Source organism: Micromys minutus (genome assembly GCF_963924665.1).
Source record: "Micromys minutus genome assembly, chromosome: 24".
In the NCBI taxonomy this organism is placed as follows: domain Eukaryota; kingdom Metazoa; phylum Chordata; class Mammalia; order Rodentia; family Muridae; genus Micromys; species Micromys minutus.
In genome coordinates this window covers 27512271-27583692 of record NC_137959.1, presented here as the reverse complement: position 1 = coordinate 27583692, position 71422 = coordinate 27512271, and the positions used below count along the sequence as shown (strand labels likewise).

The 71422-nt window shown below is 46.6% G+C and overlaps 1 protein-coding gene across 2 annotated transcripts; it reads right to left on the bottom strand.

The window, feature by feature from the left end:
- Positions 1-14149: 14149 nt before the first annotated feature.
- On the bottom strand, positions 14150-53064 carry CDH5 (cadherin 5). 2 transcript variants are annotated; one of them, XM_080936823.1, is made up of 12 exons: positions 52946-53064; positions 41782-42004; positions 30209-30497; positions 29316-29432; positions 27733-27897; positions 26510-26697; positions 24865-25115; positions 21325-21467; positions 20263-20387; positions 19845-19953; positions 17691-17936; positions 14150-16143 (listed from the first exon to the last, which is right to left on the bottom strand). In XM_080936823.1, exons 2-12 carry the CDS (start codon positions 41983-41985, stop codon positions 15626-15628), a joined length of 2355 nt encoding a protein of 784 aa, XP_080792949.1. In that variant the 5' UTR covers positions 41986-42004; positions 52946-53064; the 3' UTR covers positions 14150-15625. The 2 variants fall into 2 exon arrangements, with proteins under 2 accessions (XP_080792949.1, XP_080792950.1); XM_080936824.1 differs by lacking the exon at positions 52946-53064 and adding an exon at positions 43361-43380.
- Between the last annotated feature and the right edge of the window lie 18358 nt (positions 53065-71422).

The following is a 71422-nucleotide window of genomic DNA, read 5'->3' as shown; positions in this document are numbered from 1 at the left end:
ATCATATAATGCTTCCCTCTGCTACTTACGCAGTCCCAGTGGCGTGGGGGCGGGGAGGAGAGTTGGGTGTTTGGCGTGGGTGGGGATTTCATCTCCGGCATGTGTAGGGATTGTACATTTCTGAGTCATTCTGGAGTTTTTATTCCCTGTTTGTATTTTTTTCTTTTTCCCAACTTGCTCACTTAAAAAGATTATAATTTTTCCTTTTGTCCTGACTTATTTCCTGATGAAGGGAAATAAAGGTATGTGTGTGACCCCTGGTACCATAAGGCACCCGCTTGCCAGAGAATTTGTGTGCTTTGGAAAAGGGGGTTTGATTCTTTCTGAACGAGTTGGACTATGGATTTAATAATAATAATGCAGAAAACATCATCTTCTATGGGAAAAGTCTGCACATGTGTGCCTGCGCACCTCTGTGTGTCTAAGCTTTCCAATTCTCTCTCAGAGGATAAATATGAAATTGAATCAGGGTCGTGTTAGGGAGAAGTGGGGCTGGCCTGGCACACGAGAGAGCTACAGAAAGCATTGGGATGTGCCCTCAGCCTCTAGCTCTGCAGGACTGGAATCAGAAGACCAAAGTTCAAATCCTTTCTCTTCTATATACTTACTGTGTACCTTGGGACAAACCATTTAGAATTTTGGTGGGTTTTCACTGGAGTGGCCAATGTGAAAGGTGACTTCTGCCCTGCCTTCTTTTGTGCCTGGCCTTCTCTCCCGGAGCTTCTGATGGATGATTCCTGGGAGTTGAAGGAAGTTTCTAGACACATGTGCGCCTCCATGACACTCGGAATAGGGAATGTCAGAGCCCAGCACCAGGGGAATTGGGGAATTTTCTATCTGACAAGCCCCAGTCTACTGGCCAGTCATTTTCATGTCTTTAGTTGACATAGGATAACTATACATACTTTCAAGGTGCCACGGGCTATTCTGATTATGAGTCATTTTAGGGAAGTGGTTTCCTGATACATGTACGCTGAATGTAATGGTTTTCAGGAACAGATATACCCCGAGGGAGTAGTTAAATGTCTTTAGATAGGGAGATGGATGCTCATGAATTTGGCTTAGTGCTAAGGAGCTGCTTTCCCAGCATCTCCGTGAGGGCTGTCACCTTGGTCTCTTTAGTGCTGTACTTGTGCATGGCTAACTCAGGACACACACTCGGAATGATGGTGCATACTCAGGCTGCTGATGCCGGAGGATGATGGCTGTGAGGCTTGCGTGGGCTACACAGAGTTCAAGGGCAGTATAGGTGGGTTAGTGAGACCTTATGTCAAAACTTTGAAAGGATTATAAACCAAGGGCTGGAGACAGTCCGGTGATAAGAGTGCTGGCCTGCTATGGACAATGCTCCTCAGGTTTGAGGCCTGAGAATTGTGGGTGGGGTTGGAGTAAGGCAGGGCCCAGACCGGTCTCCTTACCACAACTCAAACTCTTGAAGGACTGCTATTTGCTCAAGTGCTGACGCAGGATCTTCTCTTCACCCTTGTCCTCGGAAAAGCCCTTCAGGAATGTCACTGCTAAGGGTTTTCATCCCAAGGGCCCTGTGGCAGCAGGATCTAGGTCCTTTGTGATGATGGTCCTGTGTCTGTCCAGGTTCTCTCCTGGCTATCTTAACTCTGTACCTTGGCCACTTTATACTCAAAAATGGCCCCCATTTCACCCTGGGCTGAGCAAATAGAGCCTTTGTTTAGCAGGTAGTTTTGCTTATGTGGGAACTAGTCTCCTAGGCCTGCTTCTCCACATCAAGTCCCGAGTTTGGGGCCATCCACAAAGAACTGTGAACTTCCTGAGAGAACAATCGGAAACAAAGTTGGGAAGTGAGGGTCATGCATGGTGGCGTATGCCTTTTATCCCAGCACTTGAAAGGCAGAAGCAGGGGGATCTCTGTGAGTTCGAGGTCAGCCAGGTCTACATAGTGAGACCCTTTCTAAAATCACAAATTAACTAACTAAAGAAATCAGCAAGCTATAGTTCATCAGACAACCAGCAAAACCCAGTTTGATGGGGACAATGTCATCATCTTTACAAGGACGTCACTGGCCGAATACAAAATCCCTTTCTAAATGTAATATTTTTAGACTTAAACAAAAGCTATCAGATCAGCACAAAGAGTTTATGTATATTCTTTACCCAGCTTCCTCCAACATTAACGATGAATGATGCCAACAACATATGTAATCATAAAATATGGAGGTTAACAGGATATTGTATGTGAGCCCAGCCAATTTTTTTGAGAGGGTTATTTTTCTGTCCCAATTCAGGATGTCAAGTCATTCACGGCTGTTGTGTCCCTTCAGGCCCTTCTGGTTTCTAACAGTTCTTCCTCAGTCCCATGGTCTTGACTCCACTGATAAGTATTGATCATGTTTACAAAAGCTTTTTATGTATTTATTTCCAATTCTTGCTTGGCTTCCAAATGACAGAAGTTTCCGGAAGTTTGCCCTCCAGGCAGGCAAAGAGTTCTTTTCTCCTTCTCCTTGCTTCCCTTGGGATCTTCTAGAGCCAGAGGGAAACACATCAGAAGGAGCGGATTAGTATTTCTCAACCTTGGACATTTGTTTCTGGTCTAGCTTACTGGCCACATCTGCGGCTGATTATACAATTAGCCATGCACAATGACCTTGCGATGGATGCCTTCTTGCTCTACTCCTTGTTCTGCACCTCTTTCTCCACTTTCCACTTCTTGTTCCCCTTGGTAACAGACTGGAGGGAGGGGACCCCAAGTCTGGCAGGCACATGATTTCCAGAGGTCACCCACAAGGACCCCTGCTAGACATGCTGCAGAGGTGGGTGTTGGGTTGGGAAGGAGGAGCACTGTGTGCTGAGTCATGCTCAGGGCATGAGGTGTTCTTTGGTGGAGTCATCTGGGATGGGGCTCACACAGTACCAGTCAGCACAGCTTCACTTATCACAATTCGGAAGCTCATCTTCCCATGATACACCGGGTTTTTCTGAAGAAGGATGGAAAGAGATACAGAATACATCCCATTTGTTTAACCTGAGAAATCCCTAGTTTCTTTTTTTTTTTTTTTGTTTTTACTGTTAACTCATAGTGATGTGATGAATCTGTGCGGGCCCTGCCCTCAGTGTGCTTATGTAGGGAGACGGACCGTCAAAGAGCCAAGGCCGGTGACACAGGTTCTGTTGGGGGAGTTTTTAAGAACAGGGAGAGGGCTGCTCTTAATTAGTGAGCCATCTTTCTAGGCTCCATGCATTAGTTCCCCTCCCTACCTTTTTATTTTTTAAAACAATTTTAGAATTTGAATATAGTTGATCATATTCTTCCCTTTCCCCAAATCCTTCTATCTCCCCTTCCTACCCAACCAACTTTAGGTTCTTTCTCAAACAGACAAATAAAGGCCCAATACAACTACACCCCCCAAACAAACAGCATATCCCCGAAACCCAAGCCAAACCAATACTCAAAAATAAAAACAAACATACACAAAACGCCACCAAACTGTAACCAAATAAAGGCACACACATACACATTGTGATGTCTATTATATGTTGGTCAACTGTATCTGAACATAAGGCCTGTCTTGGAGTGCTTTTGATAAACCTGGTATTATCCCAATGGAGAAAATCTCTCCGGGCAAGTGTGAATGACAGTTTAGGTTTTAGCTTTTACCCTAGTGGCTAGATCTCTTTCCCCCCTCCCCCTCTCCCTCCCCCTCCCCTTCTGTCCCTTTCCCTCCCCCACCTCCTTCCTCTCTCCCCCTACTCCTCCTTCTCCTTCTCCTCTCCCCCTCCCCCCTCCCCTTCTGTCCCTGTCCCTCCCCCACCCCCTTCCTCTCTCCCCCTCCCTCCTTCTTCCCCTTCTCCTCTCCCCCTCCCCCTCCCCTTCTGTCCCTGTCCCTCCCCCACCCCCTTCCTCTCTCTTCCTCCCTCTTCCTTCCCCTTTTCCTCTCCCCCTCCCCTCTCCCCTCTGTCCCTCTCCCTCCTCCCTCTCCTCCTCTCTCCTCCCCCTCTCCTTCTGCCCCTCTCCCTCCCTCTCTCCCTCCCTCCCTCCCTTTCTTCCTTTCTTCCATTCATTCATTATAAAAAATATAACGAAATAAAATATAAGATAACACAAAAATAGTTACATTGTCGTTGGCCAAGAGAAACCAACAGAAGACAGAGATTACAGCCCAGGAATCAGAGAGCCACTCTTTTGTCCACTCGGGTTTCCATACAAACACTAAACTGAAGCCATACTATAATCACAGAGAACCTGGTGCAGTCCTGGGCAGGCCCTGTTAATGGTGCTTCAGTCTCTGGGAGTTCATATGAGCTCTGCTCAGACTGATTAGATCATATCGATCTCCTTGGTTTCCCCCAACCGCTCTGGCTTGGACCACTCTTTCTGCCTCTTCTACAGGGTTCCCTGAACTCTGGGGAAGGATTTGATAGAGACATTCAATTTAGGCTGCCACCTGCTGTCAGAGGAAGCCTCTCTGATGATGACTGAATAAGGCCCTGATCTATCAGTGTAGCAGAATAGCATTGGGAGTCGTTTAATCACTACTCTTTTTGTTTACCCTAGGTCTCTGGCTCTAGTCTCTGGTTCTTAGTAGCCCAGGCAGCATTGGCTCCATCTTGTGGAATGGGCCTTAAGTCAGATCAGTTATTAGTTGTCCACTCCCACAAGCATTGCCCTAGCCTATCTTGCAGATAGGACACCATTATAGATTAGTTTGTGGTTAGATTGGTGTTTATGTTTCTTTATTTGGTAGCATGCAGAGTGCCTTCCTGTATCAAAGATTCTGGAACATAGGGGTGAAGGCTCCATGTAAACACCAGCTTGATGTCTTTAAGTTCGATGAGTTGTATAGATGTTGCCGTTAGCCATGTGGCCTTGCTCTCAGTCTGTGGAGAGCAACCTATCATTGTGACAATAGCCTGGGTTGTTTGGCGATTCCCATAGGGCCCCTTTGGCCAACAACTCAATTAAATGTGAGCCAACCATGGGATTGTTTTCTTTGGTGACAAGAGATGACTGGTTGGGACTCTCCCCCATTATTTTGGTGATTTCACTTAGATTACCTTCATATATGTATATATTTTAGGAAATCCCTACTGCACTAACCCTGAAATGCCCCCTAACTTGTTCCTAACAAGGAACACCTTGTATTCCCTCTCATGGTGCTCTTTTCCTTCCGCCTCCCTGCTTGATCCCCCCATTCCACCCCTCCTATCTCCCTTTCCTAATGAGATTTGTCCCCTCCAGTCCCTTACATTATACCTTCCCTCTGTGGTTCTATGGCTTGTAGCTTGGTTATCATTGACTTAACAGTTAATATCCACATATACACAAATACATACTGTATTTGTCTTTGTGGGACACCTCACTCAGAATCTTTTTTTTTTTTTTTTTTTTTTTTGAGTTCTATCCATTTGCCTGCAAATTTCATGATATCGTTTTTGTTAAATGGCTGAGCAACACTCCATTGTGCAAATGTACCCTCTTTTCTTTATTCATTCTTCCAGAGACATCTAGGCGAATGTTAAGCAAGTGCTTAATGGTAGAATGAAGTGTCCTTTGAGTATATGCCCAAGAATGGTCTAGAAGAAACTCCAGGTAGATTGATTCCTGTCTTAGTGGCTGTACCAGTAATGGATGTATGTTCCTTTTATTCCACATCCTCACCAGCATCAGCTGTCAGTTTTGTTGATTTTAGCCATGCAGACAGGTGTAAGATATTTTCTATTATTTGAGGATATTGTGAAAGGAACTTTCCCCCTAATTTCTTTCTTAACCTGTTTTTCATTTGTGTATAGGCTACTGATTTTTTGTGAGTTAATTTCCAGATATTTTGCTGAAAGTTTTTTAATCAGCTATAGGAGTTTCCTGTGGAATTTTTTGGGGGCTACTTATGTATGCTATCATATCATCTGCAAACAAAGATACCTTTTTGAGTTTTTCCTTTCCAGTTTGTATTCCTTTGACCTTTTTCGGTTGTCTTATTGCTCAAGCTAAAACTTCAAGTACTATATTGGATAGATATGGAGAGAGTGGACAACCTTGTCTCATTCCTAATTTTAGTGGAAATTTGTTGAGTTTCTTTCCATTTGAGTTGATGTTGGCTGCAGGCTTGCTGTAAATCGCCTTTATCATGTTGAGGTATGTCCATTGTGTCTCTAGTCTCTTGTAGACTTTTATCATGAAAGGATATTGGATTTTGTCAAAGGCCCTTTTTGCATCTAATGAGATAATCTTGTATTTTTTTTTCCTTCAGCTTGTTTATATGGTGGATTTCACTTATTGATTTCCATATGTTGAACTATCTCTGGATCTCTGGGAAGAAGCCTACTTGATCATGGTGGATGATCTTTTTTGATGTGTTCTTGAGTTCAGTTTGCAAGTATATTATTAAGAAGTTTTTGCATCTATGTTCATGAGAGAAATTTGTCTATAGTTCTCTTTGTTTGTTGGGTCTTTATGTGATTTTGGTATTGGGTTAACTATTGCCTTGGAAAATAAATTAGGCAATGTTCCTTCTTTTTTTTGAATAATTTGAGTATTGTCACTCGTCTTTGAAAGTCTGGTAAAATTTTGTGCTAAAACTCTCTTTTCCTGGGCTTTTATTTTTGGTTGGAAGACCGAGTTATTGCTTCTATGTTACTGAAGGTTATAGGGCTGCTTAAATTGCTTATTTGATCTTGCTTTAACTTTGGTAAGTGGTATGTTTCAAGAAAATTACCCATTTCATTTAGATTTTCCAATTTGGTGGAAAATAGGTTTTTAAAATATGTCCTTAGGAATCTCTGGATTTCCTTCATGTCTGTTGTATTGTCCCCCTTTTCTTTCTAATTTTGTTAATTTGGGTACTGTCTCTCTGCTTTTTAGTTAATCTGGATAAGGATTTGTCAATCTTATATTTCTCCAAGAACCAATTCTTTGTTTCATTCTTTGTATTGTTTTTGTCTCTATTTTATTGATTTTAGCCCCAAGTTTGATTATTTCTTGCCATATACTACTTTTGGATATGATTTCCCCACCTTTTTACTCTAGAGATTTCAGGTATGCTGTTAGGTTGCTACCATAATATCTCTTCAATTTTTTAAAATGTAGTGCTTTGAACATCCTTCTTAGAACTGCCTTCATGAAATGTAAGTTTCAGTATATTGCTTACTCATTTTCACTCAATTCTAGAAAATCTTTTATTTCCTTGTTATTTTCTGTCTTGACTCAGTTTTCATCCAGCAGAGAGTTGTTCAGTTTCCATGAATTTGTAAACTCCCTATTGTTTTTTATTATTGTTGATACCTAGCTTTAATCTGTAGTGGTCAGACAGGATGCAGGGTATTATTTTGATTTTCTTGTATCTGTTGAGATTTGCTTTGTTTTTGAGTATGTGGTCAGTTTTGGAGAAAGTTCTGTGAGCTTCTGAGTGCTTATACTCTTTTGTGTTTGGGTAAAATGTTCTGTAAATATTTGTTAGACCCATTGGGTTTGTAACATCACTTAACCACAGCATTTCTCTGTTTAGTTTTTGTCTGGATGACCTGTCTATTGGCAAGTGGGGTACTGAAGTCTTCACTATCAATGTGTGAGAATCAATATGTGATTTAAGCTGTAGTAGTGTTTCTTTAAAAAAAAAGTTTGTGTCCTTGTGTTTGGGGCATAGATGTTAAGAATTGAAATGTGCTCTTAGTGGATTTTTCTTTTGATGAGTTTGTAGTGTTTAGTTTTAGTTTAAAGTATATTTTTTTGGGTATTGGCTTATTTATAAGATAAATGGCTACCTCAGCTTGTTTCTTAGGTCCCTTGCTTGGAACATTTTTTTTTTAATAATCCTTTGCACTGAGGCAATATTTATCTTTGATATTAAGGTGTGTTTCTTGAATGCAGCAGAAGTATGGATCCAGTTTTCCCCATTCATTTTGTTAGTTTGTGTCTTTTATTGGGGAATTAAGACAAATGATTATTGATCCCTGTTATTTTAGTTATTGGTGATGGTGTGTGTGTGTGTGTGTGTGTGTATGTGTGTGTGTATGTGTGTATGTGTATGTATATGTGTTTGTCCCTCTCTCCCCCATTTTTGTTTTACTTTGCTAGTCCGGGATTATTTTTCCCTCTGTTTTCTCTGAGGTAGTAAACTTCTTTAGGTTGGAGTTTACCTTTTAGCACCTTCTGTAGAGATGGATTTATAGATATATATATAGCTTAAATTTAGTTTTATTGTTTGAATGTTTTGTTTTCTCTGTAAGTGATGATTCAAAGTGTGAACTGGCATCTGTGGTCTCTCAGAGTCTGCAGCACATATGATTTGTCTTTATGAGTCTCTATTCAGAAGTCAGGTGTAATTCTCATAGGTTTGTCTCTACGTCACTTGGTATATCCCCCCCCCTTACAGCTTATATTAAGGTATCCCTTGTATTCCTAGTCTCTCTTCAATTTATATTATGAAGGGGGTTGAATTTTTTTGTGTCTAATCAGATGATCATGTGATTTTTGTCATTCATCCTGCCTACATGATAGTTTATATTCATGATAGTGTATGTTTATAGGGTGATTAAATTCATGAATTTTCATATATTAAATCATCCTGGATGAAGCCTACTTAATCATGGTGGGTGGTATTTCTAATGGGTTCTTGGATTCAGCTAGCAAGTGTTTTATTGAAATTTTGCATCAATGTTTATACAGGGAAATTTGTCTCTAATTTTCTTTCTTTGCTGAATATTTATTTAGACATCAGGGTAATTGTAGCCTTGTAAAGAGTATCAGGCAATGTTTCTTCTGTTTGTATTTTGTGCAGTAATTTGGGATTATTGGTGTTAACTGTTCTGTGAAGATCTGGTAGAATTCTGTGTTGAATCCATGAACCTGGGCTTTTTTAAATTAAAAGTTGGGAGACTTTTAATTACTGATTATATTTTACTAGGTGTTATGGATCTCTTTATATTTTTTTTTTGGTCTGGCTTTTGAAACTGTAAGCAAGCTTCAATTAAATGCTTTCTTTTATAAGAGTGGCCTTGGTCATGTGTTTTTTCATAGCAATAGAAGAGTGACTAAGACAAACATTGGTGCCAGGAAATGGAATATTTGCTGTGACAGACCTGCCCCCTGAGGTTTGTTGGAGGGATATGGAAGACTCTGATACTATAAAAGCAGTTGGACACTCTAAGCAGAGCTTAATGGGTCATCAAAGAAGGCACTTGGAAGACGGTGAAGAGGGTGATTTAAACTATGGGGCCCAGCTTCTGAGTCAAAAACTCAGAGGTGTTGCAGGATATTTGATCACACTATGAACCCCAAGATAGTGTCATTTACTGAAAACTGTTTCTAGTTGTGGTGTGGCTCACCCTTAAAGCACACCTTCTTTAATCTCTCTGGTTGGAATATGGACGTGACCTCAGTATACACCTTTAGTCCCAAAGTTAGTTCATAGAGGGAAGCACCCATGTTTGAAAATGATATCTAATTGAATGGCAGACAAAGTGACAGATCAGGGTTTGTCAGAATAGGATATGTCTAACTCTTATTAGAAGAGAGAGGAAAAAGAAGCTACTTAGAGAGCAAGCATCACAGTGGGAAGGGTGGGTAAGAAGAAGGAGGCCGTTTTACCGGGGCAAACCTCATCAACCTAGAAGACACAGAGGAGAGTATCAGGGGCTGAAGACAAGGCAGAAGAAACAGGTACCTTGGTCAAAGAAATGTTAAATCAAAACAAAAAGAGAAAAGAAGAAAAAAATCAGCCAGAAGATATCCAAGAAATAAGGTACATCATGAGAAGACCAACTTTATGATGAATAGGTGTCTCATGTACAGACAGAATCTGTGGCTTAGAGAGATTCGACTCTGCTGGTATGTGAGGCTTGGAGCTGCTGACTTCTGACATGCCCAGATCTATCAGCTCACCTGGCCTGGGGCACAGGCATTTTTCAGACACAGGGTCTTGGAGCTAAAATGAGGAAAGTTCGGTCAAACCAGGAAGTTTGTAACCTCACACATCTTACACACCTCACACACCATACCTCACACACCTCACAATCCTCATGCACCTTACGCACCACAAACCTCACGCACCACACCTCACACCTCACGCACCTCACACATACCTGTTTGGCCCAGAGAAAGGACTCTGCTGGTCTAGCTACAGATGACTTGAACTGTGGCATGCTATACCCCAGGAGCACTTCTAATTACCACCCAGAGCTTTATCCCTATAGGTTACAGTATTCAGAGGGCTTCTCTTTCTCTAAGTTTGGGAGTTTTCTTTGTGAAGTCTCACATCCTGTGTAGAGCCTCACTCGAAAACAAACCCCACTGCGCTGCGCAGCTTCCAGGCTAATGTGTTGCACGCACGCACGCACGCACGCACGCACGCACGCATGCACAGAGCAACCATGACTCAGGAGCACTGCAAGTTAGCTGCATAGGAGTCTAGGCTGTAGAAGAACATTACAAAGTATCATAAAATCCCTGAAAACTGGAGCATCCACAGACTTCTCAGACACTACAGATGATCTCTCCAGAGGCTTAGGGAGACCCACCCCAATTGTTTCTTTTATATCTGGACAAAAAAGAACGTTAGGCATTTTATGCACCACAGAATCATTTGGGGAGAGGGGTGTTGTCTGTTTGGAAAACCAGCTTTCTCTTTCCATAGATTCTGAAAATTGCTATAGATTCAGGGCTAAAGAACTCCAGAAGTGAAGAAACTAAAGCCCCATAGAAAAGGTCCAAAGACGTTTTCAGAAGTAAACAAGAAAGTTGACCCTCTAGTAACAGTTGTTTTGGGGCCAGAAGTATTGACTTCAAAACAGTTCGGTGGCAGGGAACAGCGGGCACACCTTTGTTCCCAGCACTCCGAAGGGAGGTTGAGGCTGGAGGGTCTACAAGGTGTACCCGGGCCACTTGGTGAGATCTTGTCTCAAGACAAAATCAAAATAGTCAAGCAACCTATCCAACCCCTCTGCTGTCCTTCCAAAACAAAAACAAAGCCCCCACAACTGTTTACTGTCACAAAACTCTCTTATGTCAGTAGCAAAGCCAGAGAAATTTCTTTAAAAGTTATCCTTCAATATTTCAAAACAACAGAAAAAAGAACGGATCCATTTGCTGTTTTGCAGTTACTTTACAAATGAACACGAAAATGTTCCTCTGGTCCTATGAATGAATGTCAATAATAAAAAACGTGGAAATGACTCAGAATTTTATAACCTGGGGGTGGATTATGTTTACCAGGAAGACACAGGAACCGGAGTGTCGTGTGCTTAATTTTGAATTTGATTTAAGCTCACCTCATGCATGGGTTGTGATAGCTACAGTTGGGTCTTTTGTTTTGTGAAATAATTCTCTCATCTTATGTGTACGAATGTTTGTTCCACGAGTATGAACACGCAGCATTGTGTGTGCCTGATATGGAGAGGTTGTCAGGGCTCCTGGAACTGGAGTCATAGACAGTGGTGAACTGCCATGTGGTGCTGGGGACCAAACCCAGGCTCCCTATAGGAGCAACAAGCTTGTTTAACGGCAGAGCCATCCCACCAGCCTCTGCTCCTTCATTTTGCTCTAAGTCTCTGTTACAGTCTACATAACCAAGCTGTTAGTGTTGGGCACTGACTATGTCTCCGGTTTTGCTTTGTAAATGGCGCCGCACTTAACATCAAGGTAGATATACCCAGGACATGTATCTTAGGCTGATTCCGGGAAGGAATGTTTTCTGGATGGCTGGGGGCTTTGCTTTCGAGAGAGTCAAAGGCTTCGTGTGTCACCTACAGGACTGCAAGATTGTAAGGAATTTTGACCCCAGAGGCCATAGAACCAGGGCTTGTAATGACTTACTGGTTCTGGTCCCAATGGAACCCTCCATACTCATTTGGAGTGTGTGTGTGTGTGTGTGTGTGTGTGTGTGTGTGTGTGTGTGTGTGTGTAGTGGGACACACTTACCTGTGTTCTTTTAGGGTGGGGGAGAGGTGACAGAGTAGACAAGAGTTATAGGGTGCCTGAGACTCATAAACTCAAGGACATTAGGTTGCTGGAAGCTGCAAGTACCCTAGCTTTAGGCAGTGTGTGGAAGTCGGTCCCTGCCTCTCCAAACAAGAACCTATTGAGGTTGTTTTGCTAGACCTAAAGTTTGTTCTTTTAAATACAACCATCTCTGTCAAAGCAAGGAATTCCCAGGGCCTGCCAACTGTGCTAGGGTGCCAGAAATTGGGAGAGTGGTTAGGACGGAGAATTTGTAAATGCAGCGCGCCCCCTAGTGGGAAGTTTCTGATTTCTTAATGGCTGGAGGTGTGGTGCTTCGAGGCAAAGACTCCAGTTCCCAGGTAGGAAAGAAGTCTCCTGACCACGCTTATCTTTCTGGGAACCAGGAGGAAGGTTCTAGCCCCAACTATGCCCCTTGAATGTATGGTTCTGATACCATCGCACCGTGCTCTGAGTCTCACCTTGATCTTCTGTGAAATGAAGGTCACGAGGGCGTCGTAATTTGGTCCCGGAGAGTAAGTAGCCGGGCTGAACTATTGCTTCTCTCTACACAGCCTGGGAGCCCACGGCCGCTGGAGTAGACAGTCGGATTCAAGAGAGCATTGGGTTTTTACCCTAACATAGCGTTCAGTAAAAGCCTCGGGCCTCAGCCTTCATGAGGGTCATCTGTGACTCAGGGTGACTGATGAAGGGTCGGGACTTCATCTAGGGGGGATTGGGGAGCCAAGGGATTTGAAAGAGAGTACTCCTTGAAAAAGAAGGTAGGGAAAGATCTTATGGTAGGAACACCGAGCTCAAGGATATGACATCCACAGGAACTGGCAACTCTGGAAGTAAACGCCAACTTCACCTTCACGCGGGTCCCCAGGGGGGACCCTGAGCCTGTTGCTTGCCTGCCTGCTTGTGGATCCCGGGCTCCTAAATGGACCACCTTGTCGAGTCTCAGTGGAAGAGGGTCTGCCTAGTCTCACAGCAACTTGATGTGCTGGGCCTGGGGGTGTTGTGTTAGTGGGGGGTGACACCCAGAGGGGGCTTACCCCTCTCAAAAGAAAAGGGGAAGGTAGAATGGGGCAGAGTACTGGGAGGAGAAGTGAGCCGATATTGGGTTATAAAGTGAATAAATAAAAATTTCAAAATGCCAACCTCACAACAACCAGGGGGTTATCTAGTCAAGTAAAATAGATTTTAAAAAGGGTAAACTTCACTAAGGGTGGTGAACGTTGTGGCATTGTAACTTGGTCATAGGTCTATCTCCTGCTTCCTGCATCTTAGAGCTCTGCTTCCAAGAGCATCTCTATCGGCAGGAACACTGGCAGCCACAGGAAGAGCAGCCCAGGAGCGGTGCATCTCCACAACCCGTTCTCCGGTGACTTGCTGAGCTATTGGTGACTTATCCACACAACTTCCCTTGCAAGGCCTTGCTCATTTGACTTGATTTGGAGACACTCCAGAACAGTCTTTCCCATTCTGGGCTTGTTAGAAACAGTCCCCACCAGCTGTCTAACATGAAAGGGGTCTTTGCCAGAGCTAGGGAAGAGCTGACCAAACCTCCAGGAAGGGCAAATGGAAGAGAAAGCTTTTCTGCAGAGGGGTTTGAAAAGCGCAGGCAATATTCCTTGGAACTGAGATGCCCCAACTTGTGCAGGGTTGTATGTCTCCCTCTGCCCAGGAAAAGAGCCTGCTTCTTTGCTCATTACGAATGGTATTGAAGCTCCCCTTCCCAAAACAGCAGCTGTGCTGCTACATATACTGAAGAGATGGGGTAGGGCATGCATCTTGGGTGGGGTGGGGTGGGGTGGGGAGTGGGGGGGTAGGATGAATGGATAGAAGGCTGAATTAGGACTCTCTCATTTTCTGTCACCATTAGTTTTCTTTTTAAGAGAATAGACCTTTTGGTTATGTGTGCACAAGCATGGCTGAGTGCAGGTGCCCTCCGAGGTCAGGAGAGGGCATCAGATGCCCTGGAGCAAGAGTTACAGGAAAGCTGTCCAACGTGGATCCTGGGAACTGACCTTGGGTCTTCTGCAAGAGAAGTGTACACGCTTAACCAATGATACCCATGGTCCACTTTCTTGGTGACTTACAAGCTCCCTTGTCTTCTGAGTTGATCTTATGAGGGCAGTAGGCAGTGTATGTGTGTGTGCATGTTTGTGTGTATGTGACTGTGTGTGCATTTGCATGGGTGTCTATGTGTTTTATATGAGCTCTCTAGAAAAGGACGACTTTCAAGATGTCTTTATTGAGATATAAAAAACAAGGTACAGTACATCTCATGCACCAGGGTGACTAATAGATAGTCATTATCCTTACAGCAATTACTACAAAAGGAAATTAAAACCTACAGGAATTGTTCATCTAACTAAGAAACCTGAATTAAAAATGGTTAACCTAAATAGCAAACTGCTTATTATGCGACAAACCTTATCCTACGTTTGTGTGAACTAGAGACTTATAAGTATCATTAGTTTAAAAAAAGTAGGAGAAACTAATTATTGATTAGACAAATGTCAGCGCTGTCTATAGTCTCCGGCACAGAGTCCTTGTTGGGGGAGGGTTCCACAAAGGAGGGTGAGCTAAAGGCACGTGTCCGCCTCACCTGGACCTCTTTGTGACTGTATGTCCCTCCCTCCAGCTGTGTCTCAGTGGAAATTTACTCAATTCCCTCCAAGGGAGACATGCAGAGATGCCACTGCTCCTTAGAAAGGGCAGGGGCCTTGCGTTCCACAAGGTGTGCCCTGGGGTAGGGTTCATTCCCTGAGATGTGGTAACTAGGCAAAAGGCAAGTGGCATGTGTGGTGGCTCTGTGATGCAGTTACGGTTGTTTGGGGGCATTGGCCAGGCTTTTGGAGGCTGCCTCTTAGGACAGCAACCCTTACCCGGCAGTTGCCTTCCATGGGCAACCCGGGTAGGGTTGAGTGGCAGAGAGACTTCTTAGCTTTCCTGGGATCTTTCTGGTGAGTGGGTTGGAAGCTATCCTTGCTCTGTGGCCTGTCACCTATGGTCTCCACAGTCCTTCCTCAGTGAATTCACAGTTACTTCAAATTCAACAAGCCATTCCCCTGGAGTTGACAGAAGGGTTCATTGCTCAGTAAAGCAGTAAATGGGGCTGCAGGCCTGCTGGGTCACCTCAGGACCCAAGGTCAGGAGCTGCTGACAGTCTCCTTCCTCCCTCAACAGGCCTGGGGAGGGGATGGGGAGTAGCTGGGCAGTGGGTAGGTGTGAGGGAGGCTCTCCAGTGTGGGGTCTCCTGAGAGCAAGCCTCCCTCTGGACGGGGCTTGAGAGTCTTGCTCCGTCCATGCAGTCTTCCACCTTCAGACACAGCCTTACCAGGGGCTCAGGGACCCTTGGGGGAAGACTAGAAGCTCAGCATAGTCAGATTTGCTTGGCAGCTTTGAAGGGATAGGCGGTCTGGAATAGATTGTGTGTGTGTGTGTGTGTGTGTGTGTGTAGTGGGGGACAGGGTGGGATCCCAGATAGAATACTAGCCTCACTTTTTTGGGTTTTTGGAGAGGCCATCAATAAGATATGTCTCTCTCCCTGGATATTTAAGGGACCTGGCATTTGCTACCTTGGGGACGGAAGGGTCTTTGGTACCCACAGGCAAAGGGGATGTGTCACTCCTTGGAAATCAGGAAATGCAGTGTCGGTGTCTGATTCAGGTGGCAATGAGACTGGGTCTCCAGGCCCAAAGACCAGAAACCCTAGATGATAAGCTCCTCCTGGGGATCTGAGCCATACAGCTCAGCCAGCATCTTGAACCTGGGCCCCCAGTCGTTGAGGAAGTCATAGTCGATGTCAGAGTTGGAGGAATTGGTGCTCAGGGAGCTGAGGGATTCTGCGATGGACTCTGAGCCCTCAAAGCCGTAGATGTGCAGGGTGTCGTAGGGGGGGCCACCGCCGTCATTGTCTGCCTCTTCTTTCTTCACTTCGATCATGGTGGCCATCTCCCTGGGCCCTCCGTGCACTCCAGGTGCCAGTCGCGGTGGCTTCTGCACCTGCGTGTACACTGCTGGCCGGGCGTCCATCGTAGACCGCAGGGGCTTGGTGGAGCCATTGCGCACAGAATTAAGCACTGACACGTCGTAGCTAGTGGTGTCCATCTCGCCACCGCCCTCCTCGTCATAGGTGACCAACTGCTCGTGAATCTCAAGAACGCTCTTGCTATGGGCATGCGCCTGCTTCCGGAGCCGCCTCCGCAGGAAGATCAGCAAGGTGATCACTGCCAGCCAAGAAGTCAGAACAATAGATGTGGGTCAGTCAGGTTCGTGGGATCAGCCCAGACTCCCAGGGCCACTACTCTGACTGGGCAAACAGATTTGGTTTGGCCCCAAGTGTAAGTCAGTGGCATAATACTGACCCTGCCGAAGACTGGGTGGGAATGGGTGTGGGAAGTTTCCCTGATCCTTGAGGTGTGGCAGTGCTCCCTCAGTGAGGCTCAAGCCATCCTCTGTGTCTCTAGCCCCGAGTTAGTTACTAATCTGTTAAGTACAAAGAGTGAACATGTCCTCCCCAAGCCTCAGTTTTCCCGTCTGCAGTGTGGATACATTGAATGCTCTGTGATGCTGGTATTTGGGGAGGGCGATGATGGGATTCTATGGTGTGGGGCATTAGTCTCTGATGTCTCTAATATCTCTGGCACAGAGGTCCGGGAAATGAACACATGCAGTTCAGGGGTCTGGAGCAAAGGCTGCCCTTGCCTCATGGCATCCTAGCCTCTCAGTGTATCCCACAGGGCTGGTACAGCACAGAGAATGTACTTTCTAGAAGAGACATCAGCCCTCAACAGGAGAAGTCAGACTCTGCTGGGTGCCAATGCTAACAGGAAACTTTCTGGGGTCCCAGGGGGACAAGGCTGGCTAACACAGGTAAAATATCTTTCCTGGCAGCTTGTTCTTCACAAATTCTTGTCTGAGGTCTGTTTCTTGGGCAATGCCAGACCCAGGAAGCCTAAAGTGCCCTGAAAGTAACAAGGCTCAAAAACAAAACAACCAAACAAAACCAAAAACAAAACATTAAAAAAACCTAACCAACCAACCAACCAACCAAACAAACAAAAACCCACCAACCCCCAAAATGCAAAACAAAGCAAAAAAAAAAAAAAAAAAAAAAAAAAAAAAAAAAAAAAAGCTGGAGGAATTCTATAAAAGCAAAAAATATTCCCTAGTGACACTCCAAGCTAGCAGTCTTAAGACTTTCTATGATAAAGGAATTTCAGAGACAAAGCCAGGAATGGTGGCACACACCTTTAATCCCAACACTCTGGGGGCAAAGGCAGGTATTGGAGACCCACATGCTCAACAGTGAGTTCCAAGCCAGTCAGGGGCTAGACAGTGAGATCTTGTCTCAAAATAAACGACTGATATGATACATAATTCTTTTAATGCACATCAGTGCCCCAAACAACACCCAGAATATAGTATGCACTCAAAATATATTCAGCAAATGAATGAATGCCAAGCATAGATGCTTTTTCCCTTTCGTTTGAAAATGGCAATATTGAACCTAGTGCTTGACACATGCTAACGTGATCTATTACTGAGATAACACACTGGGCCCCAGGTTATTTTGAGATGAGTTGGCTTGCAGAATGATCTCGTGGCTCATCCCTCCTTTCCCTTGTCCCATTAAGCACCAGGTTGGTGGGGTTCTATATCTGTATCTCTGAATCTGTGAAGAACTGTGAGCCCCAGAGCGGTATAGGGCGAGAACCCTGCCTCTTCTGCGAAGCCCTCTTGATGTCTCCTCCATGTCCCATGAGATACTGACCTGTGATGGTGAGGATGCAGAGAAAGATGGCCACCAGGGCCTGGATGCTAACACCCGCCTGGGCGGCCATCTCTTCACAGAAGGTGAACTCGCCCTGTTCATTGCATTTGCACACACCCACTGTTAAGGTACTGGTTCCAGTCAGGCTGGGCACCCCATTGTCTGAGATGAGCACGGGCAGGTAGTGGAACTTGGCCTGCTCCCGATTAAACTGTCCATACTTGACCGTGATGTTGGCGGTATTGTCTGCAAACATCAAGACCACAGAGTGAGGCTCTGCCAGGAGCATCTGGCTTCCTGTCTCAGGATGGGGGAGGGGAACTGCCTCTTTCTGGGTGATTTCATTGCCCTCTTTGTTCTCTGCCTCATGACTGGGCTCCTTGAGCCCAGGCTTATTCCTTTGCAGAGGATGCAGCTGATTTGACCTAGCCTGAAAGAATGGCTCAAGTCAACATCTAAGACCCCAACTTTCTGTTTCTGTGGTCAGTGGGTATACATCACCTTCTCCAATCCCATCCCAACAGGGGCTTTTGCTCAGCTCATTGCTTTATTGTTTCAAGAGTGCGTGCATGCACTCTCGAGCGCGCGCGCGTGCGCGCGCGCGCACACACACACACACACACACACACACACACACCAGGAAAATAATGCAATAATGCTCCCCTCCACCCCCCACACCAGACTAACTTCTTTATACTACTCTGGATTATTGCAAAGGAGGTTCACAATCCTGGTCCCCAAGCTGTACTCCCATTTGCCATTGGGAGAGGATGTCCCAGGACATTCTTCAGCTGAGAACCCCAGTCCCCAGCACTAACTATTGGTTCACTGCACAGAACGGTCCTCCAGGGAGCTTTATAAACAACCTGATTGTTAAACCTTTCCTTTTCATCACACACACACACACACACACACACACACTCACACACACACACTCACACTTCTGCTGCTACTATTCAGTGGCTGTGGGTAAAGGAGAGCTGATCCACTTTTTTGTAGGTTCCTGGGAGGTTGTAACACACCCATGGTCAGAGGACTTACTTAGCCACACAGCCAAAAGCAAATTGGGGGAAATAAGAGACTTCCCACATGCAGAACATATGTATGCAAACGACTCTGAGACCAACAGACTTCCTTCCTGTTGCACATGGGCTATGCGTTTGGGGTAGCCCCTAAATTTTCCATAATGGATCTCAGTTCTTCGTTCATTCATTCGAGGTACACAGTGGGAATGGGATGGCGGATGCAATGCTATTTTCTGAGTATTGAGTTGCATTATTAACTGTCATCACAGCATGGCTACCTTCCTCATTCTGAAGGCCACGGTGTTTGTCTTGCTTGATGGGTCTGTGGCTGATCACCTCTACATGCTCAGGAACTCTCTTCCCTAGTCTTTCCCATAGATGACAATGGCAGTTTCAGTACGTCGGCCTCATTGTGTCATCAGTAAGGGACAGGGAGATTTCCTCCCATGCTTGAGCAAACAGTTGCTATAATTACACCTAAGGGTGTATATTTTTCTTAGAAAGTTGCAGAGGCTTCCACACTTTCAGATGGAATTAAATCAGCTTAGGGTCATCACTCTAACAAGTGGCTCTTCACCAGACCTCTGATTGGCCACTACTGACCTCACAAGACTCTTTGGGCTTTGATTGGCTGAACAGATGTGCTGTGAAATTCTGTGATTGGTGGTCCATATCCCTGTTCAGGGAACACTTTCTTGTAGATACCTGTTCTAGCTGAACTGCAATAGAGCTCATTGCATTCCTGGGGTTCATGACTTCCTATTTCCAGTCTAGGCTCTTTGGAATGATCCCAGTATTATAAGGAGCCCTTGGGTAGTTTGGACTGAGTTGGATGCCTGCACCCTGGATCCATTCTATGTTCCTCTTCAATGAAGCCTCTTCAGGGTAATGGTGACCCTCTGGACCATGCCTTATGGATGAACCATGAAGCCTGGCCAGGAGGCTTCATCTACAACATAGACCATCTGTACAACCTATATGGTAAAAGTTATACAGAACACCCCATAACTTGAAAGACCCTCTGGAGACCTGCTACCCCATGTTGGTTTAGCACTTGATCTTAGTGTTTCAAGACTCTTAGCTGACACCTCTGACCTTCTAAGAGCCAACTGCCTGCTCTGAGGCTTACCACGGTTGTCTATAAGGGTGAAGTTGCTGTCCTCAGTCTTCAGGGCAAACTTAAACTTTGCATTTACTGGCACCACGTCCTTATCTGTTGCAGAGATCTGTACAACCAGCTGAAATGGGAGAGATGGGAATGATCAGTGTGGTTTTGGGGTTCAAGGATGGGTTTAGACCAGTCACCTGCAGCACCATCATCTCCAAACCACTTTGTCTACTCCATCCTGTACTAATTTATCCCTGACCTATTCTTCAGACACTCCCAGAGCCTCCATTTCTTCTCCTGTAAAACGGGAATAGCATTTTATTCAGGGTTTTTATGTAGTTATGTAGAATTCTAGGGCAGGAAGGTTTTCTCCCATACCACCTACCCGAAAAACGTACTGCTCCCTGGTCTCCCTTCTCCTCCACTCGAGACAACTCACCTTGCCCTGCGCAGCATTCTCACACACTTTAGGTTCATAGGGCTGGGCAAATTCCGGGGGGTTGTCATTTTCATCCAAAACTTCAATGTAAACCTGCACAATGGATTCTTTACCTACAGGGTTACCTGCAGGGGAGACAGTTTGTCATTATCCTGGGCCCAGCTGATGCTGGCCTCTGAAGATGTTTGGATGAACAGTTCTGGGGCAATGTGTGGTTTTGTTTTTCAGGAAGAAAAGGCCAAGAATGGTGTTGCTGATGGAAGAAGTGTGGAGGCAGACAATGTGGGAGGTAGACCTTCATGTGTGAGCAAACTTGCTTGTAAGAATTCAGGAGCTAACCATCCTCAGCACATATTAAGAGGTTATAAAAAAGTTAATAAGTAAATCAAGCAAACAGATACAATTGATTAAAACAATGTGATCAGATACATAAGCATGTACTTATTTAAGCAATGTCCTCTCTCAGGAAGCCCCATGGAACCTGGCTCCTGTGGGAAATTGAACTCTATGTTGCTAGGTGATTGTTACAACTCCCCTTGCATCTGTCAGAATTTATATCGATTGTTGCAGAACCTTACAATCTCTACAGCTGAGAGCTGCTTCTTGGCTCTTTCACTGGCACGCACATAACTCTCTGTGCACAAAGGAGTGTTTGCCAAGTGCGTTTAACACTAAGAATCATTTGGTCCACGCACATCCTTCGAGTCTCTCTGTATTTTCTGGACCAAACCCTCAGAAAGTCTATGTGTAGCATGTGCCTTTGCCGAGTCTCATCACAGAGACACTTGAACAGTCTGTTTCATCACAGAGCTTCTTAAACTATGATGCATCCAGGCTAAGGAGGAACTTTTATTATTCTGTACTTCCAACAAGCTTTGGGGTGCTCTATATGATGGTGGTCCAAAGGGCACATTCAGAAATAAAAGGTCAACATATCCGAGCAGAGAATGCTTCCCTGGGGCCTTTGGATACATTTAAAGGTCCAAAATGAAGCGTCATGTCAGTTTTGAAAAATGAAGAAAAAAGAAGAGTCCAGATAGCCTGGAACGTGGAGCCACTCACCCCTAAAATCCAGTTCATTGGCCTCCACAGTCAGGTTATACCAAGCATGAGTTTCTCGGTCCAGTTCCTTCTCATTGTAGATGTCCCCCTGTTTGGTTATTCGGAAGAATTGGCCTCTGTCGCTGGTCTTGCGGATGGAGTATCTGTCAGGAGAAAAAGGTTCATGGGTTTCTTTGTCCTTTCCTATTTCCAAAGTCCTCAGCGTGACAGAGAAGGCGCTTCAGGATTTGACCCCAGTATTCTTTCCCATACCCCTTTCTAGAGTTCTCTACACTTACCACCCGGAGTGAGCGGGCTTGCATATGTACACGTGAGCGGGATGATGCATGACCTGAAGGCTGTGGTTATCTTATGATTGGATGGGGTACCCAAGACTCCACCCAGATAAGAAACTTTCAAATCACCTGGAGTGTGTGTGTGTGTGTGTGTGTATGTGTGTGTGTGTGTGTGTGTGTGTGTGTGTGTGTGAGAGAGAGAGAGAGAGAGAGAGAGAGAGAGAGAGAGAGAGAGAGAGAGAGAGAGAAAAGATTGTTGTTACTACTGAAAAGCCATGGTAAAAAAGAAGTAATACAAAATATAATACATTTTTTGATAGGAAGAAGGCCTGCGTCTACAGATTAAGCAGTACTTGAGCATAACTATAAAATATAGCAATAGTCAGGTATAAGCTGATAGTCTTTTGCATGTCTCAGCAATGTGAGGAAACTGAAGGGCTCAGACTCATGAACAAAAAATAGATTCCCTAAGAAGAAAGGGCAATTAGACCCACTCCAAATGTTCCCCCAAAGGCGAATGCCAGAACACAGTGGTGCAACTTTTGAAGAGAAGTCTCTATGAAGATTGCACAAGTATAACCAAGAGTCATTGAAATTAAAAGGCAAAGATGATTATATCTATACATATGTGTGTATATATGTGTGTTTGTAAATATGTCATTATTTAGGAAATACATCATTCACAAAGATAGGTTCTGATTATGCAAAGAAAAAATTGTTTTGAAGCTTTAAGAGATGTCCTAATCAAAAGTAGAAACCCGGTTTGGGAGGAACTGAAATGAAGTTGTTGGTGCATGTGTGACTGATGCTTCTAACTAGAAAACATTTAAGATTTTGTAGACAGAACCAAATCTGCAGTCAAATGTCTATGAGGAAAAACAGGAGGGTTACAGAAAGATGAGGCTCAAGAGGAAACCATTTGAGAAATAGGGAATATAAAACAAGACAAGGGAGATCAAGCCCAGCACAGACAATGAAAACAGCAAGCAGGCTGAACACAAGCTATCTCTGTTGAGATTAAAAGCCAGGCCAACTGCATGCTGCTTTCAAGAGACAGCTTGAAGTCATGCAATCTAGAAAAGTCAGAAGTAAAAGTTGGAGAATTCATCAAACAGAAATAGAAAGCAAACAGGATGGGCAAGCTTAACATCATATGGTGTAGCCCTGGGGGCCAAAAGCATAGGAAGAGCAAACTAGCTGATGGACAGGGTTGCAAAAATTGCAGGTCCTGAGCTCAGCTGTGGAACACTGGCTTCATGTGCACAGACGCTGGCTTCTAGCCCTTCACTGGAAAAAGAAGTTTAGGACATAATGAAAGTAAAATAGTGGTAGATCTTAGTTAACTAGACAGAAAAGTTAAAATACACAAAACAGAAGTGTTGATATTTCAGTAAAAATGGGCTCAGCACAACTGTATTATATCATAGAACTTATTAGACCAAGCCTCACAGCCCTAGTACAAGAAAATCAAACAAAGCAACCCAAGTCAATAAAATCCCCAACTCATAATCATAAGCCAAGATCAGAATTATAAATCACTTGGAATAGATGACAGTGAAGTTGGGTCCCCAGATGTGTGAGTTGTACTCAGACAGGACAGGCTTGCTTTGTTCTCAGCAAGAAGACCTAATGCTGCTAGGCCTGGTGATGCAGGCCTGCAATTCCAGGAAGCTGAGGCAGAATCTCAAGGTCTGCTTGGCCTATTAGAGTGAGTTCATGGCTAGATTGGTCCATTTAGTGAGACCCTGTCTGAAAATGGGGGTAAAGAGGTAACAGAAGCCTTGGGATGTGGCCCGAAAGGTAGGGTGCTTGGGAGGCTCTTGACCAATGTTAGTATTGTAAATAAACAAAGATTTCCCAAAAATTGATATATAAAATCAAATCGTGGTTCATCAAAATGGCTTGGTGGGCAAAGGTACCCATGGCCAAGCCTGATAACCTGAGTTCTAATCCCTGAGTCTCACATGGTCCGTGGAGAAAACTGACTCCCATAAGTTACTTCTGACCTCCATGTTTGTAATGTGGCAGGCACCACCCCTTACACACAGAATAAATAAATAAAATAAAGAAATAAAATAAAAATACCCCATTAGGATATAAATATTTAAAAACTATTAAAACTATTCTTATGAAGCCAAGTGTGGTGGAATGTACCCTGTAATCTTGGTCCTAAAGAGGAAGAGATAGGATTACAGCAGTTCAAGGTCAGTTGGGGCTACATAGACCGTATCTTTTAAAAAGAAGAAAAAATACTCATATGTAAGAACGACCATTTCAGATTAGATTTAAACACACACACACACACACACACACACACAAAGGGAGAAGGTTCCTGTTAAACACATTAAAATTCAGCAGGAAACTCTTCCATTAAAGCTGTGCCACAGAGGAACAGGCAGAGTGGGGGATTCAGAGTAGGGTCAGTGTATGTAACAACTTAGATATACAAGGGCAGCGAGGAAATGGTTAGCCAATAGTCTTAACACTTTGTGTGTGGGATAAAATCGGATTGGACTGAATTCATTCTTACTACCAAATGTTACGTGACTCCAGAAAGTCTGGGCAGATGTACGTATTTCCTTTGTCCCAGAGGGTAGAGGAGAGACATCTAGTTAAGACAGAGGAGTAAGGACATGGGGTTGAATGTCTCATTCCACACTCTCCAAAGTCCACGTATTAGACACTCTATCCGCAGATGCTTGCATTTGTGGTATTTGGAGATTACGCTTTGGGGAGGTAATTACAATTAGGATTAGGATTAGGTCATGAGAGTGGGATCCCCATAGTGGATTAGTGGTTTTATAAGAGGATGAAGAAAGCCCTATACTGTCAAGCTATTAGGTCTCAGCATGTTGCAGCAAGCAAGACCTCCTTAGATGGCAATCATCAGGTGCTGGCATAGATCTCTTTATACAAGTGTGTAGTTTCACCAAGTGAAAGCAGCACTCTGGCCTTGTGTTTTAGGAGACATCTCTCCAAACTATTTTTGGTGATGGGGCTTCAGGTAAGCCATTCCTGCTCGATGGCCTCGTCAGACAGGAAAAGGGTCCAAAGTCCTTTAAAGAACAGAGGATGGCCTGGACCAGACAAGATGGACAAGACAGGAGCCAGTGTTAATGGAAAGATCAGGGTCTAGCCTCAGCATCTTTCCATGGAGGTTTTGCAAGAGTGTCCTTTTCTGAGCCTTGGTCTCAGACCCTCAGGCATAAGAACTTCCATGCAGGGTCACCATGGCATTATCTCCTCGTGCCCACCACTTCTTTACCCGATGCTGCGCTGAGCCTTGTCAGGGTCTTTGGCCACCACAGTGCCGACCAGAGGTTTCTTCTGGTTTTCTGGCAGCTGGAAGTGGTAGAAGCGTCGCTGGAAGACAGGGGGCTCATCCACGTCGAGGACGTTGATGGTGATCTTGGCTTTGTTCTTGCCTGCAGTGCTGCTCAGGTATCCGAGTCTGATAGTGGGGTCTGTGGCCTCAATGTAGAATGTGTACTGTTGGACGAGTTCATAGTCCAGGGGCTGCATGGGCAGGAAGAATAGTGACTTTAGCCCTTTTCGCTTTTCCAGCCCCACCTCTGTACCTGGTCCTGTGCATCAAGGACATGCCCAGCCCCAGTCCTCCTCTCAGGGGGCAATAAACTAGTGGTTCTGTTTAAAGGGAGTACCTTTCCTGGTTTTGCTAAAGATACTTCTCTTGTGTTTGTCTGCCTAACATTTTTTTTTCTGTTCATCCTGAGATATGAGTAGTGGTTTGCTTTAGAGCAGGTAGTAAGAGACCCTCTCAGAAAGTATTGCACAGCCTTGAATATACCAGTCACATTTTTGTCATTGTTTGTATGTCTGTCTTCCCTATTGTCTGAGAGCTTTGTAGACTCTGGTGGCTGTCTGTGTGTTCCAAGTCCTCTACCTAAAAATTCTAGAAGCATGAAAGCTCCTCTCCCTCCTCTTCTGGATTCAGTCAGTCAGACTGATTGCTGCCAGCAGCAGCCACTGTCCATGGCTACTTGTGCCCTAGGGCATACATTCTTTACATATATGCTGATAGATTTCTACTGTTGTGACACAGAGAGTTAATGTTGGGGGCACAGTGCTGATGAGTTTTTAAATGTTAACTTGCTGTATAATCTGAAATCACCTGAGAAGGGAACCTCAACTGAGGAACTGCTTAGCTCAGGTTACACATGGACTTATCTGTAGGGGATTATCTTGATTGTTAATTAGTGTAGGAAGACCCAGCCATTGTGGGCAGCATCATTCCCTAGGTCTGGTCCTCAACTGTATGAGAGGAGAAAGCTAGCTGAAAGCCAAAGCCACGGACGGAAAATATGAATGCCTTCATTTCCTTCTGCTTTTGGCTGTGGTGGATGTGATGTGACCAATTGTTTCAAGTTCCTGCCACTGTGACTTTTCCTTAACAATGGACTCGGCTTAGAATTGTAAATCAAATACACCCCTTCTTCTCCAAAGTTGCTTTTGGTCAAGGTTATTTTATCACCACATGAGAAATGAGACTAGAACAAGTGTTGTCTGTCAGTGCTGCAGGGGTTGTGGCTGATTAGCCCAGAGCCTGATCTTCCTGTTGCAATCTGAGACATGCTCTATGTAGCCCCCATGGGTCTGGGCCCCACTTGTACCTGTTCATCAGTGATCGCCATCCTCCTTGCTCCTGAGGCTTCTGGGGATTACTGCCCAAATAAACATTTCACACCCAAAATATTTCCTCTACTCTATCTCTGGAAAAACTCGGGCTGAGATTGTGAGTTATAGCCTCCACGAGACTGTGGCCAGCTGTGAGTTGAACAAGAACATTCTCTTTTAATGGCCCGTGGCTCAGAAGTAATCCCTGAGCATGTCCTTTGGATACTGTAAACCCCACAGCCCATGAATGGGTTCAGTTCTACAGGTCTACATACCTTTGTGGGTTTGATGATACCCTCATTACGGTTGGGGTCTGTCTCAATGGTGAAGGTGTCCCTGTACTCTCCTTGCATGATGCTGTACTTGGTCATTCTGTTCTGAGGCTCATCTGGGTCCTCAACAGACAAAAAGCCCAAGGGCTTTCCCACTCGGATGTCTTCAGGCACCGAAAATGTGTATGTGGCTGATGTGCAGAGGGAACCGCAAAAAAAAAAAAAAAAAAAAAAAAAAAAAAAATAATGAAATAGACAAGACAATTGTTTCTTCACATTCCCCCCTCTCTTACACACACACACACACACACACACACATACACGCACACACACACACACACACACAAACAATAAAGATTTTACCAAGGGTCTTACCCAGGGTAGGCAAGCACTCTATTACTGAACCATACCCCTAACCTTTGAAATTTTGAGATAGAGGCTTGCTCTACCCAGGCTGGGTTTGAACTTGCAAATCTCCTGTCTCTGTCTCTTGAATGCTAGGGTCACAGTCATGTGCTGTTCTATCTGGGTATCAAACAATATTTTGCTACTGAAAATAGGCAAGAAACTTATAAGTGTGTGATTCTGGGTCCGAGGATAAGGAGGTCTTTCTTGCCTTTTATCCATCTATCAAGCTAGCAGGGAGTTAGCTCATTCTGGACATCAGAGCATCAGTAGACAAGAGAGACACATCTTGCCTTCAGGAAGCAATAGAGCTACTTCAGAACTAGATAATTTGGGGGTCAGCTGAATTTCCACATAGCTAGTGGGTTCCACGAACCAACTTACTCTTCCTGCCCACTCTCAGTCGGGGCACAGGTAAAGCCCTTGACAGTCAGTCTCTAAAGGGAAAATTAGTTTGTGAGTATGTTTATACCAGGCTTCGGTTGTACCCTCTTCTGGGATTTTATAGTTGGGCCCCCAGTCTCGGAGGATCTGGGTGAAATTGCTTCTGTCTCACAGTGGGACTCAAATCATTACAGTGCCAGCAACGGGGCTGTGTTTTATTTTTTTCTGGTCTGTGAAAGGAACTCATCAGTGGACAGTTGGGTGACCTTGAGAGCAAGGCATTAGGATGAATCAGGGTCTCCCTGCTCTGGCTGGATATGGCAAGATATGGCAAGAAGTAGAGAGGTTTGGGGCACTCTCTGAGAGCTCCCAAGTTACTGCATCCAGATTGTCGCAGCCCCTGTTTATGCAAGAGCCTATGTATGGGAGGGGCTTACACTGAGTAAAGATGGGGAAGTTGTCATTGATGTCCTCCAGTGTGATCAGCACCGTGGCTGTGCCTGACTCTCCCCGCAGGCCCTGGGCATCTCGTGCTTCCACCACAATCTTGTATTCCGCCTGTTTCTCTCTGTCCAAGTTTTTTTCCTTTGTGACAATGAGTCCTGGGGGAAAAAAAGTGTCCCAACAGGAACTGTGTTATCTGAGGAGCCTTGAGAAAATCTGAATGCCAAGATCCTTTTAGAAATACACAGGTGACTCCACTATATATCTGAGATTGAGAAACCCAGAACTATAGCCCACTGCCTCCATACCTTGCCCTGTATGGCTAAAAGCTGGTTCAATATCATTCCCAGCCAGAGAGAATGTTATGCTGAGAAAGACCATACTGCCAATTCCAGGCTCAGAATGAGATGGATTGGTGATGTCTGCCTTGGCACACATAAATGCAATTGGCTGTGCCGAGTCTTAGAACTGTGAGTGCTGTACTTGATTAATGATGTCTGTACTGACATACACAGAAGTGACTGCCCTTTTTAGTGCCACGGGTGTTGTGATGGATTAGTGATGTATCTCTTGGTGCACAGAGAAGTACCCGTTGGACTGTGTATTCGTCTCTCTTCTGGAAGACGAGTGTGTCTGGCTTGACTGGTCTTTCTTGCTTCCACGGTTCAGTACTCACAGTTTTTTAGAACTTGTTAAACACCGAATTTGGCCCGAGAAGCCTTCTGTACTTACAGACTTGAATCCTGTGATGAACTACAACCTCGTAGCATGTAAATAAACTACAGCCCTAAGTTAGAAGTGTGCTCAGCCAATCACAGCAGCTGTGCCTCAGTTAATCATAGGCTGCCACCTGTTCAAAGCTATTCAAGTAAGGCAGACACCCCAGCTGGAACCGGGCGAGCTGTTTCTAGACTGCAGGGTTTCTTTTTTCTTTTTTTTCCCCCTGCACTATAAATATCACCCAACTATGTGGCAGCCCTGGGGTTTCTCTGAACTTGCTTGGCTTCTGGGGTGTCCCAATTTGTGAACTGTTCTTCGCAAAAATTAAACTTGATAAAGTTTAATTGGTCTAAAGTTTTTCCTCCTTAACACACACACACACAAAATTAATTATGTGGCATGGCTGTGCCTATGCAAAATCTAATCCCAACTTCATAGCTACTGTGCAAAGGAGCGTGAACATCCCTATTTTTCTGGACAAAGGAAGGCTTTTAGGTGTTAGCTAACTCGTCCAAGGGCTGTAGGTTTGAGTGCAGTTCTGGGTTCGAATCAGATGTCTCTGAACATGTACAAAGCCCTTCTAACCAGCATGTTCTGTTGAATCCTGGTCTACGCTTGGGTGAAAAGGCCCTGATTTTCTTTCTGGACTTGAGTACATACGTACTTTGGGCACTTGCTTTCTTTCCCCCTAACCCACCCCAACATGTCTTTATGTGTATTGAGCCTTCCTTCTCTGGATCAGTGGCTGGTGACACCTATCAGGTTAGAGTTCTCTCTACATTGGCACCTGCAATATTCACGAACCTCCCCCATCCCTCTAAATGGGCACCCGCCCAAAAGGTTAAGCCACACAGACCAGAATTATCAATGGCGAAGTTCTCATTTCCTTTCACGATTTGGTACAAGACAGTGGCGTGGCCGTTCACAGTGGGGTCGTCTGCATCCACTGCTGTCACATGGATGACAGAGGTCCCTGTGGAGAGAGAGAGAGAGAGCTCTGGTGTATTCGTTTATGACTGTGGCCCTCACCCCATTCCCTGGTGGGAGCAGGTGGGATTCTGCTATTCCTACTTGCCCAAGCTGAGGGAATGAAGTCTGCTTTGTGCCAGAGGGGCCATTATGAGGATCAAGTGCCAGCAAGGTTAAGCCCAGACAGATCAGTGATGAGACAGGCAGAGAGAACAGGTGGTTTGTGTGTTTGTGGGAGAAATGAAGAAGATGTCTGGGTTTGAAAGAGAAACTTAGGTGATGTTTGGGTGGATTATTCTTTTCTGAAAATGTGGAAATGTGAGACTGGGAAGGGTGTTGCAAAGCCCCCCAGAGGGGTTGAAATCCCATTTCTCATCCTATGGAGTTCTAGGAGGTCTGGCCCCATGGCCTTGAGCACTGATCTCAGACAAAAGAGTAAGGAGAGATACTCTTTGGACCTTCTGGAAGCAGGATGAGGAAGCCCATATCTAGGATAACGACACACTCTGGGGTCAGGATCAGGGCCCAGGCTATAATGAGAGTCAGTGCTCAGCACATTATGAGGATTCAAACCCATCTATGATTAGGGTCAGGGTTTAGTTTGGGACTAGGTCTGAGGTTAACCTTTAGGGACACATTCTGAAGTCACATAAAGGCTCAAGACAGCATTACAACTACTTCCTTGAGCTTACCGGAGCCTGACCCTAAGCATCGAGGTGGCTGATGTGAGAGGCGTCTTCAGGCTGGGGTTGAGGAGGGGAGGAGAGAAGAAAGTCATACCTATAGATGACATCTCGGGCACAGATGCATTGAATACCGGGCGCGTAAACACAGGCCAGTTGTCATTTATGTCATGCACCTTGACAGTGAAGCTGGAAGGTTGCTCCAGGTTTTCATTGGTATTCTTGTCCACAATGAGGGCAGTAAGGAAGTACTCAGGGACTTTTTCCCGGTCTAGCCTCTCAAAGGCAAGCACATCCCCGGTGTCAGCATTGACCCTGAAGATCTTGCCAGCTTGCTCCCCCTGGAGCACATACTTAGCATTCTGACGGTTCACGTTGGACTTGATCTGGGGAAGAACAGGCAGCATGAGCTGGGAATGGGCAGTGTGTGTACCCACATGAGTGTGCACGCTTGTGTGTGTACGTGCATATAACAATGCATGCATGTATGCTAGCCATATGTGCGTGTAGTGCTGAGTAGGAATGCTAACAGTGACACCGAAGTTTTAAACAAGAACTTTTGACTGGTCACCAGTGCGCTCTTCTTCACCAGGTCACTGCAAGCATAGCAGTGATGAACCTTTCTTAGCTGTGCCCAGTGCCTAAATGGCACCTGGAGCCTAGTCACGCACTCACCACCTGGGTTGTTACTATCTCATCTTTAAAATGGACCTAATTAGATTCCTAAAGTTGATTTGCACGAATGGGTACAGCTTCCCACTTGGAAATGAGTGCCAGGAAACCGTGGCTTCTCTTGTCGTCCCATGCAAAAATGGAACCGGCTTACATTACTATGACTTTCAAGACTTGGTTAGAATTGGGGAGTATTTGTGATCCAGCTGTTAAATGTGGCCATATTAAAAATTAAATTATCTGAAAGTACAGTGAAACAAATCATTGTGATAGATGGTTTGTCCATCCAGGGTTTAGGCATTTGGAAGCCTCCCCACCAAGATAGACTGTGAGCCCGGTTAAACTCTTCCTTCCTGAACTTTTGTTAAGTGTTTTCTCACGGAAACAGAAATGTGACTAATACAGATATATGAGAAGCGAAGAAAGTTTACAGATGCTCAGAATCCATGTTTCTAACCATGTCCCGGCACGTTACCATGTCCCTGAGGATACTGTGTCTTCTGTGTGAGTGCGGCGGCAACACTAAGTGGGGTAGGGCCACGTACATCTTATACTAACTGCCTTCAGGGATGTCACAGCATCAACCCAAAGGCTGGGCATTTATTCACACTGTGGAAATTGGCAAGTTCTACACATCTGCACTCTCCCTGCAAAACCAGATGTCAGACATTTATCAGCACTGTAAGTATTGGTCCCAGTAAATTTTCTTTTGGAATGATACATAAAATACTCTCTTCTTAGTGATTTACAGTGTCTAGCCCATGGAACAGAACTCCCGTGAGCTTTGTTTAACTCAGGATGTTGTCCTGTACCTCTTAGACCTCTGAGCTGTTTTTTCTTTTATAACACATGCTATTAGGAGCTTAAGGGAAAGCATTGTATGCCCAGCATCTTGCACTGAACATTACTAAGGTAAATGATAGTAATTGCTAATGGTAGACCCACAAGTCAAAAGATAATAGAAAGTTTGAGCGCTGAATTGTTGATGTTTTTTACAACCAGGGGATATTTAGTCTATATGTTTATAGCATTTCATGAGTTCAAATAGTACTTTTTCCAGAAGGCTAGAATGACCTAAACAGAATTCCATTTGAAAAAAACAGAAACAAAAACCAGAAACTGGATGTCTACCAGGTTATCAGACATGCTGTGAAACCCATAGATATCCACGGCCCCATTCTGGCTCTCAGAACTGAGGCTGACATCTCAGGAGGGCAGCATTTCGGGTAAGATGAAGAGAAGCCCTTGTGTGCAGGTGTGCAGTAAGGACTGGTGAAGAAGGTGGGAGAAGAGAGAGGGTAGCCAGGAGGTCAAGAACAGTAGCCTCAGAGGAGAAGATGACTACAGAAGGGTGTGGACCTGTCCCTAGAGCATAGCAGCTGTTCAGTGACTCTGATGAAGGGTGTGTCAGCTGGGTGGAAGGCAAAGAAGCCAGATGGCAGAGCCAGAGAGGATTCTAAGAGGTGAAAGAGTCGAGGCATGGAGGGGAGACCCTTTCCCTTGAGTGGGCATTAGGAGGCAGGCAGCATCTGGGACTAGCAGAGCACCTGGATTGTGGTGCTGAGGGGGCAGGTAATGCAAGAAGCCATGTTCCAGCTCTGTAACCTGTGGCATGGGGGCGGGGGAAGGTAGGGAGTAAAGAACTGATGCCCTTCCTGTACAAGGCTCATGCTAAGCTGAGACACAGGTCTTAACTGGGACATGTGTGAAGGCACAGCATGGGCGTGGACTGAACAGATGTCATGACTTCTCCCCAGAGACCTTTTTTTATTCCTTTCCCTTCCATACATTCTTTCCTCTCCTTCCCCTTCCCATCCCTCTTTTCCTTCCCCTTCTTTCCTCCTTCTCCCTCCCTCCTCCCTTCCTCCTCTGACTATATAACCCAGGCTAGCCTTGAACTCTCCATCTTCTTGCCTCAAGCTCCAGAGTACCAAACACTGCCACCATTGACCTGGTTTCATTTAAACAGACAATCATCTTTAAACCTCTCCTTAGACTCCAAGAAATCCCGAGACACCAGTGTGCAGACTTCCGGTGTGCCTGCTCCCTTCAGCACACCTTACCCTAGTGTGGTCCTTGTTGGGATGAAGGGACCAAATGGATGACGTACTACTGCTTAGCACAGATCACTTATACAGATTTCCATGTTTTCTACCTCGTCTTCATGTCCCACTCACCACCCAGGATGCCATTTTAGTTATGGTTTCATTTTGGTGGTGACGGTTTACTTCTTGATGACCTTGATGGTTTGGAGGAATGGTGGTCAGGACTCCCACTGTTGTCTTTTCATTTGCATTTTCCCATTTTTCTCACCACTGAACTGGAGTACACTATGTCATTGTGTTTGGGTGACATATCTCAATGCCAACAGCTGCCCTGCCCTGGCAGGCTACTCCGAGTTGGTTCCCATTGTTCATCCAGGTTTATAAACAAAAGCTCCAGACTTCGACCTTGATAAACATGCACTTCCTTCGGATGGTGTCCTCAGAGCCAGGAGGGGACCCTGGGAGACCTGTGTTTGTGTCTTGTACATACTCTTAGCCAGGCTGGGGATCACGTGCGGTTCCTCTACTCCTCTGACCCCATGTTAGGTACCAAATAAGTTCTGTCATCACAAGACACAGAGAACTGCCACCCTTCCAAAGCTTGTCCTGTCTGGCTCTGGCCTGTACTTTCTGATAGTTCTTCATGACTCATGCTTTAGACCTCCATCATAGCTAACCATTCTCCTCTGAGGATGATTCATAGCCGGTTATCCCATGGGGAAGGCAATCACTAGACTAATGGCATTTCCCTCTGTGACACAGAGCTCACTGTGTAATTCTAGATGTGTGTCTTTCTTTCTGATCGGTCTTGGGGCAGGATTTACATCAACCAGAAGAAAAAAAAAAAAAGCCATTCTTGGAAGCCAGACCAGCTGGTGTGCCCAGTTAGAGGACTGTGGGTGGGGTTGTCGGTTGACACTCCATCTGTTTCCTTTAGCAAGAATTGAGGAGGCCATTCTGGTGCCCTGCCCAGACTTGAACATTCCCATCAAAGGTCTTCTTCATCCTGTTTCTATAGCTCCAAAACACTCCTGTCCACACATCCTGTGGGGTTCTTTAATATATGCTGTTCCCCTAGATGTCAGGCTCTCAAACTGTAGACATCGGCCTCATGTTGTGTCACGTGTCTAAATATAGGAGTTGTGAAAAATTTGGCAACACTGAATAATTTCTTCATGCCCAATGACCAAAAATGTAATTCACAATACAACGTGCAATGGTGTCTGTGGCACCGTTTGCCTGTGTCGTATCACAAAACTTCACTGCTGCCTTGGTGCATCACACACAGCACGTGGCATGTGCATTAGGAAGCATTGTGTGTGCTCTAGGCATTGTGTGTGCACTGGGTATTGTGTGTGCACTGGGTGTGTGTGTGTGTCACTGGTGCCATATAACACCAGTGAGTGACACCTGAGACAGTAGGCTCAGAGTTAACACTACTGTATGGACTACAGTGACTTTATAGTCATACAACGTTTTCTGTTCTTATAGAAACAATGATATCAAGGGGATAACATTTGTAATGTAAATACATAAAGTATCCAGTAAAAAAGAGATTTTTTTTTTAATTAAAAAAATGATGTTAGTTCGGAATGGAAATTTTTGGACCCATAGTGTCAGATGTGTGATCACTTGATTTTTGCATTGCCATTCCTATATTATTACTTAAAAATTATCTTGATCCAACTTTGTATAAATGTATGAAAAAGAATTTTAAAAAAATTATAAATTTATATTATATATGTATGTATATATGAGATAACTTTTAAATACATATTTATATTTAATATATTTATATCCTCATGTTTTTATATACCATTATAGGATGTCCTGAAGCTTGTCATGTAGACCAGATTGGCCCTAGACTCACAGAAATTCACCTGCCTCTGCCTCCCAAGCACCTGGATTAAAGACATGTGCCATGATGCTTTGTAAAATGCTTTGTAAAAAACTTTTAATATTTTCCTGCCACCATAATTCAGCATATAAGAGTCAACATTAGTGTGTCTTTGAATTAAATTGTGTCAGAATAGTTGATTTAAAATTTTTCTGTTTGAGTTGTTGGCTTAATTTTCATTAAAAATAGTTAAATAAAATTTATCTTTGAAGAAAATAATTTATAAAATAATTCTAAACATGCTTCTGCTGTCATGTGCTATGTTTTTTTTTAAAGTAGTGTTTTTACACTGAGAATCATAGAATCAAAATATTGAGCCAGGGAGCCTTACCTTCAATACCAGCTCCTAGGAGGCAAAGGCAGGCAGATCTTTGTGAGCTTGAGACCAACCTGATTAACATAGTGAGTTCCAGGCCAGCCAGGGCTAAAAGTGAGACCATGTTCAAACAGATAGACAGAAAATAGACAAACATATCTATTGTTAAAAACACTGATGTTTTAATGCTTTATGCCTATAGTATCAAATGTTCAGCCAAGGTTTTTTGAAATTTTAGTGTGTGTGTGTGTGTGTGTGTGTGTGTGTGTGTGTGTGTTAGAGGGAGGTGGTATATGTACACACATAGTGTATGTGCATATATGTGGTAACCAGAGGACAACATTGGATATGTTTCTGAGGCATTGTCCACTTTTTAGGGGGTACAATATGGTCTCTTACTAGCCTGAAGCTTGCTAAGTAGGTTAGACTGACTGGTTCACAAGCCCCAGGGATCTACCTGTCTCTGTCTTCTCCGTGCTGGCATTGTAAGCAAATGCCTCCATGCCTGGCTTGACAATTATTTATACAAAAATAAGTAGGTGTCAGTTTCATTGTGGTACAAATTTGCTTTCATTTCAATACATGATAGTTACATGTATACCAAAGAATTCTTTAAAAATGAGTTTCTTAATGATTTATTATCAGTTAATGTTAACATGCATACCTATTTTATATGTCTATATAACACAAAAATTCCTTGGGGACAAAGAGATTGTAAATGGAAGAAGCTGAAGAAGGCCCACTCTAGGCCCAGGCAGAGGGTGGTAAATGAATTCTGCATAAAAGCAGCCATGGGCAATCAGTAAACTAATGAATGTGGCCATATTCCAATAAAACTTTATTCATAAAACCAGGAAGAGGGCTGTATTTGGTCTCTGGGAAAAATGGTTTTGCATTCTTAGTATCTAAGAGAGTGGTGAGCAGTTTTGCCCAGTACTGTCTTCCTAGCACTCAGTCTACGGCTTGGAACTACCCATCCTTCCTCCAGCACACTGACCTGGCCCATCTTAGACCTGAGATGTGGATTCAAAGAAGTTGACATGGTGAGACTTCAATGCTGTCAGCTCTCTTCCTCACCGATAGGGCTTAAAATGCTTAATCCATCACCCCTGACTGCATGTGAAATCCCCCTATGCGGCCATTTTCTTTGAATTAATGTGGGTGGTTCTGATACACATGACCAGTTGACACGTTTATCCCTCATTTAGATAGTTTCTAAGTTCTTGGAAGATGGGCTTCTGTGGGTCATATTTTAGAGTTGGGCAATGAAGTCACAGGTCTTCACACTGCTTCTCTAGAGGTCAGGCCTGGGTCAAACACCTCACGAGTAGGAGAACTTAACATTTGGGGAGCTGTGTGGAATCATGGGGAACCTAGCAAGGATAATCTGTTTAAGAACCACCTCTCCATTTTAGTTTATTAGTGGCAGTATCTAACTATATAGCTCAGGCTAGCATTGAACTCTTGATCTTTCTGTTCTGGTCTCTTGAAGGCTACGATTTCAGGTTTATACCACTATGCTTGATGAGAAAGTTTTTTGAGGAGATTCAGTGCCCACAACCAAGGTTGGCAGACCGTGGTCTGCGTGACCAGCTTTGTCACCCTTGTGACTTTGTAGAAGGCTACTAATACCTTTCCTGACCTCTAAAGCAGGAACATCAAATATGGCTTCAGCGGTTCCTTCCCTTTACTCTGAGCCTCCAGGCCAGACTGATCTCTTCAGCTTTAGCACAGGGTATCCTTGTTAGTGATTACTACTCTGCAGATCAAAGCATGGGAGGAGAATGAACCATGGTGCTCATGGCTGCTTCTGCCACAGTTACAACCCTCATCACAACCACTCTCTTTTACTGTCCATAACCAGCACCCTCCACCACCATCAGCACCACATTTCCACAATTACTGCCATTACTAATTTCTCCATCCCCTTCACCATCTCTGGCATCACCATCATGGTTTCCACCACCTACTCTACACTCTTTGTCATCTCCACTGCCACTGCTAAACCAATACTATCACCAGTAGCTCCTAGCGCCCTCCATTCTTGTGGTGGTTTGACTAGGAATGACCCACGGAGGCTCATATATTTGGATGCTCAAGGAGTACCATGAGAAGGTGTGGCTTTGTTGGAGTGGGTGTGGCCTTGCTGGAGAAAGTGTGTCTCTGGGAGTGGGCTTTTGGGTTTCAAATGCTCAAGCCAGGCCCAGTGTCTCTCTCTCTCTTCCTGCTGCCTGTGGATCTATATATAGAACTCTCAGCTACCTTTCCAGCACTGTGTCTGCCTGCATGCTGCTATACTTCCCACTGCAGTAATAATAGATTAAACCTCTGAACTGTAAGACAATCCCCAATTAAATGTTTTCTTTTATGAGTTACCTTGGTTATTGTGCCTCTTCACAACAATAAGATGTTGACTAGGACAACTGTCATCTCTCCTTATCCACCTCACTAATATTGTGGCCTAAAAGTGAAATGACTCCCAGAGGCTCATGTGTTTGAGCACTTGATTCTCAGCTGGTAGCACTGTACAAAAGGCTGTAAAACCTCTAGTACGTAGATCCTTGCTGGAGGAAGTAGGTCATTAGGGAGGGCCTCGAGGTATTACAGCATGGTTCTACTTCCTGTCCATTTTCTGCTTCCCGACTGGAGAACACAATGTAGCCCTCTTCCTCACACTTGACCCATCATACCTTTTCTGATGTAATAGACGGCATCCTTTTTTATCCTGTAAATCAAAGCAAACCCTTCCTGCTTTAAGTTGCTCCTTGTGGGGTGTGTTAAATAAAGGATAATCACACTACAATCCAAAGACCCTGAGAAGTTAGATAAAGAGGAAAGGTCTCGTGTGTGTGTGTGTGTGTGTGTGTGTGTGTGTGTGTGTGTGCGCACATGTGTTTGGGGCAGGGGGAACACATGGATTTTTTCTGGGAATGGGAAGGAGAATAGATTTTGTGGATGGACTGGGGGCAATTAGGGATGGGAACAGGAGGGATTAGTTTGGGGAGAGAGGACTGAAGGAAGAAAGTACAGGGACAGACTACTGGAATAGGTGGCATTTTAGGGGGTGATGTGCAGTGAAAACTTTCTGAAAATGATGAGGGTTACCCTAGTGAGGACTCAAACAAAACTGATAAGAATACACAACTGATAAAAAAAGAAATCAAAAGAGTCAGTAAAAAGATACCTACTGATAACTTGCTATACTCTAGATCTGAGAGTAGCCCAAGCATCACCAGAGAGGCTTCCTCCAATGGCTGATGGGAGCACGTGCAGAGACCCACAGTCAAACATCAGGTGGAGCTCAGAGAACCCCACAGAAGAGTGGGGAAGGATTGTAGGAGCCAGAGGGGTCAAGGACACCAGAACACAGCCCATAGAATCAAGTAAACAGGGCTCAAATGTGCTCACAGCGACTGAGCAATCATGGAGCCTACATGGGTCTGCACTAGACCCTCTGCATACACGCTTTGGTTGTTTAGTTCGGAGTTCTTGTGGGAGTCCTAGCAGTGGGAATGGGGGTGTCTCTGACTCTTCTGCCTGCTTATGAGACCCTTTTCCTCTTACTGGGTTTCCTCGTCCAGCCTCAATATGAGGCTACACCTTCTTATGCATGTTCGGTTGATATCATTGGGAGGCCTGCTCTTTTCTGAAGGGAAATGGAGGAGCAGTGAATAGAGAGGAGAGAGGTGGGGGGTGGGAGGAGAGGAGAGAGGGGAAGCTATTAGAATGTATTGCTTGAGAGAAGAATTTTTAAAAAGAGAGAGAAATAATGAAAGTGACTAATACAAGTGCTATCGTCACACATGGTCACTTAGGCTCAGTGCCTTTGCCTGTGTAGAGGCAGCACATCCTGGTAGAAGTACGTGGCAGAGGAGACTGGTTCACTAATGACGTCCCGGAATCAAAGGGAGAGAGGTGAGTTCAGGTTTCTCATCTCTGTTGAGGGAACATCCCTAACTTCCTCCTCCTAGGCTTAGCTCTGTAAGATTCGTCATCCTCTCTGAGACCATGGTCATTAATTAGCACATGCTCTTTAGGGAACGTTGAAGCCCTAAATATAACATTCTGTTTTGATTAATTAGTGTGTGTGTATGTGTGTGTGTGTGTGTGTGTGTGTCTGTGCGCGTGCGCGAGCATGTGCGCGTGCGTGTGTGTTGAACTCTGAGGGCAACTTGTGGGAGTTGTTTGTTTCTCTCCTTCTACCAAATGGGTCCTGGTGATTAGTCATTAGACTGGACTGAATGCCTCTGCCACTGAGTCATCTCTGGCTCATAATCAAGCAAATGAAACAAACAAATTTTGTGTGTATAGACGTAAGGGCAGGTGTGCGTGTGTCACAGCACACGTGCAGAGGTCAGAGGACCACTCTCGGGATTCTCTTCTGTCTTGCCACGTTTGAACTGGAGTCACCAAGCTTGCATACCAGGAGCCTTATCTGTTGCGCCATCTTGCCAGCCCTGAGTGATAATGCCCTGGCTCTGACGACCAAGGGCTCACGGTCACCTCACAACACCAAATGAATTTAGCCCATCTGCAAGAGTCTGTGCGGTATCTACAGTTCGCTCAAAAGAAGTTTCTTCTGAGACTGAGGGAAAACTTCTGAGCCTTTTAGAGTAAGAGCTGAGCTGGGATAAGAGCTGCTAGACACAGTGGTACAGGACAAGCGTTCCTGTTTCATCAGGAGTGAAGTGTGATGGATAGTGTTAATTACCAGCATGACTGGATCTTGAGTCACTCAAACCTCTGGGATCCCCTGTGAGGGATTATCTACATGAGAATAATAGATTTGGACATTCCTTTGAGGGGTTTCCTTGTTTCTGTTAATTGATGTGGGAGAGGTCCAGGGATGTATGCAGATGAGAGAGTGAGTTGAGAGTAAGCATTCGGTGCTTTGTTCTTGATGGTGGGTGTAATATACCCAGCTGCTTTAACCCCCTGCTGCCTTGGCTTCCTCTTGATGATGGAGCATACCCTTGAACTGTGAGCCAACACAAACACTTTCTCCCTGAAGTTGCTTTTGTTAGATTTAAAAAAAAAAATCACAGTGAATAGAAAAGAAACCAAGACAGAAAGGAAGAGTTGGACTCACATAAGATAGAGACCCAGCATGGAAAACATCAAATCTCAAAGTTCTATGTCTGGCATTTCGGGCACAGGGAGAAATCATGTGAGGTCCAAAGGGCTTATCTGCATTCTCTGTGGTGTCTTCCTTGATCTGGCTCTATGACTACATTTTTGGCATATTTAACTTTTGGGAATCCTCATTAGAGAGTCATCTTCATTTTTCCAGATTTGTAAAGCACATTCTCAGGAGATGCCTTCATGGGCTTCAAACCTACCATGCTATCTAACTTTCTGGGTTTTCTGCAGAAGCCTGTGATCCCGCAATTGTTATATCTGCATACCCGAAAAGCAGCCTCATGTGAATGATACCCAGGTATAATGTTGGCTTCAGAAATATCCAGACCACCTTAGAATATGAGCCCAGTGGCCTCTGAATGACTGATTGGTCAAACTCAGGGAAGGAGATGCCAATCCTATGAAAATGATTTCACAGTCAGTCTTGTGAGTATAGGGTGTTCTGGTGTTCTCTTCTCAAACAAGTCTGTGGGCCTCAGATGGGTAGTGACTTGCTGATTTGGGAGATACCCTAAAGGCATCCTGTTGTCATGTGGTAAAGTATTTGGCTTATTAATAATGCATCAATTTAAAGGCTCACAAGTAAAACCTTGCCTTGAGTCTCAAAAAGCTGTGTCTCTTTGAGTTCGTGTAAATGACAAAACTAGTTTGTTCAGCTCATGGTGGTTGGGAAGCAGAGTGTGTGTGGTGAGGGGACTGGAGTCCCAGTATCACCTTCAACTGCCCACTTCTAATGATGTGGACTATGCCCAACTCCCTATAGCACCATGGGTTAATAAAAAAAAAAATAGTGTGTAAACTTTGGGATCCTAAGATCTAAATTATAAACTCTCACTTGCTAGTTCAGAGCACTGTCATCACAGCCACCACTGTTACTCCCATGACCTTCTTCTCAGTTACTATCAAGATTATTGTTACCAACACTACCATAAACCTCCTCACCGTCCCCTTTACCGTCCACAGTATTGGCACCATAACTACTATTGTCAAGACCATCATTACCAAGAGCATCGCATTACAATGATCTTCTCTACCATAACCACCCTCATGCTCCCACTTATCATGGTTATCATGGTGGTCATCATTACCATTTTCCCCACCACCTTCATTCACCATCATCATGGCTACCACCACCACCACCTCTATCACAACCACCACCACTACCACCATCACCACCACCATCACTACCACCACATCACCATCACTACTACCACCAACACCAACACCATCATCACCATCACCACCACCTCCATCACAACCACCACGACTACCACCATCACCACCACCATCACCACCACTATCACCACCACCATCACCACCACCATCACTACCACCACCACCACCAACACCATCATCACCACCACCATCACCACAACCGCCATCACCACCATTACCACCATCATAATAACTATCATCCTCATCATTATCACCCCCACCATCCTTCTCCTCCTCATCATCATCATACACGTCACCTTCATCATTCTTACCACCCTATGCATCACCTCCCCTTCAGTGGCAACCACTCCTTTATTCATCACCATCATGGCCATGACTTTGGTCCAGTGTTGATAACGGCCATCACCCTGGAGCCCAAGGCTTACCTTTCCCACGTAGTGGGGTAGCGACTCATTTTTCTCTTCATCTATGTGCATTTGATTCCAAATCCAGTCTCTCTTTTGGCGGTGGTGGGCAGGCAGCATGTTAGGGGTGTCTATCTGGGGAAAGCTGGGGCCTGCAATTGCTACCACTGCCAGCAGGCCCAAGAAGGTTCCCAAAGCAGTGGCCAGCTCTGTGAGCCTCTGCATCCTTCCTGGAGGAGCTGGTCTGGGGAAAGAGGATAGATATCATCAGGGCACAGCGGTCACTGTTCTGTGGAGCAAGTGGCTCACTCTGGGAACCAACGTTTCCTTTATCTGTCACTAGGCTGACACCAGAAGAATGATCACTGGTCTAAGTAGGAAAGGCAAACCCAGAAACCATTTCTCCTTCTGTCCACATAGGATGACATGAAGCATGTGTGGGGGTATGCGAACCCCAGAACCTGGGACGGATACCCAGAATACTGATGCTCGAGCTCCCAAAGCATTACGGGGCACGCAGAATATCGCCATTTTACACATGAGGGCACTAAGGCACAAAGAGGTTAACTTCAGCTGAGAATGAATCCCCAGCATCTGACCACAGACAGTCGGTCACCTCCAGGGAGTGCTCACTATTTGCCTGGCTCCGTTCCAGGCGCTTTAGACACACGGTCTCATTTATTCTACCTTCCAGCCTCCAAGGTTGGTGTGATTGTGACCACCATTTTACAAATTAATAGAGACACAGAGACACTTAATAATACCCCCCCCCCCAAATCACTAAGACTGTAAGGCACCGAGCCAAGGCTTGGACTCATTCTGTGTGCCTCAAAATTCCAGCTCTTTTCTGATGCCTTTCCAGCTTCCCAGCTTCTCGGAGGTAGACTTGGTGGGTCCCCTAACCATCTCCTGCTCATTCCAGCCCGAAAGCTCCTCTGGCATTGTTGTTGCCTTAGGAATGCTCCTAGGAAGTCTCAGATATCTGTTCTAAGAAATGATTTATGTGCATGTGTCCCACAGAGGCTGGGAGAAGGACCTGGGTCCCCTGGAGCTGGGATTACAGATGGTTGTGAGCCACCATGTTGGTGTGAGGACTTGAACCCAGTTTCTCTGCAAGAGCAGCCAGCGCTCTTTTAACTCTTGAGACATTTCTCCAGCCCCAGTCCCAAATCCCTTATTCTGGAGGTTAGCTCCTAAGTCTAGAACCCTTAGGTGAGATGACCAGGCTATTGACTGAATTGGGAGGGAGTTGGAAGACTGGACCACAGAGGGCTGGCTTCATGATTTGTGGGTTCTGTGTAAAACAGAGTGTGGGTTTTCTTTTTCTTTTTTTTTTTTTAAATTAGGAAATTTGAAGTAGAGATGAAAGAATTTTAAACTACATAGGGAACCCCTTGAAGCATGAGCCCCGAGAAGTTGTATGGGCTGTATACTCTGGAAAACAACTTGTAGGCTTGGAATGGGCATCACTCAGAGATGAAGTTTCAAGCATGGTAAATTTCCAGTGCCTCGTGGTGATAAAGGCCCCGATGTTGTCATCAGTATGGCTTCTCATCCCTGACCTCCCCGGCCACCCACCCAGGGTCCCTGCGTCACTGACCTGCAGTTCTGGGGATGGTATGGAGAATCAGAATGGGTTCCTGGAGAGAGATGAGGGCCTTCAAGGAGATGTAAGGGTTAGGGTTGAGGGAAGAGGTGGACCCTGTGTATAACAGGACTTTCCTAAACTCTAGTAACATCGTCTCCAGACCCTTGGTGCCAGACTGGCTACAGTGAGGGCTGGGCTCTCTCTGCTGATCTTAGCACCCATGGTTCTTGCCTTTCAGTTCCTCTGAGTCTGTCCTAGAAGGAAGTGGACCCCAGCATCTTAGAACAAGGCCCCCAAATACAGGTGCTATGTGTCTAAGGGAGGCTCTGTATCCCCAGGAAAACATTAACAAAGGGGTCTGTCTAGAAGATGCCAGGGGGTCTAGGAGAAGGATGCCAGGCAGAAGAAGGCAGTGAAGAAACGGTGGGGGAGGGTAGTGGACGCCGAAGGCCTGCGAGGAATCTGGTCCTGACTCAGGGAAGTGACCTTTGCCCCCACCTTGCAGGCATGGCTACGTGAGTCATTTCCTCCTTTGCTCGGGGAAGAACTGCCAGGTTTGGGATTTTCTGTTCCCCTCAAGTAAGAAGTGACTAGGAAATAGAAATGTGATGCAGTAGGAAGTGAAACAGAGAGCGCAGAAAGAGTTCTCAGGCCTGGGGTAAGCAGAGGACAGGAACTTATTCACTCAGCTGCTGGGGGCGAGCACCTCCTGGACATAGGATGCTACTAGGAGGCGGGCACAGCTGTGAGTCAGGAAGACCTGCCCTAGAGCTGTTCCCCCTCCCCGCCCCACACTGGGACCAACAGGAAGCTAAGAAAGTGGGAATCCCATTGGGAGAAGCAGCTGTGAGGAGGAAGTGGCCAACAGAGATTGATAGGCCAGTGGTGGCCTTTCTGAGGGTTTTTTGTTGTTCGTTTGTTTTTTGTATTTTACAGCACTGGGGTTGTAACCAAGGGTCTTGTGTGTGCTAATCAAGTGCTGTATTACTAGTGACACTCCCAGCCCTTTCAAGAAAACCACTGAAGGCCTGACTGTAAGAAGGCCAGAAGGAGGAAGAGAACTTTAGCATGTAACACCAAGAGGAATGAAGTCCCAATACAGAAGAGCAGTTACCATGTCTGAGGAAACGACGAAGTCTCCTGGGACAGACAGAAATGAGTAGAAGGGCCAAGACATTGGAGAGAGGCCATGTCAGTGCAATAGGTGAATGACGTTCTCCAAATATCCATGTCCTACACATTAGAACCTGAAAAGTCACCTTACAAAGGGACTCTTGGTGGATATGCTTAAATGGAGTATCTTGCTTGAGATGGGGAGTTGATCCTGGACTACTCAGGAAGATCCCTGGGTCTTTTGAAGACAGAGGGAGAAGGATCAGATTCAAAAATAAGAATTGGCTTACTGGTGGAGCAGGCCGATAATCCCAGTTACTTATGTGGCTGTGGCAGAGCTGTCTCACGATCAAGGCCTTCCTTGGCTATAGATTGAGTTCAAGGCCAGCCTAGGCAATCTAGGGAGACTCACATAAGGATGTAGCTCTGCTGGTAGACTGATTGCCCAGTATGCACAAAGCCTGAGTCTAATCTCCAGCACCACGTAAATCTATGGCAACACCTGCCCACAATCCCAGCATTTGGAAGATGGAGGACTAGAAGTTCAAAGGTCGCCCGCCCCGAGCCTCATAGGAAGCTGGAGGTCAGCCTAGGACACTTGCTTCAAAAACTAAATTGAAATAAAAGGAATGTGAAGAGAGGGCTCTGGACACAGTTCTATAGTAGGGCACTTGTCTTAAAGATGTCAAGGCCTGGATTCCAGTTCCACAAAAAGGTGTAGTGAGATGAGGCCAGGGTGCTGAGGAACTCCAGCTAAGGAATGCAATGGCTGTAGGAGCTGAAAGAGTGGCCGTGAGTTCCTTCTGAGGCTGTGGAGGGGTTACAACTCTGACTTTAGCCCCCTGAAACCGTCCCAGACTCCTGGCTTTCAGAACTGTAAGGCAATAGATACATAGGCACATGTGGCTTTAAGCCCTCAGATTTGTGATGGCTTGTCTCCATCATGGAGGATTATGGCCTGCTTACTGTGCTTGTTCCTGAACACACACAGTCTTTAAGTGGTGCATGCCTATAACCCCAGGACTTGGGAGCCACAGGTGGAATGGCTGCCAGAAACCCGAGACCAGTGTGAGCTACATCAAAAGATCTGGTCCCCAAAGGGCAATAACAAGAATACTTTGCACAATTATTTTCAGAGTTTGTGTAGGTCAGTTTTTCTCCTAGGCATTTCTCCTTGCCCTCACCAACCTCTGCACTGGGCCACAGAGCTTCTTCTGGGACTCTCGTCCTTGGCCTCTGACTGGGTTTGGCTAGGAGATGTCCAGCTGATGGGAGGAGAGAAGTGGGCCACTCCTTCCTCGTTCCTCTGGTCTGTCTTTCTCTTTGTGGTTGCAGCCTACAACACACCAGTGCCTAGTGGGCAAGCTCAGTGGGAATTTTGTCTCTGGGCTCTGGGCTCTGCAAGTGTTTTCCCTCTTGCCCCTTCAGCCCTAGAGTGATAATAGCTTCCCCAAACCCCATTGCTAATCTCTGGGTACCTCCATGTGTAGCTAGGTCCCTGCCGTACCTCCCCAGCCCTCACTGCAAGTCCCTTCAAAGAGCCCACATTGGACATTGAGTTCCCTCAGGGGACTCTGCATGACACATGGAGCAAACACAATTTCTTTATGGGACCTGTTGGAATGAGAGGAGGGTTCCGAGGGATGACAATAGCCACCAGCTATATGAGGAAATTATTATAGTAGACTTCAATGAAGCAGAGTTCACTGGCTCAGAGGGGACACTGGCCTGTTGGCGGTCTTTGGCTGGCCACATAGAGTTATCAAAGATGCAGAGCTGACCTTCTACTCTATGTCTATCAGAGGCCCTGCTGTGAGGCCTTAAAAGAAAGCCTCTGGCCCAAGAGGTCATCTGCAACTTCCCAACCTCAAACAGGAATGGCTTTTGCTCTTGCAAAAGTGTCCTTTACAGCAGGGGATGGGGAAGTCTGTTCACTCTGACTTCTTGTCAGTCAGCTGCTGATGAGAAAGGAGGGCCAGGGAGTATGGGCCCCTTTGAAGTGGGATCTTGTGAGGCTGGACCCTAGGGTGTAGAGTAGGCTGGCCTCCCTGGGCATGGAGTCTGATTTAAACCTTGCCGCAGCTTTGAGGCAATTAGCAATAGTCCCCTGCCACCTTCTGCAAATGAGGAAGAGAGGCTCTGTGGAAGCTCAGACTGAAACAGCCTATCTTGCCTCACAGTTCTCTCTAGCAACACTTGTCATAATAAGAGTTCTCAGTGTGTGCCTTCCAGAGGTGACCCTTCATTCACTCTCCCCATCGCGAGTAGGATGTAGACATTCTCATTCCCATTTTGCAGATAAGGAAGTCTAGAGACTGCCCAGCACACAATCTAGGGATGGAAGCTAGGGTGGCTGTGCTCTCTCCAGAAGCAGAATCTCCTGAAGGTTTAGCCACTGCCCAGGTGAGGCTGTCTCTATCCCTTGCTTTCCCTAGCAGAGTCTCATCTCTCCTGGCCCTTCGTATTAGCTTCATAAAGGCTTAGAATGCCTTTGGGTGGAATCAGGGCACCAAAGACATCTGAAAGGCTTGAGGACCAGGATGTGATTCCGTGCTGATGAGCATCCCAGTTGAAGAGTTGGGAACTTGTGTGAACACAGCAGCCAGGATACAGAAAGGGTGGGACACTCAGGGGTTGCTCATATCCCCTGCCACCCAGGATCTGTGACGATGCCCTAACTGTGGGGGCATGTTCATGCTTTGAGAGAAAAATTCCAAATGGATGACAGGGCTTGCTGAGCCCTCAACCAGCCTAAGAATGCCACGTAGATTCTAATGTTGAAGACAAAGAATGGCCCAGTGTTGGGCATACACAGAGCTCTGGGCCGTGGGTACTTGTGTCTCTGTGAGTCTGAATATGGCTGAACTCAACTAGGCTCCAGAAGGTAAGAATCCTGGAGGCTCCTGGAGTCTGTATCTAGAGTGGTCATGGGCCAAGGTGCCAGAAATGGGACACATAAGCCAGAATCTGGGGACTGAGTTGGACAGGGCAGGGCCTCAGGGCTCTATCTGCTGCTCTCTGGGTTCTCTTTGCGGCTCCAAGCATAGTCCTAGCTATGCTTCCAGGACCTCTTATTCCCACTGGGCTTGGTCATACCACTTTCTTGGAGGAAGCCAGGAGGGGGTAAGATTACACACTAGCACCTATCTTGTATAGGCCTTTGTGTCTATGAACCCAGGATGCAGACCACACCATATAAAAATTTCAGTGTGTGTTGGGAAGAAAGGATTTGAGAAGCTGAGAGTGTGTGTGTGGGGGAATGGGGGGGGGCAGAACTGGTGAGCAGCCTGAGTCCCAGGAGGAAACTTGGTTTTTGTTTTTCTCAGTCACCCACAGTGGGACATCAAACAAAGTCCCCCTTCCCTTTGTCTTTATAGTCCATCGGTCCCTGTCCTTAGCACTTGGCCTCAAAGTGGCTATGAGATGGGTTCGGCCTTGAGTTCTACAGATTACTGGCAGAAGGAGGGCTTTGAGTCCAGCTGAAGGGGGCGGGGTGTGGAGGAGCTGGAGTGTCTCCGGGGCTCCCTGGGACTAGGTTCTGGCTTTGTAGCTGAACAGATGTAGGAAATTTGGCTCCAGCTAGAGACCCTCAGCGGGGCATAAGGCCAGTGTTTTGGGTTTGTCCGCCCCTGACCACAGGCATCTGATCAGGACCTCAGTTAAGCCTTAGATTCTAGCTGCCAGGTTCTACCAGTTTGAGGAGGCTGTTCACTATCCTGGAAGGCTCCAGGGTGAGGTAAACTATCTATCTATCTATCTATCTATCTATCTATCTATCTATCTATCTATCTATCTATCTATCTACCTACCTACCTACCTACCTACCTACCTACCTACCTACCTACCTATCTATCTATCTATCTATCTATCTATCTATCTATCTATCTCCTTCTAGGATCTGGTATGAGTCCCAGTGGCCCTGTATATAGGCATGTTCTTGCAGCAGTTCTGCAGAGTGGACTCCCTTACCTCCTGTACAGGGCCCTCTCCTCTCTATCCACTCTATGGCCTTCAGTTAGGACTTGGGGCTGGATCTAGCAGCTAAGTGGAGCCCCAGTGAGGGCCTCTGAGGATGGAATGCTCAGCCCTACCCAAACCCCCTACAGACTGTGGACTCCATCCTGGAGGTCTGGGTCAGGGATGAGGGGCAGGGCGGTGGGCGGAGATGGCTCAGAACATGTAGGGGGTGTGCCTGTGCTCAGTGGCTTTGGAGCCTGAGCTCTGTGGGTGGCCCTGGGCAGCTCTCAGCCTGCCTACCTCACACTTTGAGCTTCAGCTAGAACAGGACTTGGATCTAAAGGTACACTCACCCTCAATCCTCTTCTTGAGCTCCCCTCATCCCCTCATGTTTACAACTGGGTTTTGTCAGTGTGGATGTTGGGAGATCGGAAGGGCAAAGCCCATCTTGAGCTGGCCCCTTGGAGCTTTCTCCTTCTTGTAGCTTGGTTTAACACTGAGATCTGTTCCTAGAGGTTCCTGTTTCTTCCCTGGAACTGTCTCCTGGTTTGGCTTGTGGCTGTGCTCCTTTCTGAATCTCCCTTGTTTAAGTTCTTCTTCCAGCTGCTTACCTCTCCAGCATAAAGCCAAGCTCCCTAGCAAGCCAGCAGAGTGTCAGCCGCTCCAATTCTTCCATCTTCTACCTTCTTTCCTCTTTTCCCGCCACGAGGCATCGTAAAGGCTTTTAGAATGCACGATGCTTGTCCTATACTCAGCATGCTGGAGTGTCCTTCCTAGGTTTGCTATCTGAGTGAGTGCAGCACCAGGCCACCTCCTCCATGAAGTCTTCTAATTGCCACCAGCTTCCAGCCCAGCCTCTGCTTCCTAGCCTGAGCATCCTCTTCCCAGAAACATTCTGGCTCCAACTCTGTACTTCAGCCTAGTGTTCAGGTACATGAGCTCAAGGTAGAGCTGGGGTCTGGTGGTACCGAGTCCCCATGTGGCTCAGTCTCTTATTCTGAAACTGCTTCTGGTTCTCTTTTCACTCACAGGATTTAAAAACCATGTATATTTGCAGACAGAACCTTGGGTGGTCAAAGCAAATGAAACCTGTGTTTTAACTAGGAAAAAAAAAAAAAAAAAAACCCAAAAACCAATAAACAAACCCTATACCAAAAAAACCTCTTGCTTATTACCAAATAACCCCATCTAAAAGCCATCATATTGCTAGATCCCACTAAAATTTGATCCTTTAGGACAACAAAATAATTTTCTCTACAGGTCTGCAGAGAGAACACACATATCCTTGAGCCTTGAGCCTCTTAAGGCAAGGCTGCCAAACTAGAACCCATAGGCTGTTGTTGCTACTCACTTCTTCCCATACCCATGGCAGACATCACTAATCAATTGAACTATTCATTCCTCTGTAATACAACTTTTGAGATAGAGACTTTCAACAGGACTAATCTTGTCTGCAATTTGAAGCCGAATTATGGTGAGTCTTTGAGTGCTAGGTCATTTAAACTAGTTTTCTGTCTCCTATGGAGAGGTTCAAGCATCAGACAGAGAGAGGACCTCCACTCTAGGGAGTATTTCAGACTTCTCTGAGCATCCTGACTTGGGCAGTTGGCGGAGCAATTGTGGGGCATCAGAACAGGTCCACGTGTTTGTCTGTTTGAACCTAACCTATGACTTTTGTGCTCTGTGGTCTTGGGTCTGTGTTTTGCCCTGTCTGGGCTTCAGAGGCTGCATCTGTAACAAAGGCAACAAACACTGAATTCCTGGACAGGAGGACTAGAAGAGGTGAACCCCAATATACACAGAGAGAGCTCCCAAGTATGCGGGTGTCTTGACTTGTCCCTACCCTCCTCTCTGGTCTAGAGCTGTGCTTCCACCAGCTGCCTCACATCTGACCTAATTTCCTGGTCTTGTCTTAGGCTCACCTCCTATTTTCATGTTCTCCGGGGGTAAATGCTATTCACCACTATCTGTCCACCCCGAGCCCCCTTTCTTTTCTTTTCTTTTCTTTTCTTTTCTTTTCTTTTCTTTTCTTTTCTTTTCTTTTTCTTTCCTTTTCTGAGCCCCATTTCTTTCTGCTAGCCTGCACATCTGCCAGATCGCCCCTGAGTGGATTTAAGAATCATCCTCTGACACAGAGAGATGGGAGGCCAAGGCTGGGTTTGTGGGGGTTGTGCAAGTTTTCCCAAATTCCAGGTTCCTACTGTTCCTTCAAGAAGTTCTCCTCAAGTAGTTTATCCTCTCAATAACAACTTAGAGCAGGGTTATAATGGACTTTTTATATTGTCCCAACAACAATAGAACCAGTCTGTTAGGGAAGCTCTTGGTTTATCCTTATACTGGCTGAAGTGGTCTAAGTTATATATGATTGTCTCTTCTCTGAACTCCAATATAGAGTGTGGCTATCAGCCCTGTCCCTTTCCCACTTTATACTACTGTGTGACCTCATGTCTGGCTAGCTTCTCTGGATCCCATAGGTCCCATCAGTCACATGGGAATTATTCATGTCAACCGAGGGGTTGGAAGCAACTAGAAATGGTCCATTCAACAAGGGGTTGAGATTTTTGCTGGAATCGTGGCAAGTGTCTGCTGTCTCTGAGGTTCTCGTGCAACTGTGACTCATCTGACTTTGGGAGAAAAAAAAGTGTGGCCCTTTGGGCTTCCTGCTCCATGTCCGGTTCTTGTTTAGCTGCACAATAGTCAGGCTGAGACTATGAGGTGGACAGGTTAACCCCTTCAAGGTACTGGGAACTTCTTCCAGCTCCTAGCTCTGAAAGTTAGAATTTGAAGGGCTGCCCTGAGGTTCAGCTGTCCCGGGGCCCCTTGGAGTCACCTGATAATCTCCAGTCCACAGATGGCCAGGGTCAGGCCAGATGCAGGGGATTTCTGTGACTTGCCCACCGGAGGACAGCTAATTGTTCTAGGTTGTCAAAATCCTCCCTGCGACTCTGCAGTCAGCCACTCTCTAAGGAACCTAGAGCCTACCAGCCTCTCAGATCCTTCAAGCTTCCTACCTTGATTAGTCTTGCCTGCCACATTCCTCCCAGGGTAGCCAGTGAACATGGATGCCCAGAGAAGCTGACAGCAGGGGTAGTTAAGTATATGGCCTCTCACTTCAGCTCCTCCTATCACAAGCTGGATGCCACCCCCTAACAGGAGGTGAGGTGGGGGACCTGTGCTTTGGGGTCCCAAATCTTTGTGGTATTCACAGACACCTGTTGCTAGGTAAATCCATTCCCCGGCTATCCATCTGCCTCTCATTATGATTTAAGCTCAGAGCCAAGGGTGTATATCACAAGTAAGGACTGAAGATGTTCCCTCCATTTTATGGTCTAGAAGACAGAGATCCTGTGTAACCACGGGTTCCAGAAAAAGGCCTAGATCTAAGGTCCAGTCGTCATCCTGACTCAGTTTTTATACTGACACTCCTCCAGATCTAGGTTGCTTTCTCTGAGTACAGAGAGAGCCTATCTATCTCCTTGGGACTGGATTGTAAACCCAAGAGCCATTATTTTGTTGGAGTATTCTTTTTGCATGAACCATCTTAACAGGTCACGACAGATTGTAAATACAGTTGCACCCAAAAATGTCCTCTCCTAATGAAGGTCTGGAGACCTTAGGTTACCGTCCCAAGGCCACACGGAAATGAGTTGGCTGGGATCAGTGCCTAGGGTTACCGTCTCTGAGCTGGGCTTTTGGCTCAGAGGTCCTTGTCTCCAGGGTCTTCCAGAGACTTTGATGAGCTGCACAGCCACAGGAGTTCCTGAGCTCTGGGCCCCGAGTATCTGTTGGCGGAGAAACTAAAGGTTGCCTCCCTGCCTGCAACTGCTAAAACTCAAAGCAGTCCCTGTGAGTGCACGGGAGATGAGGGAGGAGAGTTCAAAAATGGGGTCCCAAGTACCCAGAGCTAAGCTTCAGAATGCCCATCTTGGAAGTGGGAGACATCAACAGAGGAAATAAGTGTCCCTTTCAGCTCCCCAAACTCCACCCTAGTGTTTTGAGGAGTTTCGGGTAGGGATAACGGGGGGTGAAGGGAGGAGTCGGACCTTGGTAAATCTATCCCGTTAGCTCTGGACCAGCCTGCCCTTTGGGCAGAAGGCAGAGCTAATTCTGGTAGACAGGGAAGGGAAGCACAGAGGCATTATTTGTCCATCCCACACAAAGCAGATCCGCTCAGATCCGAGGTCCAGACTCCCGTCCTCTGCCCCTAGCATGCTGAGTGACAGTGGAAAGCCTATCCTCTTTCAGCCTGGCATCCACAGGAGCTTCAGGTCACTAGAGTTTCACTGAGTAAGACAGTCTACTTATAAGGTTGCCAAGTCTTTCTCTCACATTGGCTCTGAAGTAAGCATTCGACTAAGAGATATGCATTCCTTAGCCCTACTCTGGCCCCAGAAGAGACTCAGGCTCTGGAGAGGCTGTTGTCCCTTGGGGAGTCCTATAATTCCCATCCCATATGAGGGAGCCAGGACTCTCCTAGTTTGAGCTCTATGGCACAGGAGTAGAGAGAGGTTTGGGAGCCTCACTTACCTTATCCGTGAGCAGAAGACTCTCCACTCCAGTCTGACCAGGGCTGAGCTTTGTGTAGAGCTCTGTTGATTGCCTCAGGAGGGGAGAGGGAGCCACACCCAGGCTGGGAGGGAGGCAGGTTTTCCAACTGGCCCTGGCCCACTTCCCCTCGGGATGGTTTCCTGTTATTGTTCCTTTGTGAGCTGCCTGCAGATAGGCAAACCCTATGGTGGGCGGCCTCAGCCTGGTTAGCCTGGCCCCATGGAGGCCTGGGACCTGCCTGGGGTGTTCAACTCATTTCTCAATTTCCTCAGTCTTATCCGAGTCGCTGTGAGCCTAGGGGTAGCTGTGGGAGCCCTAGACTTTTTCCAGAACATTCAACCATACCTGGAAGGCAGGTGTCAGATCCCCCATTTGAAAGTCCAGAAAGCAGAGGCTTACTGGGTCTGAGGTACCTGTTTCCCACCTGGACGGAGTAACCAAGACAGAAATCCAGCTACCTGAGCTTCTCCACAGAGCTGGCTTCCCATGGTGTCGCTGTGGTGGAACGAAAGGGGGCTGTGGAAGTCTCGGGAGTGGGGTAGCTGAGAAATGGGACAGTCATTTTAAGCACCAGCGTGCCTATCAGCTTCTTCTAGGCAGGGTTGTGTGAGTTTCATTCCAAGGTACCAGCCTGGAGCACATCTGACATCTCACATACTGAATGATAGAGCTTTACTTCTGATGCGACCGTGAACCAGCCAGGGATCCATTCCTCAGTCTCCTCATGTACAATGGAGATAGCCATAGGCTTGGATCAGCAAACGTAAGTAGAACTGAGAAGACGGCAAGGCAGAAGGTCCCCCAGAACCAAGAGGTTGAGGAGATGAGGTCAAGATTCTCTTCATTATGTGATAGGCTAGTAAAAAATTTAGGACACTGGCTCACACTGAATGAGTTGGAATATATAGGGCATGCTCCCAGAATGTACCCTTTGGAAAATTGCAAAAAAGTTTGGGAAGTCCCCAACTTTTGTCCTGCTTTTTAGTGAGACAAAGAGGGATGATGAGAGAGCAGATCTCTCCAGGCATGGTGGAAATACGGTGGGGAGGGGGAACAGATAGTTTTCTGTTTGCGGTAGGTGATACTGGAGATGCCCATGAGGCATCCAAGTAGAGACATGGGCTTGGGGAGTGAAGATGAGGTCCTTATCCAAAGTGGAGCCATGTTGGTCCACGGCACTTGCAGGGAGAGGGGGCTCATCCTCTGAAGTTTGTGGGTCCGGTCCGTTACAGGAGGGCTCTGTAGTAAAGGGGTTGTGGCAGCTACTGAGGTCATGAGGGTGGCCAGCTGGTCACCCTGGGTAAGGGTGTGACTAGGGGAGCTCTAGCCACTGACCACAGCAGGTTAAACCAAACTGGTCAGAGAATAAAGTCAGGGTGGGGGTGGGGGAGAGACAAGGAAGCAAAATCGATTTAGCCAATCAGTCCCTCCAGGTCCTCTGAGAACTGAACTGAGATGGAGTCTAAATTATGATGGAATATTAGTGTTCTGAGACCACGTGAAGACAGATGAAGACATCAGAGTAAGAAGGACGGCCAGGGAACTGTTGCTGTTCTGAGCTCTGAGCAGGATCCATTACATTCAACCACTGTGGTGTGTGTGTGTGTGTGTGTGTGTGTGTGTGTGTGTGTGTTTGTGTGTGTGTGCGTGCGTGCACGTGCGTTCGCGAACAGTAGCTCCACATTTTCCTCTCTGCCAGGATCTGTTTTAATCCTGCCCTTAAGGTGGGCTGGCCCAGCAGAGACTGTCCTGGTGGTCTGTGTACCCAACAGATGGACACTGGTCTGTCAGGGTAGCACTTTCCGTTGGGTCTCAATGCTGGCAGGCTGCCAGGGACAGGTCCTGTCCTGTCATCGATGCAAACTGCTTTTGTACTATAGCTCTGCTGAATATTTCTGCCCCGAAAACAGCCATTGCTGTCATCTGTAAACAATAAACAACGGTCAGGCAAGCTTTGGATCTGCCCTGGACTCTGGAATGGCAGTGGAGAGCTGCATAGCGGAAGAAGTTCAGTCGCAAAGGCTAGGTTAGTGCTCCTCACGCCCTCTGCGGGCCCAGTGCCCGATTTCGCCAACTTTATGATCCCCTTCCGTCCACCCCAAGCCCATTGGACTCAGAGAGGGACTGGGAGGGAGGCACGTGGGCAGGGAGTGGCATGGAGCATGCAGGAGGCTGCCAGGAAGACAGGAAACATGATGGTCTGCCAGAGCAGATTAGACACAAGCTGGGGGAGGAAGTGGTATAGGGGGCTAGGGGAGGCTCACCTAGCCAGGGAGTTCTGTGTGAGCAGTTGCAGGCCATGAGGCTGGCAGACCCTGGGGGCTCGATCCTGTCTGTGCCCTCGACCAGTCGACTGGCTTCTCTGAGCTGCTCTCCTCATCTCTGAAAGGGACACTGGAAATCATTAACACAAGCAAGGCATACTGAACACGTGCTTCATACGCGTGTGGTCTGCGGGGCAGGAATGATACCTCAGTGGAGCATCGTAAGAGCCCCAGATGCTCTCCCAGAGGACCTTGTTTCTGCTCCTAGTACCCTTCTGGCTCCAAATAGCTGTCTGTAGCTCTAGTTCCAGAGGATCTAATGCCATCTTCTGGCTTCCCGCTGAACTGCATGCCCACGGTGCACAGATGTATATAGAGGCAAAATACCCATATGCATAAAATAAACAATAAACACGTCTTTTTAAAAACTCGAGCATGGTCCTCAAGCCTTGGAATCACTAGGCTGGGGAGAGGAGTTGGAAATGTAGATTCCTTATCCTCACCTGAAGTGGGTGGAGACAGAATGCCTGGAGATAGAACCCCAGTATCTACAGTCTGGCAGCACCTTAGGTCTTGTAACAGAGCACTCACATCCAGGGACACACACACACACACACACACACACACACACACACACACACACACTGCTGATGCCTAGAGTTCTTCATTTATCCCTGAGACAAGCCTGGGGTTAGTTGTTGGGGAAACAGAAGATGGGAATGAGATAGTGTCTGAAGTTTGAGAGCTTGTTCTTGGTGCAATACCAAGTTTGAAACAGGCCTTCCTCGCCACAGGGAAGCTCTTTATCCACCAGGCTTTTGACCTTTGACAAGTGTGTCAATAAATAGAGCTCTTCCGGGTCACAGTAATTTTCTGTTAATAAGTTTCCCACAGTATGGGGCATTCAACTTTAGGGCAGGCAGGTGATGCCTTGGCTTCATCGGCGGTGGTGCTGGACATGAGGGCCCGTGAGCTCCACCTTCTGGGATCTGCCTGTGCTTTTCCATTTCCTGCATTCACATCTTTCTTTTGTTTGCAGAGCCCCTTGATCTCTCTGATTTCACCTCCTCTGTACCAGCTTTAGGATTCTGGAGCTCACCCACTGGCTTATCTTCCTTCCCCTAGCCAGCTGTGTCTCACTGATGTTCTTGTCCTGGTGTGGGGCACAGCTGGAGTTCTTCCTGGATGAGGCCTTGGAGTGATGCAAGCGTCAGAATCAGGGGTGGGACACTGAGGGTGAATTCACAGCTTCCCCAGGAGAGTGTCCCACGCTCCACTCTGCCTATGTGCACTCAGTAGTGGGGCCCCCGGGATTCCTCCCACGCCCTCCCAGCCCATTGCTGTCTTGCCTGGGAGCCAAGTGATCAGCCGTATCTTGTACGGCTAGTTTGTCTTTCCTTCTTGGTTTTCTTTTTCTTTCTTCTCTTCCTTTTCTTTCTTTCTTTCTTTCTTTCTTTCTTTCTTTCTTTCTTTCTTTCTTTCTTTCTTTCTTTCTTCTTTCCTTCCTTCCTTCCTTCCATCCTTCTTCTTCCTCCTCCTTTTCCTCCCTCTCTCCCTTCTCCTCCCCCCCCCTTCTCTTCCTCTTTTCTCCCCTACCCCCTCCTTATCCCCCCATCCCCACCCAGATAGCTCAGGCTGGGCACAGACTCATGATCTTACTGCCTCAGACTTTCAAATACTGAGTTCACAGGTTTACACTAGTCATGCCTGGCTCTTGATGCCTTTTCGTTTTGTCTCGTTTTTGCCAGTGTGGGCTGACTACTTAGTACTCCTGCCTGAGCTCAGTGTCGCTGAAGAACAAGAAGCAGATTCCCTTTGGAGAAGCTGCCTGGTGGCAGCAAACTTCCCCATAGTCTGTCTGCAGTCGGAGTTTGGTTGCTCCAAATGTTTCCTTTTCTTCATATAGATGCTTCTGATATCAGAAGGTATTCTGAGGCTATGAGTCCTACTGTGTGCCCCCGTGTCCTGAGCTTTACAGCTTCTCTCAGGTATGACAGCCTTGAGTGCAGGACCTAATCTTTCACAGCTCCGAGTGACTACCCCACGTACCTGTGCCTAGCTCCAGCTAAGCCCCTTTGTATATATGTCTGCCCGGCCTTGCTGAACACTGCAGATCAGCCCAGGACGGCCACATGCTTCCTGCCTCTGAGCTTTTGCCCAAGCCAACCTTCTCTTCTAGGATGATTTTCCTTCCTCGGCGTGCCAGCCAAGGCCTCCCAACCCTTCAGTGCCCGGCTCAATTGCAACACCTTTCCTCTAACGCATCAGATTCCCGTTCCCCACAGAAAGCCCTGCCAACTCTAGACGCCCCATCTGCAACGCCGGCCGCCGGAGCTCCCTCATGGTTACTCTTCACCAGCAGCTTGGCTGGAATTGGAGTCACCTAGAAGACAAACCTCTGGATGTGACCGTGAGAGGGTTTCCAGAGAGCTTTCACTGAGGAGAAAGGCCCTCCTTGTATACAGGCAGCACCAGCCTATGGACTGGCATCCCAGACTGAATCAACCAGAAGGAAGAAGGAAGAAACAGGACAAGCACCAGCTCACATCGCTCTCTGCTTCCTGACAAAGGACACAATGGGACCAGCTGCACAGTGATGAGAAAAGTCACTAACACAGGCTCTTCCCTGGGAGTCCACACCCCATTCCCCTTGATGGGAAAGATGAAGTTCAGAGAGGACTGACTTGCCCAAGGTCTCAGCTCCAGTAGCAGAGCCAGGATCTCAGCTCTCCTTGTGTTTGGATCTCAGCCCTCCCTGTGAAGTGCCACCAGATCTCCATACCGTGGCACTGTTCATCAGCATCTCCATGTCATTTATCACAAACAAACAAACACCACCCAGTGATGCCCAGGCTTTTCCTAGCTCTGTGCCAGGCTTGAGCAAGCTCATCATCTAGTAGGAGATGCTCAGACGAGCATGAGCCATTTGGAAGGGACCCAGGCTGGTGGCTGCTTTCATACTAGGTATTGTCAGAGAGGTGGCCTGATGTCCCCCAAGCTGCTTTGAAATCTAAGAGGTTTCATTTTAGGAAGATTGTCCTGTCTAGATTTAAGGTCCCCATCGGATGGTTGCATGCATGTGCTCAACAGAGGGGGGGCTCACGGAAACACACACACACACACACACACACACACACACACACACACACTTGCCCCCGGAGAGAGCAGGGTGGGGTTTGGGGGCACTATCTGAATCTTGATCACAGAAGAGACCAGAGGCTAAGGCAGTCAAAGCTGCAGCCTCTGGAGCCTGAGGAGGAAGAGGGGTGTTGGGCAGCCTGTCCCAGGCCAGGAAGGAGCAGAGCAAAGACTGCATTCCTGGTCTTGGGAACAATGGTGGTTAGAAAACTGCTGGGGGGTGGAGGGGGGCTAAGTCCTCCGAGAGCACTTTCCCAGCTGTCTTGCTTTCTCTCAGACATCCTTTCAATGTTGTTGAGGAAGTGGTGCCAGAGGACCAAAAACCCTGAAGCTGGAACATCCAGGCTGGAAGGGCTCCGTACGGAGCCTGACAAGGACTGGCCGGGATTGTCTTTCTCAACCTTCTTAGCGCCATGGCCCTTTAGTACAGCATCTCATGTTGTGCTGGCCCCCAACCGTAGAAGTATTTCGTTGCTACTTCATAGCGGGAATTTTACTACTGTTATGAATCATAACGCAAATCTCTGTGATGGTCTTAGGCTACCCCTGTGAATAGGTTGTTCAATCCCCAAAGGGATCAAGACCCAGAAGTTGAGAACCACTCACTGATCTAGCCACCCCAGACCAGCTGTGTAGTTTTTGCTGCCTTATTTTCCCTTTCTGTGCAATGGGGGTGATTGTGTGCCTTCCTCGAGGGTTTGTTGGGGAAAGTGATTGAGAATATTTGTGCAAAGTATACAGTAGTTACTCCGTAAATTGGGAAGGAAACAGCAGAGGTGTTGAAGGAAACGATGGTGGGCGTACATGGAGCTAAGGTTGTGTACACGGCCTTTGTCTGGTAATGTAACTGTGTGAGACCAGGTCCGGAGCATACAAGGCTTTGCTGTGGATGTGTCCTGTGTGCAGTCTTTGGACTGAATGGTATAGCTGGGCTCAGAATGGAACCAAGGACCAGCCTTCCTGTCTGGAGGGCAGGCGAGAGTCTGGCAGACCTTGGTGCCCGGAAGCTGAACCTTCCGGTCTCTAGGCCCCACATTCCCTTCCCTCTCTGTCAAAGCATCCTGGAGAACAATGGGTAGGAGCCTTCCCCATCTGTGGGGCAGGAAGGTGGGTCTGGTCTGGCCAGCTTGATGGGGCAAACAGACTCCAGTCCTATGCCAGTTTCTCATCCAAGCAAGCCCTTGGTTTGCAACTTTTCCCAGACCCACAGTGCAGTGCACAAAGCCTCCTTGGAGTACAGTACTGCCCGAAGAGAGGCAGTGTGAGCTTCTCCTGCAAGTGCAGCTGCTAGGATGGAACCAAATCCTCAGGCTGGTTTGGGTCTTGAGGATCCCCAGTGCCCCCACCTTCCGTGCCACTGAGACTGATGGGAAAGCAGAAATAGTTTCTGTGACCCTCCGTTGTGAGGTTGCTTTCCATGAACTCGTAATAAGCTAACAGATGGGTTTCTCCAGGGCGGAAGAGCTCAGGGGATGAGAGCGGCAGACCCAGAGCTTCCTTAATTTCAGGATCTTCCCCTGGTGGTACTGTCTACCTCTATCCACTTTTGGAATGATTGAGTCCAGATCTCACAGCAACTCAGTGAGTAACAAACAGCTCTCTAAGGACTCCATAAACTCTGACCGAGGCTCGCTCCTTCTTGGTCTGTTTTTTCCGCAACTGTCACCAAACCCGGAGGAGTTCACATGTGACGCAAAAGAGGGACGGCACTAAGGGAGGCAGGGTGAAAGGACAAGAATGCTGTGAGGACCTGACTTCCTTGAGGATAGTCAGGTCAACTGCGAAGGAAGCAGGGGTCTTTGGTCTGGGCAGATGCTCCACAGGATGGTATTATTTCTGTGCCCCTCCCCCACTCCTTTTCTGAGATCCTGACTTCCTCTGGGATTCCCCAGCCCGGATCAGAGACATCATCTCTCAGATTACAGTTTTCCCAACCATCACACTGCTGTTAGGTCACAGGGCATTTGCAAAGGCCATGTCTGATACCGGTTGCCTGGAATTCTACTCCTAGTCTCTCCAACCGTGTGTGTGTGTGTGTGTGTGTGTGTTACTCGAACACTATATACTGATTCTTAGTACTTAAGAGTACTTATGGGCTGGAGAGATGGCTCAGTGGTTAAGAGTACTGACTGCTCTTCCAGAGGTCCTGAGTTCAAATTCCAGTAACCACATGGTGGCTCACAACCTTCTGTAACAAGATCTGATGCCCACTTCTGGTGTGTCTGAAGACAGCTACGGTATATATATATATATATATATATATATATATATATATATATATATATATATATATAATAAATCCTTTAAAATAAAAGAGTGCTGACGTCACCTTCTGAAGAACCCAACCCCCTTTCCCAGCCCCTGGTGGTAATCTTCCTCCGGTCACAATGGGTTCTCCCACACATGGACTCATGTTTATGAGGCAGCCTTTTGTGATTACCTTCTTTCACACCGCACAATGTTTTCAAGGACCAAATATGGTTGACTCACACAGTGAGCATGCACCAGAACCCCAACAAACCATGTTCATTGTGTGGGTCTACCATATTTAGTTGATCCATCTGTCAGCTGATGGATATCTGGGTCATGATTCCCTTTTGCCATCATGAAGAAGGCCGCTGTGAACATTGGTGTACAGTGTTTTGTGTGACCATTTTTGATTCTCCCAGCATTGTAGATCCAACGGCGGATCTACTGAATGGCGGAGCTCATGACTCCATTTTGAATCTTGACAGGATTTGTCAAACCATTTTCTGAGCAGAGGTGACGATGTTTCATCACCTGTTCCCCGACTTGTCACTAATGTATGCTGTTGTCTGTCTTTTTGTTGGACTACTCCTGGTGGGCGCCGAGTCTCATTTTGTTGTGATTTTGATTTGCATCTCTCCAGGGACTTTTCATATGTATATGAATATGCATAGCTTCTATGGGAAAATATCTACTCAAATCATCTGCCTTTGAAAGTTTTAATTGGCTTGTTTGCCCTTTTGCTGCTAGACATTAAGAGTTTGCAGGGACTGAAGGGTAGCTCAGTAGACAAGTGTTGGTTTAGCATGTGAGAAACCTCAATTCAATTTCTAGCAGTGTACAAAAGGCCTCCTCCTTCTTCCCTCCTTCCCCCTCCCTCCTCCCCTCCCTCCTTTTCCCTTCCCTCTCTTCCTCCACTTCTTCCTCTTCCTCCTCCCTCCTCTTTCCTCCTCCTCCTATTCCTATTCTTGGTTTTAAGTGTTCTGGGTGTAAGTCTGTTATTAAATTCATTCAGTATGTAATTTTAAATATTTTCAACTAAATTCCAAGCCTTTGAGTTCTATTGATAGCGTCTCTTGAAATACAAATGCTTTTAGTTTTAATGAAATCTAATGCATCTATTTTTGCTGTGTTTTGATATTAAGGGGAAAAGGAAATATTTTTCTTCCCATTTTCGGTTTGTGGCTGAGGTCTTGTAGCAGTGAGAAGACAATGAAGACAGACGTTTGTTTGCTGTAAGTTTTACGTTATGACAGACACGAAGAACCAGAGGTGGAGGGGACCTCACTATTTAACACTGACGTCTGCCAGAGTGTGGGTAGTTGTAGGGACTGTGACGGACAACGGAGATGTAAACCGAGGGTCATTAACTGAAGGAGTCTTGCGGGGCCTCGTGTTCAGATTCCTTTCTGAGTCTCTACATGAAATAATGGCCTTCCTGCATATAAAGAGAACACTCCTATTTGTTTATTTTAAGACAGTATTTCCCTATGGAGCCCAGGCTGGCCTTAGCTCTTGATCTTTTTGCCTTTTCCTCCCAAGTGTTGGGATTATAGCCTTGCAACACAAGACTGGGCTCAGGAGGGGCGACTTGCTGATGGTCTCATGACCTACTTCAGGGAGAACCCTGGAGAGACCTTCTGCTCATCTCTCAATCACCAAGGTTCCATATTTTGAGCTATAGCATCTGACCTAAGGAGCCATAGTCCAAGGAAGTGAGGAAAGGCTGTGACTGTGGTCTGTTCTCAGTGTGAATCACCCAGGCTGCCATGAAACACTGGCTTAGAGCTGGAGAGACTTTGTGGGACTGAGCCTGTAACTTGTCCTTAATGTCTGGTTACCATCAGAACTCGCTTCAATTGTTGGGTGCACAGTTAGTGTCACAATCAGAGAGAAGGTAGAAATAAAACCATGCAGCCTCCTTTGGGGCAGCTCAGCACCTTGATTTCCGGAAATGTCGCCCCTGTAAGGTGGCTCTTAAAGCGTGGGTTGACTAGAAACATTGGCAAATCCTGAACGCCCACCAGGCTTGGGCACCATGATCCCAGGAAGTGAATGACTTTTGCCTTAGGTTGCAGTGGAATTGTTGGGGGTGGAGTTCGGTGGGCTCTTTCCCCCAGTTGTAGGAAAGGGGTGCATATCTAGAAATTCTGACCTACATGGCCTGGGATGTCTGGATTTTACTGGCGTTAAAGCTTAGTGGCTACATAAGTGCTTGTGTGCGTGCGTGTGCGTGTGTGCTCGCGCACGCGCGCGCGCGTGCTCCTTTCCATGTCCTGGTGTGTTTCCATGTCCATGACCCTATACTAGATCACTGCTTAGGAAGACAGGCTTCTAAGGTTAACTCACCAATGGAGAAGTTATATCTCTAAACGAAGGAGGGTACCGAGGAGAAAAGAGGGGAAACATTCCTAAATGCTGACATTCCTTGCCCATCTTACTATCCCTTTATTTAATGCAAACCCCTGTTCCCACAGTTCATTTTGGAGCAAAAGATTTTTGACGTCGCCATCTAGCGGCCAGTGGTGAGATAGACGTTCCTGAGACCCGAGTGTAATTTACAAAAGGCTTCCCGTGAGGAGTTTAAATCCTGTTGTAAGGATGATATTTTCCGTTCATAGGATAGTTGTTTAGCATGCAGAAAGCCCAATGTTTGATCCTCCAGCACTTCGAAAAACCTGACCGTCATGGTGCTCACCGGAAACTCCATCACTGGGGAGGTAGGGGGCAGGGGGATCTGAAATTTATGGCTGTCCTTGGTCACATTGTGAATTCAATGTGTGGGCCATCCTGTCTCAGAAAAACTAAACTGAATCAGAGATGTGGGTCCCAGGCTGCACAGAAAATGACGGAGATTCACCAGGAAGGACAGCTCTGCCTGCCCTTCGGGTAACCGACATTCCTTTGACAAACAGCTGGAGGAAGGGTCTGCTGGAGGTGTCTGGATCATTCCAGGTGCTACTTAGTGCCTTAAGGAGCAGGCATCTGACCAGAAAAGGCTTCCAGGAAGCTGCGTGGGGCGGGGGCAGGGGCAGGGGCAGGGGCAGGGGCAGGGGCAGGGGCAGGGGCAGGGGCAGGAGCAGGGGCAGGGGAAGCAGGAGGAGCAGTGGCCCGGCCAAGAGGAACCACCTCGTAGACTTTGTGTTCAGGGCCTTGACATAGGCTCACATTGATGATGGCGATGGCTGATAGCCTCTGATGGGGCTAGACAAGAACCCAGAAAGGATTTCAGGACTGGGCTGCTCCAGGGTCTCACTCTAGCAGGACATGGGCACGAGCGGGAGGGGGGAAATCCCTTTCAAGAGGAGAGAGGGGATGTAGTGAGCTTGGAATGTATGTGTATAAAGGGAGAGGTGTTTTTTTTTTTCCCCATAAGAATAATTTAGTGTGGACAGAACAGATTTAAGAGCTTGAATTGTTGGAGGGAAGGCCTGGAAGTCCCTACGAGACATTTACCCTTGTTTGCTAACATTAATATTATTTTCGTATTTTGTCCAGGATCCTTTAGCCACTAACACACCTGCCACTTCAAGGGAAGCAAAAATTCCAAAGAACACAGTTTGGGAAAACATTGGCCATTCTCCAGTGCTGTGTCACAATACCCTATGAAGAGGCCTTTTTTTTTTTCTTTTTAAACGAGCATGCTTCGTTGGTGACTTAGAAGATGCCCAGTGTCTACTGGTCCAGCCAATAGGCCGTGTGGACCCAACTGTGATGGAGATAGGGTTAGCGATGGGTCTAAAGGCTTTGACGGGGTAAAAGGCAGTTCAACAAAGTCTGAAACATCGCCACTGTGAGTTGAAATGAGCGTGGTGCTCCAAGGGATACTTGCCTTTCGGGTCTGCTGACTCCAGCCTGGACAGAGTGACTCAGAGCATCACACTCATTTCTTTCTTAGGAAGCAGCGCATGTGTGGGGGATGGCTCTAGGGAAGCTCAACTGAGGGAAGAAACGGAGGCAAGAGACAGTGAGTTCCTCACTGCCGGGGCTGCTCAAGTAGCGGCCGGGAGATCCTGCCAGAGTCCGAGTGATGGCTTCTGGGAAAATGGCTCAGGTCATTTTTTTTTTCCCCTCTGCAATTCAGTATTTCTATCAGAACTTCTCCCCACCCCCTGTGTACGATGTGTGTGTACAAGTTCTTGTTTGAGTTGCACACGTGTGTGGAAGCTGGAGGCTAATGGGCATCTTCCCTAATCATTCTTCCCTTATTCTTTGAAACAGGGTTTCTCAGTTAACACGGAGCCCACTGATTAGGTTAGATCCACCTTCCCAGTGCTGGGGTTACAGGCACACTTCGCTGACCCAGCTTTTTGTGTGTGGTTGCGGATCCAAACTCAGGAGCTGAGGCTTTCCTGGTAAGCCCTTAGCCAACAGAGCCATTTTCCCCCTCCTTTTGGTAGTTTTCAAAGTCCTTATTATATGGGAGAATGGTAAGTCTGATATAGGGAAAGTATACACTATTTAGGCTATGCTAGCATGTCTCCAAGGATACATATGTACTGCTGAGTTCTGGAGGTGCCTGTGACAGATGTCACACAAACGTTTAGGGTTCACCCTGCAGCTGAACATCACGACTTTGGAAATTTTGTTCATTTCTGTTTATTATGCAAGAGTCGGGCTGCTTATGCGACCTGGTAGTAAGGAGGGTTGTTCCATGCTGTTTTTAATGAGGTCATGTGTCCTGATCCTCAATTTGGGGTGTGGTTTCAGGAACTGGGTAGACTTACTTTGGGGTTAGAAAGCTGTAAGCAGTAGATTTAAGGAAGTCTCGCCTACATAGAGGAAGACAAGCCCCAAGCTATCAGCTTAGCTTTTCTGTGCCTCAGTTTCTTCATTTAGTAAGGAGGGGGAGTGGTCAGGAGACATACTTGCTGAGGTATGTCTGGTGCTACCTTCTGCACATGGGAAATATCCAGTGCCCTTGTTCCTGCTCACTGGTCCTTATCACGAATGGTGCCAGTTCCTAGGCCCCAGCCTTGAAGGCCAAGGCTTTTGCCTCCCGGGGGCTCTGGCTTTGGAAGGCTTCCCAGGAGTTCTTGAGCTAAGCATTATCTTTTCAGCCAGCGTGAGACTTTTGCTTGGGGCTTCCAAACTAAACTAGTTTCGCCTTAAATACAAGAAATCAATCCCTGCAGCCAAGCTGTTATTCCAACATTGATTTGGCATAAATTTGGAGAGAAAATGGCTAATAAATACTCGCAGAGACGATAAACACTGGGAAGAATTATCTCCGAGGCAGCTGCTAGGGGTGGGCTAGGTGGGACAGTTGGTTCCCATCTTCCCACCCTGAGCTCCTCATTAGCTGCTGGTCTGTGGTGGGTTTAGGGAAGGAGGGGGAGGAGGGGGAGGGAGGAGGAGGAGGAGGAGGCACTGAGGTCTTCCTCTGCCTCTTAGCATAGCAGCATAAGCAGTAAGGGGAAGGCCTGCTCCTCTTCAGCCCTTGCTTTCCACTACCCACTTCAGTGTGGAATCTAGGCCCCTGCCTGTGTATTTATGGGCAGGCGAGTTGAGCTCTGTGCCTCTGTCTTAACACCTTTGAAGGAGGCATACTTTCCTTGGGAATTCCTTGTGCAAGATGCTGGGACGGTGTGATCCACAGCCAGTGTCCCTGCATCTGGCAGTGGTGACAATGACTGTTACTTTAAGAGTTAAAGGAGAAACTGTCTTCAAGGTTCTCAGACTGCAGAAGGCACTGGCTAAGGGTTTCTGCTATCTGGGGTTACACTATGGGGTCTGGGGGGTGGCCACTCCTCAAGACCCATACCCTGCCTTTCCTTACTATATCCTGCTCTGTTACCTGCTCTGCTGAGGTCATCCCAGAAGAATGATTGTCATTGCCCTGGGATCCCCGGAGCCCCTGAACTTGTCCCCTTTACCGACTCAGTCTTAGAAGTTCCCCACAAGGTGGCAGACCAGGAAGTAGAAAGAAACAGGCACTGCTGGGCGTCACCTTCAAGGTCCTACTTCTAGGGATGTATTTCTGCCAACCAGGCCCCACCTTTTAAAGGTTCTAAAGCCCTCTGAAGTAAGGCCATCCTCTGTGCAAGTGGAACAAGTGTGCAAAACACAACCCTCAATTAAAACAGAGTGCCTTGTCCATTCTTGCGTGTAAAGACTGAATTAACTACTTTCCTTACTGTGGAGGCGAAATACCTGAGGAAAACACTGTAAGGAAAGAGAGGTTTGTTTCGGCTTACATCTGAAGGTGCAGCCATTGTGATTGGGAAGGCACTGCTGCAGGAGTGAGAGGCAGCTGGTCACCTTTGCAGGAATCAGGAAGCAAAGAGACTGCAAGCTCACTCTCTCCTCTTTATCCAGTCAGGGACCCCAGTCCAGGGAATGGTGCCGCCTACATTTAGGGTGACTCTTTTCACTTGGATTAACCCCAATCTAGGAACCCCAAAGCAAAAGTTTCTAGAACTATGTTTTAGCTAGGATGTGTAGCATTAGCTGCAATAACACCCAGTCCCCAAAGCTTGGTGACTTAAGAAAACAGTGGTTGGTAATGTGAGCCAGTAATTTTCGAGTGTTTTCCTAAGTGACCAAGGTATGGGGACTGGGTGTTATTGTAGCTAAAGCTGCTTTTCTTGGCTCACACATCATTCTATAACCTTTCCTAACACTCAGCTCCAGTCACGGTTGGCCACCAGTGACAATTAATTTGCTGTGCTTATTCCATATTTTAATTAATATTTAAAAATCAAATTGAATATCCCCCCCCCCTTTTTTTTGTAATTTTAGGCCCATTCAGTTTATAGCCTTTCCCACAGTTCCAAAATGGACCCTCGATTATGGACCAAATCTGGTTTCTGGCCTGTTCTCAGGTTTATCTGAGTGAAACGGGTCTATCATTCAACTTCTTCCTGCGTCCATCCTCCACGTATCAGCTCTTATTATAAGACAGTTTCTTCCAGAGATCACATGACCTCAGGCCTCTCTCTCTACTTACCACCCCCACCTCCCTCATGGGACTTCTTCACAACACGGGCCAGTCTTGAGGTCAAACTTAGCTGCCCTCTAACTCTCCAGGCTCCAGTCTGGTTGCCATAGTGATCTGTCCCCTCTACAATTCTGGACACATCATTTTGCAGATCACTTGAAGATCTACCTGTGGAAATATTTTCCCAGAATCCTCAGAACCAAGGAACCTCCCACCCCCATGAGAGCTCAGCAACTTGAGATAGAACTTTATGACATGGAGGGATGAGGGGTGTGAGACCTCAAGGGTCTTTAGAGGGTGCATCCTGCCCTACCTGCCCCTCCCTCCTGCACCTCTGCAGCAGGGCTCTCTCGTGGTCTTGAGGCATAGATCGGGTATGGGATAAACATGAGACAGCTCCCTTCTAGCAGGGTGAAATTTTATCAGTCTTGGAACACTTTCTAAAGGATCCACTTCATGAGGCCAGCTTGGGCAATGTTCCAGTCTCTTGGGAAGAGAGTACATCGGGAGAGGGAAATGACATAACAACGGCGCCCCCTTCAGGCCAAGATCAGTAGGTTCACTTCCAAAGCCAGACCTGTGCTTGGTTCGGACAGTGAGCAGGCTTCCTCTCTTTTAATACACATCGTTGAAGAGTGGCATGCACACTGTGAAGTTACACAACTTAAATATAGGGTTCAATGGGGGGGTACACTTATAATCACCCAGAAGCTGCCTGATGTCCCTGCTAAGTCCACATCCACACTTTCCCTGCCAGAGGTGAGGTGAGACTGATCATGCCGAGTCTTCTTGCCAGTTGTGAAGCTGTCTATAGAAACAGCTCCCAGGCACAGTTCCTCTGTGGGCAGGTTCTTCCACTCAACATTATTCCTGTGTAACTTCTCTGTAGTTACTGTATGGATTCTTAACTTTCTGGGAAATGCTCCATTATGTGCTGTATACAATACAATACAATACAATACCCTTTGTTTATTCATCTATTTGTACTTGTTTTCCTCCTCCTCCTCCCCCCTCCTCCTCTCCCTGTTTGTGGCAATTATGGACAAGGCATTTTCTCCACTCAGGGCTTCTGTTCCATGCCTGGCTTTGTCCCTTTTCTCTCTCTGTGGGCACCTGTTTGGTTGCTGAGGCTTAGGGTGTTTGACTGCACTTGCGATAGTACTGTGGGGTCTCACACTACCTTGGGAGGCCCAGCTATGACTCTGACAGCCTTAATCTCGGGAGAACACTGGGGGCATGTGTGCTTGCTTCTACTGATGCTGACATCTGTGGGCCACCTTTTAGTACTGGGTGCTCTTGCCTAACTCTCTCTTCATCTGCATCCTTTGGCTGTCAGTCAGTTGGGAGGCCACTTATACGCCTCCAACCAGCCTTTAAGGATGCTTCTGGAACTGGGATATTTATCAGAGACAGATCAGGAAAGCCAGCACCATAAGACAGCCAGCTTTGTGCTGCCTTCAGGGATACATTCTTGGCTGTCTTCCCAAAATGCTCTTGGTCTGTCAATATTAACAAGCATGGGTGTTCTTAAATGTTATTATATTTATTCTTTGTGTGTGTGTGTGTGAGAGAGTGTGTGTGTATGTAAGTGTGTGTATGTGTGTGTGTGTGAGTGTGTGTGTGTGAGTGTGTGTGTGTGTGTGAGTGTATGTGTGTGTGTGTATGTGAGTGTGTGCATGTGTGTGTGTGTGTGTGAGTATATGTGTGTGTGAGTGTGTGTGTGTGTGAGTGTGTGTGTGAGTGTGTGTGTGTGAGTGTGTGTGTGTGTGTGTGTGTGCGTACTTGGGTGCCCACATGTAGTAGTATGTGCATTCCTGCATATAAGTATGCATTTAATTGATTTGTATGTTGTCATAAAACATTTTCTCTTAGCTAGGCATGATGGTGCATTCATATAATTTCAGAGTCCAGGAGACTGGGGCAGATGAGTAAAACGGCTAGCCTTGGCTACATAACAAGATGCTGTGACTAATGGCTGTGATATTGAATCCGCCACTAGAGGACAGCACTGGATGGCTTCAAGCCACACACATACACAAAACCCCCAAACCCAGTGTAATCCAATTTAGTATTAAAAAAAAAAAAAAAAAAAAAAAAAGCTTTGCCTGATCTTTCTTTGTTTCCCACAAGTATTTTCCTTTTTTTCTTTTGGACTACAGATGCCAAAGCCTGGGAGAGGCTGACTTCTTAATGGGGACACTGGAGGGCAGCAATGGGCATTTCCTAAACGCTCGATCACAGGAGTCCCCTGGCAGTGCTTTGCTTGTGGCTGATGGCCAGCAGCCTCAGGGGATGTCAGAAGGCTGTGTTTGCTGAGCTCTGTCCTCTTTTCCTGGGCTGGGCAGCTGGGTGGGGAGGTCATGGAAGTGGGGGTTGGATGTTTTATAAACAAGTTCAAGTTCCCTTGTCTGTTGGTCTCCATGGCAGCTGGGTTGTCAGCTGCTCAAACTGTTTTATTCTGCAACTGAGTTTGAAAAATAATGTAAGGAAGAATAAACAGCCCTGAACACGGAGTCGGGAGACCTGAGCTGAAGACCCGCTTGGCCATCTGCCTGCTGTGGACCATATACAAATTGCATGGCATTTCTGGGTCCCTGGTTTCCTCTTTTGGCACATGTATGACCTGGTGCAAGGAGCTGCATTTGCATGAAGTCATCCCCTTTTGGTTATTCACTGGGTCTGTGTTAGTCAGTTGTTGACCACCTTAAAAAAAAACTGAGGATAATTAACTGGCAAATATCAAAGATCTATTTAGGCTCATAGGTTTGGAGTGTACAGCTCATGATTTATTGGGTCAGTTGCTTTGGTCTTACAGTAAGGCAGCCCGTCGTGGTGACAGTATAATGGCAGAGCAAAACCACGTCATCGACCAGGAAACAAACGAGAATGAGGGAGTAAACTGAGCAACCTCTTCCAGAGGCCACCCATCCCCAGTGACCTAAAGACCTCGCTAAATCCCACTTCTCAAAAGCCCGGTTACCTTTCAACTGCACAGTCATGGGGGATATTCCAGAGGGAAATGTCTGCAGGCCTGGAGAGCAATGCTTCTGATTTGCAGTTATGACTAATGAGTTCCTGCCAGACGAAGAGATGAGACCATTTATCCAGATCATGTAGCCTAGTCAGTGGCAGAACCAGGGTCCAAATCCTGGCCTGCCTGCCACCAATGCCCTTTCTGCCTGACCATGCTGCTGGCATGGACCCAGGAACCGAGTAACAGAAGGGACAGGGGTGGCAACAGCGAGGAGGAGGAAGGACTGCAGGACTAGGTTCTTCCAGCCACAGTAAATGACCATTGGCCGCTCAGACTGCTTGGACAGATGGACCGAGGGACCCCAGCGTCTTCATCTGACAGACAGAAGTGGTACTGCTTACAGCTTCAGCACCTGTTTTGAAGACAAGGAAGGACCTTCATGATGAGCGCATCTGGCACAGCAGGTCATGGACCCATATTTCAAAAGCAACAGGAGGCCTGGTGTGTCAGGAAAGTGCAGGAAGATGGCCGCCAGCTGAGGGTCTGGACTCAAGGGTGTAGCAGGGGTGGGAGAAGTGGGAAGGGGTGGGTTGCAAGGCTCCACGGTTCCTGGATTTGGCCCAGAAGAGCTATGGGAAGCTGCGTGAACTTACACATGAGTTGTGCACTAGGTGTCTGTGTTCTTTGGGTTCTATAGGGGGAGAAAATGGCCAAGAATCGTTGTTTTTAAATCTTTGTCTCAGGGAAACCACAAATGATTCCTATTCACCACTGGGTTGACCTCTCAGGTTGCTTAGGAGTCTCTTGGCACTGGATTTGTATTTTCTGAGACACATCAGTTTTCCTGTCCATCTATTACCTCTCAGCCTTCTACTTATGTCTGTTTCCCATTT

Coding starts and splice junctions, on each gene's coding strand:
- CDH5 (XM_080936823.1), bottom strand. CDS start 41,985: ATGCAGAGGCTCACAGAGCTGGCCACTGCTTTGGGAACCTTCTTGGGC. Junction 30,498..41,781: donor TACCCCACTACGTGGGAAAG/GTAAGCCTTGGG, acceptor GTTCTTCCCCAG/ATCAAGTCCAACGTGAACCG. Junction 25,116..26,509: donor GTATCATCAAACCCACAAAG/GTATGTAGACCT, acceptor CTGCCCATGCAG/CCCCTGGACTATGAACTCGT.